Source organism: Schistocerca americana, chromosome 4 (genome assembly GCF_021461395.2).
Source record: "Schistocerca americana isolate TAMUIC-IGC-003095 chromosome 4, iqSchAmer2.1, whole genome shotgun sequence".
Classification (NCBI taxonomy): domain Eukaryota; kingdom Metazoa; phylum Arthropoda; class Insecta; order Orthoptera; family Acrididae; genus Schistocerca; species Schistocerca americana.
The window spans coordinates 843,609,461-843,681,549 of NC_060122.1; the positions used below are offsets into that span (position 1 = coordinate 843,609,461).

The 72,089-nt window shown below is 44.0% G+C and overlaps 1 protein-coding gene across 1 annotated transcript; it reads left to right on the forward strand.

Annotated features, from left to right (window-relative positions):
• The first annotated feature begins 18,855 nt into the window (after nucleotides 1-18,855).
• On the forward strand, nucleotides 18,856-49,708 carry LOC124613235 (UDP-glycosyltransferase UGT5-like). The gene is made up of 4 exons (XM_047141912.1): nucleotides 18,856-19,425; nucleotides 29,958-30,180; nucleotides 41,196-41,415; nucleotides 49,389-49,708. Exons 1-4 carry the CDS (start codon nucleotides 18,922-18,924, stop codon nucleotides 49,696-49,698), a joined length of 1,257 nt encoding a protein of 418 aa, XP_046997868.1. The 5' UTR covers nucleotides 18,856-18,921; the 3' UTR covers nucleotides 49,699-49,708.
• Nucleotides 49,709-72,089: the final 22,381 nt, after the last annotated feature.

The following is a 72,089-nucleotide window of genomic DNA, read 5'->3' on the forward strand; positions in this document are numbered from 1 at the left end:
TATGCAGGTGAAGAATCTTATAAAAGCATACAAAGCTGCGAGTACATCTACGAATAGACCATAGGTATAGGTAATCAATCAGTCGTACACCATCAGCTGTGTATACCAGTATTCATCTACATCTACAACTACATGGATACTCTGCAAATCACATTTAAGTGCCTGGTAGGCGCTTCATCGAACCACCTTCACAATTATCTATTATTCCAATCTTACATGGCGCGCGGGAATAACGAACATCTATATCTTTCCGTACGAGCTCTGATTTCCCTTATTTTGTCGTGATGATTGTTCCTCCCTATGTAGGTTGGTGCCAACAAAATATTTTCGCATTCGGAGGAGAAAGTTTGTGATTGGAATTTTGTGAGAAGATTCCGTCGCAACGAAAAACGCTTTTCTTTTAACGATTTCCAGCCCAAACCCTGTATCACTTCTGTGACACTCTCTCCCATATTCGGTATTCAGTATTGTTTTCCAATACGCACAATGAAAAAACTACGCACATGCTAAAATTCAGCGTTCATTAGACGTGCAGTACGTCGCAAAAATTGTTGTTTTACACGTTGCTACTAGCCTGATGCGAACAGTAGTCCATAGGTTACACATTACATTTGCCACACATGTAGATACAATTATATAAATGATATGAGTGTATTGATTAGATGGAAAGAAACTCGTGTACTCTTTTTTTCATTTCAAATCTGCTAAAGGAAGGAAAAAAACGTCTCTTTTTTCAGCATAGAGATTACGAAATTGATAATTGATTCATCAGTTACGGATAATTTGCAAAGGCTTGGTAAATTTGTTGATAGAATTAAGTGGGAATGAATAAAAGTACCATCAGTGAGACAGGATTCACAGACCTTTTGCTTATAAAGATAGGTCCTGCGGTCGCGGGTGGTGTCAGCGACCATACAAAAACTTTAAAACTCGTTTTTCTCGATAACGTTTGAGAGTTGCGTCTTCCCGTTTAATTATGCTTAAATCCTACGAGGTGAATTTGTACGGTATCCTTATAAGCCAGCTGCAAATGCACGGCCGAGTGGCAAGGAGTCAAAATGCAGCTACGAAATATTACGTAGCAAAATATTAAAATTCAATATGATGGACCTGCATGATAAATCAGAAAAGCAAATTGTGCATCCTGGCGTCAAATGTTATACCCAGCATTGCACCATCCTGTGCAAAGTCTACTTTTCAAACTGACTTTTATAAGCAATGGCTGTAAATAAATTTTAAATTACTCTACCGATAAACCGAAAGTGCCACAATCATAAACGATTTGTTAAACAAGTGCTTCGTTGTGCACTGAATGCATGGTGCCACAGTTTGCCTGCGACTTAGCTTAGATCCAAAGTGTCAAGAATATAATTAAAACCATTCATTTAAGCCAACCAAAATGATAAGTATCCAACACTTACACGTATTATGACGTCAGAGTCTCAATCTACAGGTCTACCCTTTTCAGATATGTAAGACATTTCTGTTCCGAGTTAAGTGCTATGCTGTTCCATTGTGACAGGCCTCCAATTATATCTGTAAATCAAGTTTGGTGTATGCCGTATTAAAAAAAAAAAGTACCACCTGACCTAACAGGAAATGCGCTCTGTTCTAATATGACACGCTTAAATATATAAAAATATTCTCCAGTATTTGCTTATTTTAAAAGTTTTGCGTGCTGGCACCAGATCATGTTTTCATTAATATTTAACATAATATGAGTGAACGAATGTTACTTATGATCGAAAAGTGATCAGCTTGGGGAGACACTCATTTGAACGCGTTTAGTCTTAAGAAAGTGACATACTTTCAGTGATGGTTTCATGGTCTCTCGATGTAAGTTTGTAAGACATTTGCCTACATGTATCATGGTGTGATTTCCCGAGAGTCAGCTGTTTTCGAAAGGTCGGATCTGAAGCGCAGCTTGTGGTCGGTCTACGTAACTTTTGACAGTAGGTCAGCTTCATCTCTGTATGGTAGTTCAGCTGCACCGTTCCAACACCTGAAAATTTTACGGGTGACGGAATTGTTAAACAGCGCCTGGGGGCTTAAACATTCTCACGCTGCTTTCGAGTGTTGACTGTTTTCGCTATTTGAGGTCTTATCTTTTCCCGAATGTTAGACTGTGATGAACTTTAACGGACAGAAGCAGCCTCACTGGTAAACTTTACTAATGACGCGTGACTGGAACCAGGATTTTGGTTCTGGTTTCACGGCAGGCGACCTAACTGAGGATTCGGCCTAATGTCATTAACTATTCACGCGATCTTAACTGCTGCTACGATCTTACTTCTTTAACCTTCTTGTGTAAGACAGTTCGCATTTAACAAATTCATTTAAAGCTATCATGTATACACCTGTGTTTTGAATGAACGATATTAAACATCCAGCTTAAATTCGCCATGACCTTGAGTACCTTCTTCGTTGTTTTGTTTCCACTGAATTTTAATTCAATTTATTTAACGTATCTACTTAGTCTTTAGCTGTTACAATATATGCCAAACTTCGTGTATGTATTCGTTGATAGCCTAACACACGTGTTGTAGGCTGATGGTGCAGTTACGAGGGAAGAAGTACTTTGTAGGACGACCGACCTCTATGACAGCAGCACATAATTCGTTGTTAGGGGAGTCCACTATCCCCCGAGGCCCAACAAATTCTAGAACCAATAAGAGAATGTTAACGCAATACGTCCTGAATAATTTTCTCAAATAGGGGAGGGGGAGTCAGCTTGCAACACGATCGCTTTACTTTCTAAAAATTCTTTTGGTTGTTCTGGAGTAACTAAATGTATTCCAGCCCAATGTCCAGCAATGTTTTAACAATCCGTTTCAGAGATCAGCACAATCGTTACTGCAGTATTTACCTTGCTCTGCATTGATTTTGGTGGCTTACATCATTGAGTGCGATCCTATAGGGCACATTTTACCGAAGATTGATAGGAAATGTTGCGATGGCTCTGCTGGAAATAATCCTGTAACAATTGTTTCCAATCCCGAAAGCCTTGGATATGTTTGCTTAAGTACCAGCAGAAATTTCCTCGTTGTATCGGGTGCACATCGAAAGCGCACTTACACCCCACAATCAAACAAAGTAGCGTGTGGCCTCATAGATGTTGAGCAGACTGTGTCCAAATAACGGCCAATACATACAGGGTTGATTGTGTCCACGAAGTCTTCCATCTAGCCGGTGAACATGTCCTATCCTGTGCATATATGCCTTGCTTCTCAGCCTCTAGACTTTAGAGTCTAGAGAGCAAATCAAAATGTACATGTTTACTCTAGAGTCTAGACTCTTCGCCCACATCCTAGCACCTCCCGTCAGTGAGACACAGATTGACTTTGTAGAGTCAGTTTGGCATGGGTTCGAGCGTCATTGTGCTGTGAAGTAAACGGGTCATTCCCTACATGCTCTGTGTAACCTTGCGAGTTTTTTCCGAGCGAACGTTTGTTTTAGGATAGATAGCTCCATGTAACTTCGGGGGCTGACATCTGCCGGCCTAACCGGGAGACACAAGCGCATCTGTCACTACCTGTCGTGAGAAAGCTATCCAGAGTCTCTTACTGGACGCGTACATTCACCATCTATGAGAACCTAAATAAATGATATTAAACAGTATTCAATAATTTTCAAAATCGGTACACTACCTTTTGACATTCAGGAGAACACTGTACCCAAATTTCAGCTTTATAACTATCATAGTTTCTGAGATAAAAAAAATTGCAAAAAAAGTCAAAGACCGACACTTAGGAAACTTAACTCAATTAGAAAATGTAAGAGTGTATTCTTTGGTATTATTTAAAAACATAAACAGATCTCGCTGGGTGCAGAATTAACTAACTGAGATTTTCATACTAAAAACTTTAATTATTTTTCGTTTTCATAATATAAAAGTCAGACAAAATTATTATTTGTGTCTAATATTATTGAGGAAGTAAATATGAGTGAATGAGAGTGTGTACGTGGGACGTTCGTCAAATTGTAATCTGGCATTATATACTTTCTTAAGTAACCTGCAAGACTTACGTAAGCCTGTCTTGGGGAATGTTCGTAGGGAATTTACCCACTTTGCTGATGACGTACGTCTAGGTGTGATTCCTATTGCAACAGAGCAGCCAGAATGTCAGTTGGAGTATTATCTGTATCTAAAGGATATTTCCAGATTTACTTCCTTTCCGTTTTAGTTTATTAAACATTACTTCAATACTTTTATATCAGAATGCAGTAGATGCGTTTGTATGTAAGAGTTGGTGTATGCCATGACCATGAGCGAGCATTCTGATTGGCAGGGAGTATGGTTAGCCAATCAGAACTGAGACGATTCCCACTCGTTACCTGATGGTTATACTGGGGGTGAGGCCACAAGGAGGCAGTCTCTTGCTAGCTTTGAACGCGGACGGTCATGTTACTACTGTGAGTCAAAATAATGTGTAAAATGAAGGAATACTTGGTTCCTCGCGTTTGATATGTGTCGTGACTAACGCTGACGTAATTACGGACAGTTTTGTAAAGTTTGGAAGTTTTAGATCTGTATTGTTGCAATGATATTCGAGTGTGAAAATTTGGCCTTCGTTGTATCCGCGTGGCATGTCCCGGTAATCAACCAATGAGCATTTGTTGACAGCAATTTCTTTTTTGAAATCCACCACAAGTACCGAATGTAATAACTCATGTTGGTGGTGGAATTAATGACTGTGGAAACGTTGCTTGGTTCGGGTCAGATTTGGACAGATATCTGGCTGCTGTGCGTGTGAAATGAGTGTAAACATTGTGAACGTGAAGAAAATAGCCAATAGTTTAAATGTGGACTGGATAATACCGTTTCTTTGGCTAGATGGACAAAAATAAACCTTTTTGTGGGGAAATTTCGGACATTATTTTTCAGAAGCCATTCCACTTTCTTACTGCCCGATAAAATAATGTAATGACACTTTTTCTACAGAAATTTATTTCATCACAAGCGTTGCGCGGCCTCAGTAATTGTAGATATTGGATTGGTGTTTTTTATCAACACAGCTTTTACATCATCTTACATGTATCTACGTTACCGAGTGGAGGGATATCAAGCAGACGCCATGCTGAGTTAGGTGATTTCTAATATGCAGCCTGGAAAGCAGAGTAAAACCCCGCCACGCCGCAACTGCTGGCTAAACTTGCTTAATGGTGACCATCTCAAAGCAACACGGTGACAGAATTGCGTCTTCCACCCTATATTTCATCCAATGTGGTCGTGTGGGAGATTGGTGAAATCGATTTTTATCCTGCTCTCATACTGTTCCGTCGGCATTGTGGCAGTTTTATTGGGTTGACCCGGATACCTCGGAGAATGCGAATTTGCTGTTAGAGTGGTCAGTATGGGATAGTGAATAGACCGGGTGAGGTTACTTAAGATTCTACAGTTGCGTATCAGAGCGAGAGAAGGACAGACGGAGACGTCAAGACCTGAGTGTTGCGTCTTTTCTTCCTTTTTTTTCCCTTATTGTATTTCGATTCCCCCCGAAGGGGGCGGGCTGGCAGCAGCTTATTACGCTGCTCTGCAGCCTACAGACTTTTTTAAAACATAAGAAGAATATAAGAAACAATAAAAGCAGGCTATAAAACGGTGACTGATATTGTAAAACGGCAGAAAATTGAGAAAAGTTAAAACATAAAGGAAAGGGTTGGCAAAGCTAATAAAATACACAGGAAGCAGGCAGGTAACATAGTAGACAGGCAATTAATAAAACATGGCGACAGTCTGGTTTCTGTTCGCAAGATATAAAATCACACACAGCGACAGTTTGATGTCCGTTCGCAACACTTCGGAGAAGGCACACAACACTGAACACTCACTGTAAACACTGTACTAAAATGGCGGGCTGGCCGCGGTGGCAGAGCGGTTCTAGGCGCTTCAGTCCGGCACCACGCGACCGCTACGGTCGCAGGTTCGATTCCTGCCTCGGGCATGGATGTGAGTGATGTCCTTAGGTTGGTTAGGTTTAAGTAGTTCTAAGTTATAGGGGACTGATGACCTTATAAGTTAAGTCCGATAGTGCTCAGAGCCATTAGAATTAAAATAATATATCTGTAATGCATAATGTACGTAAAAACTAACTGTAAAATAGGTAGTTTTATGATTTCAACACACATAATTTTCTGAAAGACATATTTTGACTAAACATATGTGCAGATGTTTAATGAATCGATATTTCACATGTCTATTAATAATTTTTTACAATTTCAATACATATTTACAGACATCAGGGGTAAAAGAACCTCTGATTACTTAAAATATCATACTGTATTCATAATCCGTCTTAGTATTTGCATGGCCCTGCGGATTTTATTAATATAAAATTATGAAACATAGTTGCAGTTTATATGTCTGACAACAGCACCTAATCAATAAATAAGAGTTTTCAATCGTGTTTCTGTGAAATTCTCGAGCCTCCGCTGGTCCTTCGATCACGTGATGTCTGACGATACTGTCACCAACATTTTTATTGCCGCTGCAATTTAATCTCGTGACAGGATTAACAGTGGTTTTACCACAATATATGTCGTTTGTTGGGCATTTAATCTGTCATTAATTATGTTCACTGTTTCATCTCAATGTAGAGATTTGAAGTAAATCAGCCAAGAACTTTGAATTAAACTAGTCAAGTATTTTTTGAAACGTTTGGTGACAACTTTTCTCCTTTATTTATTTCATATAGATGTATATCTATAAACTGCGTATATTAAATATATATATAGCTTGTGTCCGCCCAAATGTCCGTTAAGGGCTCGTATAGAATCTCGAAGTAAGTCCGCCAAGAACGTTTAGAGATTTTTAGTAACATCGTTCCCCTTTTATATATACGTAAATATTTCAAGTGAGGTTACAAAATGTTATGTTGACAGTGATCTTCTCTTGCCTTGAACGTTAAGTGTGCAAAATTTCACCAAGATCGGAATGAAACTTTAGATTTCCATTAATTACAAAGAAACAACAAAGAAACTGACACTAACAAGAGGATGCGTCCTTACATGTAGGTTCAAATGGTTCAAATGGCTCTGAGCGCTAGGGGACTTAACATCTGAGGTCATCCCATACACTTAGAACTACTTAAACCTAACTAACCTAAGGACATCACACACACCCATTCGCGAGGCAGGACTCGAACCTATGACCGTAGCAGCAGCGCAGTTCCTCACTGAAGCGCCTAGAACCGCTTAGCCACATCGGCCGGCTGCATTCAGGTGGACAGAAGAAGGGAGATGTTATTCATGTGTCTATATAGCCTCAGTTATTTTTCAAACTGAGTGATAACAATACTTCAACGATGCTAAATGGACAGTGATACATGACACAGTGGATCTTTGGCTTAGCACATAAAACTGATTTAGTACGTATTTTCGGAGTTCGCTTCATGTGGGTCACCTGGTTCGATAGTTGCGTTTATTATATGTGCAGTCCTACCTACCGCTGTTACAGGTCAGTGCTGTCCTGCTGCTGCTGTTGGTGACGTCAGCGTCGCTGCTGCCGGCCCTGGAGGCTGCCGAGGTGCTGGGGCTGTTCCAGTCGCCTGGGCGCAGCCAGTGGCTGCTGGCGGAGACGTACCTGAGGGCGCTGGAGCGGCGCGGCCACCGCGTCACCGCCGTCACCACGTACCCCTCCAGCCAGGGCGGCGCCGCGGCCAACTGGACCGAGATACTCATACCGAACCCTTTCAACGAAGACGGTGAGCAGAGTCTTCTTTGTATTCCAGCCTGAAGGAGGCATCTGTTACCAGAGAAAATAATTTCTTGCCTGGCACTCTATCTACGTCTCTTTGGAAGTCACACTGTTTTTTTTTTGTTTTTTTTCACAAGCTCGTGTTTTTGCTCTGGAACTTTAATACCAAAGCCTCAGAGGTAAATAGCTTTAGCTCTCAAAGTAATAATGGCTTGGAGTATCGCGAGTAGCTCGTTTGCATCTTAAGTAATTATTGCTAGAAATCGCTTAATTTGTGGTGAAGTGAAATGTGCGAGTTGTTAAGCCCTCTCGTCGGGTATACTGGTCGCCGGATGAGAATCTTTTTAGTTGGTACCACTTAGGTGACTAGCTTGCCGATGAGGATGAAGGTTTGACGAAGATCACACAATAACCAGTCCGCAAGTGGAGAAAATCTGCGACCCAGCTGGAAATCGAACCTAGGCCCCTTGCATGGCATTCTGCGCGCTGAGCACTCAGCTACGGAGGCGGATAATTGTGGCACAAGAAAGAAATCATACTTGCGGTCCAACACAAAAAAAAAAAACAGTCTGACGAACTCGTTGCTCTGTAAACATTGTAAGAGCAACACGCTATGTTAACGATTCCGAGAGCCTATTAATATGTTTCTGATAAATTGTCAGTAATACTACCCCTCACCTAGGTCCAGATGACATCATCCCTAACTGCAGGGCCGGGCTGGGAGACCGAGCGGTTCTAGGCGCTTCAGTCTGAAACCGCGCGATCGCTACGGTCGCAGGTTCGAATCCTGCCTCGGGCACGGATGTGTGTGATGTCCTTAGGTTAGTTAGTTTTAAGTACTTCTAAGTTCTAGAGGACTCATGACCTTAGAAGTTGAGTCCCACAAGTGCTCAGAGCCATTTGAACCTAACTGCAGATGGGCAGTGATAAGTCACCTGTACTGCCTATGTCTCAACTGTGCTGATCAGCTATACAAGACAGCAGTATGTCTATAGCGACCATGACACCCTTTGTTTACACTAATCAGTGAGAACATTATGACCACGTACCTAAAAGCCCGTATGTCCACCTGTGGCTGGCACGGGTAATTCGTGTGTGAAATCTTATGGGACTTAACTGCTAATGTCATCAGTCCCTAAGCTTACACACTAACCTTAATTATCCTAAGGACAAACACACACACCCATACCCGAGGGAGGACTGGAACGTCCGCCGGGACCAGCCGGACAATACATGACTGCAGCGCCCACGACCGCTCGGCTAATCCCGCGCGGTACTGGTAATTTCAGAGACGCTTTGTGGCATACAACCAATGAGGCCTTGGTAGGTCGTTAGAGGTAGTTGGCGCCACATCTGCTCACAAAAGTCAGCTAATTCCCGTAAATTAAGGTCAGAGGGGCGGTGAGTTCTGACGCCACGTTCAATCATATCCAAGATGTGTTCAATCGCGTTCACATCCGGCGAGTTGGGAAGCCAGTACGTCGACTGAAACTAGCCACTGTGTGTCTCGAACCACTCCGTCACACTCCTGACCTTCTAATATGGCGCATTCTCTTGTAGAAAAGTGCCACTGTCGTCAGGAAACATGACCGTCATGACGGGTGTATGTGACCTGCAACCAGTGTAGGATACTCCTTGACCGTCATTGTGGCTCGCACGAGCTCCACTGGACTCACGGATGACCACGTGAACGTCTTCGGCAGCATAATGGAGCTGCCGTCAGCTTCTCTTCATCCCACAGCACAGGCGTCAAGGATCTGTTCTCTTAGAAGACGATGGATTCGTGTCCCTCCGTAGGCATGATGAAGAAGGTATCTGGATTCAGCAGGCCATGTAACGGTCTGCCACTGCACCAAAATCCAGTGCCGATGGTCACGTGCCCTTTTGAGTGGTAGCTGCTGATGTCATGGTGATGACGTAGGCACATGCATGGGTCGTCGGCTGCAGAGGTCAATCGTTAGGAGTGTTGGGTGCACTGTGTGATCAGACAAACTTGTACTCTGCCCAGCATTAAAGTCTGATTTTAGTTCCACCACAGTCCGCCGCCTGCCCTGTTTTACTAGTCTGCCCAGCCTTCAACATCCGACATCTATAATGCGGGGTGCCCGCCCAACCCAACAAGTTTTGCAGTTTCCCAAATGCTCTTGCCGAGCCGCTGGGTATCCCAGTCTGCCCTCAGTCAAACTCAGAGCGCGAGTCTTCCCCATTTTGTACATGGACAGCGCACTCACCGATACTGCATGCAACGTGCGTGTGTCTGACAATCAGTCATTGCTTGCCAGGTGGTGCTGCTATCGTCTGGACGGGTTTATTTTCACAGTAGGCGGGCCATGATGTTGTGGCTGATCACTGTAGGCGCTACCATTTTGTGACATTGTGACCCAGGTCAGTGCCCTACTAATGATGTCGCAAGGCCTACCCACCGTTCCAGTCACAAATCATGTTATAACTCTTATCAGTGAAGTCATCAAATGGTTCAAATGGCTCTAAGCACTGTGGGACTTAACATTGTAGATCATCAGTCCCCTAGACTTAGAAGTACTTAAACCTAAGGACGTCACACACATCCATGCCCGAGGCAGGATTCGAACCTGCGACCGTAGTAATAGCGTGGTTCCGGACTGAAGCGCATAGAACCGGTCGGCCACAGCGGCCGGCAGTGAAGTCATCAGCCTTATCGGTGACTCCCCCATAAGACCTCCTCCACCCTCATCTACTACCTTACATTCAATCTCTCCAGCCAATCACACTGTACTACTAAAGTGAAGCAGCCAGTCAGTAGTGTCACTCTCCTCTAAGGCAGAGTTATAGTAACCTCAGACAAGTTCTTCGTAGAGTGCATTTATGTGCTTAAATAATGCACTGTGGTAATTATTGAACATTCAAAGATCAGTATTTACGGGCATCTTTGGTTGACGGTCTTGGAAAGTGTGTATTTATAATACTCTCTCTCTCTAGTTTATTTACTTTCGGCCTACGCAACATAAATTCAGCAAGCGTCTCTCTCTCTCTCTCTCTCTCTCTCTCTCTCTCTCTCTCTCTCTCTCTCTCTCCCTCTCTCTTTCACCTTTGACACGAAACACAGCGATACGTGTGCACATACACAATTCAGTATCCCATTTTACGTACGTAATGCATTGTCTTTGACAGTGGAGTCATGTTAATATTACGCCAGAGGTATGTACAAGTAGACAATGTTTATGTAAAAGATCTATAACTTCGATCTTCACATTTTAATACAAATCTTAATGTATGTATGTGTACATAAATTCTGTAACTTGACACAATTTTTATGCATAATTTCAATACAGTCGTCGTCGTACATGTAGGTTTGCCCAGTGTCAGCGTGAACGCAAGCTTGTGTGTTATGGTATGACTTCTAGCGATATTCCGTTTAATATTGAATTTAAATACGGTGGTGGTGCATTTACCGAATTAGCTGTTAGATGTGAATGTGATACTTAGGGTATACTGAATCAGTTACGTGTTGAGAATATACCGAAGTACTGTAATATGGTGTGGAGGAAATACGTGTTTGAACCTCACAATATTCGTTGAAGAGCACAGTGGGTACACAATTATCTTTCGGAAAAAATGTAACTCGACGCAATTTTTAGGCATCTTTATAATAGAATGATATTTTCACTCTGCAGAGGAGTGTGCGCTGATATGAAACTTCCTGGCAGATTAAAACTGTGTGCCGGACCGAGGCTCGAAATCGGGACCTTTGCCTTTCGCAGGCAAGCGCTCTGCCAACTGATATTGCCAGAAGTAAAGCTGTGAGGACGGGGCGTTAGTCGTGCTTGGGTAGCTCAGTTGGCAGAGCACATGCCCGCGAATGGCAAAGGTCCCGAGTTCGAGTCTCGGTCCGGCACACAGTTTTAATCTGCCAGGAAGTTTCATATCAGAGCCCACTCCACTGCAGAGTGAAAATCTCATTCTGGAAACATCCCCAAGGCTGTGGCTAAGCCATGTCTCCGCTATATCCTTTCTTTCAGGAGTGCTAGTTCTGCATGGTTCGCAGGAGAGCTTCAGTAAAGTTTGGAAGGTAGGAGACGAGATACTGGCAGAAGTAAAGCTGTGAGATCGGGCGTGAGTCGTGGTTGGGTAGCTCAGTTGGCAGTCACTTGCCTGCGGTAGGCAAAGGTTCCGAGTTCGAGTCTTGGTCGGGACACAGTTTTAATCTGCCAGGAAGTTTCACCTTTATGATACCTTAGTTTGATAGGCTGGGGAGAAGAGAAGAGGTGGCAGGTCAGGGTTTTTAACATCCCACTAACACAGTTCCTCTCCTTTGACCGAATTTTTTGATTGAACTTTACTTTTTAATACCTTGCTGTGATTGGCTAGTGATAAGTGAAGGGGAACGCATGTGGGGAAGTTTTTAATTTCACAGTAACACAACTGGACTCTTTCTATCATCTTGAGTTTTATTATGGGCTCTCATTTTCAGTACTGTGTTATGAGCAGATGAAAATAAGGGATTTCCGGAAAGCATTTCACACGGGGCCCCACTGAAGACAGTTGACGAGGGTCAGAACATATGGATTAGGCTCCCAGATACATGAGTATCTCGAAGACTTCTTAACGTATAGAACTCAGTGCGTAGATCGCGACGGTGGGTGTTTATCGGAAAAAGTGGTATTGTCAGGAGCGCCCAAGGAATTTTTATAGGACTGCTGTTATTCTCTGTATACAATAAAATATACATTAACTATCTAACGGACGGCTCGTGGTCTCGCGGTAGCGTTCTCGCTTCTCGAGCATGGGGTCCGGGGTTCGATTCCGGGCGGTGTCAGCGATTTGCACTGCCTCCAGATGACTGGGTGTTGTTGCGTCGTCTTCATCATTCATCCCCATTACGGTCGGAGTCCTGCAATGGCAAACAAACTCCACTAGAACCTTGCCTAGCAGGGCGGTGCGGGTCTCCCGCTATGTTAAGGAGTATGGGACTTCATTATCATCTGACGGACAGGTTGAACAGCAATCAGCGTCTGTTTGCTCTGATGCTGTTGCATGGCGGTAGGTGTCGTGTTAAGGCACAGTAGGTAGACGAAAGGCGTCTTAGGAAAATTTATAGCTGGTGTGACGAATGGCAGGTAGCTTTAAATGTAGAAAAATTTACATTAATGCGGATGAGTAGGAGAATCAGTGCTGTAACGCTCCGATGCATTAGTAGCGAGATACTTGACACAATCATATCGATTAAATATCCAGTCATAACATTGTAAAGCAGTATGAAATGGAAAGAACACGGAAGGCTGGTAGTGGAGAAGTCAAACTCTCGACTTAGTTTTATTGGGAGAATTCTGAAAAAGAGTAGCTCATCTGTAAAGCTGACAGCGTGTAGAACACTAGTGTGACCCGTTGTTGAGTCTTCCCGAGTGTCTGGGCTCCTCATCAGGTAGGATAAAAGGAAGACACCAAAGAAATTCGTACGCGTGCTACTGGATTTGTTACCGGTAGGTGTGATCAGCACTCAAACACTATGGGAATCCACCGTGAACTCGAATGGGAATCCCTGGAGAGAAGGCGACACTCCTTTCGTGAGGCACTACTGAGGAAATTTAGAGAACCGGCACTTGAGGCTGATTTTAAGAAAGAGTCTACTGCCGCCAACGTGGATTTCCCGTAAGGACGACGAACATAAATTCAGAGAAATTAGGGTTCGTACGGAGGTCTGTACATAGTCGTTTTTCCCTCACTCTATTTGCGAATGCAGCGGGAAGTGACTAGTAGTGGTACAGGCTACCCTCTGCCAGACACCGTTCGACGGCTCGTCGAGTATATACGTAGATGTTGACGTAGATGTAGACTTCCAGCGGCACAAAAGCACTCTTGTATTCTTTGAGAAGTTTCTGACCGTGCTTGAAACACTTGCAGAGTAAGTTCAAGGATTTTGCTGGCTGGGGGCTTGTATGGGAGTATACGTCTCCCTGTTGCATCCCAATGAGAGGACTGGATAAGCCGATCAAAAATATCCACACATTCCTCAAGGCGTTTATAGTGCGGTGAGGGGAGATGTGTCGTCCTTTGGTATCCTGGCCACTAGATGGGTGACAACAGAGTATAACATTCATGCCACAAACTGGCGAATATTCAACATCCTTTCAGCAGTAACCAAATCAGTCCTGTTTTCATGTCCAGTAACCACTAACACCTTGATTCCACGAGTGGAAGAGGTATAGGCTTCGAGTATGGCTGCCACCTTGACCTTCGAACAGGCTGTCCGCTGACACGATCACACCGATCTGCCTGCCTCTGACGGAAGTGAGAACCATCGACGAGCGGCCACTGTGTCCCAGCTGACCCGAGCTCTGCACCTCGGGTGGGCATCCGGCCTGCAATTTCGTTTCAGTCCGGCCCAGGGAAAAAAACGTGGGGGGACACAGTGATACACTCTCAGTGTGCCTCGGCTCAGACTCATTTCGGATATTTCCACCGACGCTCGCTTCACCTCGGATTTCCAATTTATGACGCAAATAAGTGAAAGTACTGCTTGCTCCTCGCAAGCGCAATGCCATTTCGCCGCTACTGGATTTGAACAACACGTTGCCAGTACGGGGGCGAAGTTACGCCCCATGTGCTCATGTGAGTTTGGAGTCTGGGGGCAAACAGCTCTGCGTCGAAGTGCTACACGTTACTTCACTGCTTACTGCCTTTATCTGTCCTGTTCACTGCTCGATCACAGACGATAAAAATAATGTCGTGTGACAACGGCCTCCCCTGGTGCAAGTCTTTAGATTTGACGCCACTTCGGCGACTTGCGCGTCGATGGGGATGAAATTATGATGATTAGGACAGATGAAATGATGATGATTAGGACAACACAACACCCAGTCCCCGAACGAAGAAAATCTCCGACCCAACCGGGAATCCAACCGGGGCCCTTAGGATTGACAGTCTGTCGCGCTGACAACTCAGTTACCGGGGGCGGACATCACAAACGATGATAATGGGTGACAGTTGCACGAAAAGTATCGACTACTCGCAAAATGCGCCGATTTGAACAGCGAGGTGGCGTTCAGATTGGTACATCGTCCCACAAACATTTGCGTCACGGACGCTGCTATAGTTTCGACTTCATGGGCCAGGAGCACTGCTGTCGCGTCACGTGACAAGGCAGTCCACGAGCTTATGGGGTAGTCGTCTTTGAAAGTATGAAAAATATGTGATCTCATCATTTTCTTTTCGATTGAAAAGTAATTCTAAATCTGATGATATAGATTATTCCTTACAGTTTTGTATTTTAGAATTCATCTTTATATAAACATCGGACTCTCCATGTAACTGCTGCACCACAAAGAAGGCCCCCTTGCAGCTGGAACGTTATTTACCGACAGGAGTTGCCTAAGTCCTCCTATTGGTCAGTAACAAAATACTTTTGTGTAAGTCATTTCCAATATACTTTCTATCAGCATACACAGGATAATTGAAAAATGTTAAGCGCTAACAAAATTGTAACTGTTAAAACAAATGTCACTTTCTTTGCCCACGAAACTGAAACAGAAGTGTGAACCGAAAACAGACTTTTCAAGATATCACAAAATGGCTACGTACAATGGTAGAGAATTCAGTTCAGAATGGCAGCATCAAAATCCAATCAAAATCTCATGTACCGTTCTCAAGTTATGTTTCCTGGAAATATGAAAAATACACTCTCATAGGAAACATACCGCTAGTGAGCGACTCCTGGACGATACAGCAGTCCTTTCAGATCTTCGTCGTAGCGGTTGTCCTGCGAGCCTCTTTGGCACCCTTTGCCATCCGCTGCTCCGTTCGCTCGATACGCTTTACGTTCGCTTTCGTGCAGAAGTTGTAGCAGACTGGTCCGATCTCAAATTCAAGCACGTTCATAATTTTAAAAATGCCTTTCAGTCCTTCGCTGAAATTACTTGTCAAGTATGTCTTTACCGCTGTGAATAGTTTTCGGAGACACTTTTTCCCAAATCGGCTTGTAACCTGAGAACAGAGTTTCTGGCGAAGTTGGGGTGAAGACTACCCAAGTAGTCATCCCGCAGAACGTATCAAGAAAAAAAAAAGACAATTTCAAATTTTCAAAGAGGACTACACCTTTAAGTAAGAATGCGAATCAAGCCTACGGTTCACCGAAGGTTGCGCACGCAGGTATCGGAACCAAGTCCCTGTGCATAATGTGTTACAATTTTCATCTGAGAAGCACCACTGACGTCAGAAACACCTAACAGCCATCAAGTGCCCATACCATTTATCAACTGTAGGAATAGGTTTACTCTGTACTGAACATACGAGAGTCATTGGAAAAGTGATGCAACTCGTGTTATCTTGGCCAGCTTGGGGTGAAAATTGCGGAATTTTTTTTGGCACATCGTGCGATATTCCCTCTTCAGCCGCTATAGTTTTATGAAGTTCCAATTGGTGGCCTTCCAAATGGTGTCTGAAACAGAGGTGAATCCATACAGGGAGCTCTCACTGGGTTTGTTTTTGCGGAAAACCAGAGCATCGCGGAATTCACAGGCGCTTTCAGGATATGTAGGGAGATCCAGCAGTGAACAAAAGCGCGGTGAGTCGTTGGGCCAGGCGCCTGCCAGCAAGTCGCGCAAACCTGTCCGATCTCCTTCGTGGTGATCGGCCACACACAGCTGTGAATCTTGCAATGTTGGAACGTGCTGTCACTCTGATTTGAGGTGATCGATGGATCATAATCACGTCGAGACGTCTCTAAAAGTAGTAGTGAACACTCGTCCACCAGTTGAGGTACATAAACGTGTGGGCGTGCTGGCTTCGCCACCGCCTAAGAAAAGATCGTAAATACCAACGAAGGACCATCTGTGCCGAACTGCTGGCCGATTACGAGGCGAACCAAACCTTATTCCATGGAGTAACATCACACCACCCCTCCTCAGAAGGAAAAGATCGAAGGGCACCCTCCGCTGGTAAAGACAAGGCGACGGTCTCCCGAGGCTCTGAAAGAGTTGTGTCCTCATTGCCTGACGATCGTCTCTGAAGTGTACTGTCCTTCCATCAGGAATTTGGAGAAATAATTTTAGCGTGGTCGACGCCACAACAGTACGAAAGAACTTCTCCTTCCCCATGACAACGCAAGGCCTCAGACAAGTCTGCTCACCCGAGAGGAGCTCAGAAAACTTCATTGGACTGGTCTTCCTCACCCGCCATACAAACTGGATCTCGCATGTTCCGACTTCCATCTGTGTGGCCCAATGAAGGATGCACCCCACGGGAAGTAGTACCTGGACCATGACCACGTTACTGCCGTAGCAAGGTGTTGGCTCAGTCATCGACCAGTGGGCATGCAGGCCCTCCCAGTGTCATGGCGTAAAATCGTCGCATTGAACGGTTATTGTGTTGGAAAATAGTGGTTCATAGCCAAATGAGTATTGGAATCCCGGATGAACCAAAACATTTAAAAAAAGTGATGCGTTACCTTATTGAATGCCTCTCGTACGCTCGCATAAAAAGAAAGTTTAATCAACGTATGGCACTGGCATGGTCCTAATGGGGTATTAGTTTGGTAGCTTTTATTCAACGTGTGTCGTTGTTGTTGTGGTCTTCAGTCCTGAGACTGGTTTTATGCAGCTCTCCATGCTACTCTATCCTGTGCAAGCTTCTTCATCTCCCAGTACTTACTGCAACCTACATCCTTCTGAATCTGCTTAGTGTATTCATCTCTTGGTCTCACTCCATGATTTTTACCCTCCACGCTGCCCTCCGATGCTAAATTTGTGATCCCTTAATGCCTCAGAACATGTTTTACTAACCGGTCTTTCTTTTTGTCAAGTTATGCCACATCCTCCTCTTCTCCCCAATTCTATTCAATACTTCATCATTAGTTATGTGATCTACCCATCTAATCTTCAGCATTCTTCTGTAGCACTACACTTCGATAGCTTCTATTCTCTTCTTGTCCAAACTATGTATCGTCCATGTTTCACTTCCATACATGGCTACACTCCATACAAATACTTTCAGAAACGACTTCCTAACACTTAAATCTATACTCGATGTTAATAAATTTCTTTCTTCAGAAACGCTTTCCTTGCCATTGCCAGTCTACATTTTATTTCTTCTCTACTTCGACCATCATCAGTTATTTTGCTCCCCAAATAGCAAAACTCCTTTACTACTTTAATTGTCTCATTTCGTAATCAAATTCCCTCAGCATCACCCGACTTAATTCGACTACATTCCATTATCCTCGTTTCGCTTTTGTTGATGTTCATCTTATACCCTCCTTTCAAGACACTGTCCATTCCGTTCAACTGCTCCTCCAAGTCCTTTGCTGTCTCTGACAGAATTACAATGTCATCGGCGAACCTCAGTTTTTATTTCTTCTCCATGGATTTTAATACCTACTCCGAACTTTTCTTTTGTTTCCTTTATTGCTTGCTCAATATACAGATAGAATAACATCGGGGAGAGGCTACAACCCTGTTTCACTCCCTTCCCAACCACAGCCTCCCTTTCATGTCCCTCGACCCTTATAACTGCCATCTGGTTTCTGCACAAATTGTAAATAGCTTTTCGCTCCCTGTATTTTGCCCCTGCCATATTTAGAATTTGAAAGAGAGTATTCCAGTCAACATTTCAAAACCTTTCTCTAAGTCTATAAATGCTAGAAACGTAGGTTTGCCTTTCCTTAATCTTTCTTCTAAGATAAGTCGTAAGGTCTGTATTGCCTCACGTGTTCCAACATTTCTACGGAATCCAAACTGATCTTCCCCGAGGTCGGCTTCCACCAGTCTTTCCATTCGTCTGTAAAGAATTCGCGTTAGTATTTTGCAGCTGTGACTTATTAAACTGATAGTTCGGAAAGTTTCACATCCGTCAACACCTGCTTTCTTTGGGATATACCACTATCAATTTTTATCAGTGTATCTGCCATACAAATGAAAATGAAATCTGCATATTCGGCTTTTTAAGAAATAATTACTGAGCAGAACTGCTTAAGGAAGTAACTACTGTTCTAGCACTGATATAAACAGCCTACGGGCAGTTTTGTGACATAATATCAGAGTGACCTTGCATGGAGTCTCAGTAGAGTCCACCAATAGTAAAAATTTCGACTTTAAACTTGATCATTCCTGATACTAGACATCTCGCCTGGTTGAACAGGCTACGCAATTCAGCTCACTGCTTCCTTTTTCTTTTCAGGTAATGTCAACGTATTCGAAGCGGCCTCGACAACTCTCTTGGATTTGGCGAAGGAGTTCCTTGTGGTTGCTGAAAAAATGTGTCACGGATTTCTGAGGGACGAAAATGTACAGAAGTTGCAAAAGTCGGGCAAGAAATTTGACGTCATTATTCTGGAGAACCTCTTCACAGAATGTGTACACGGATACGCTCATGGCCTGAAAGCGCCTGTAATTGTGCTCTCCAGTTTCGCGGGAACGGACTGGATGGCCGACATGGTGGGAAATCCGGCCCCGTACTCTTATGTACCGAACCCATTCCTCGCGTTAGGCACCCACATGAGTTTTATCGAGCGACTTCAGAATACACTTGTAAGTATAGGAGGAAAAATCATCCGGCAGTTTCTGTATCTGCCAATGCTGGATTCAATTTTACAGACGTATCTGAAAGATCCGTCACTACCTTCATTGTCCGAAATCGAAAGACAGACGTCGCTTCTCTTGGTTAATTACCACTTCACCCACGGTTGTCCCCGGCCACTTGTACCCAACATAGTGGAAGTTGGAGGGTTGCATGTCAGGCAACCAAAGAAGCTACCCGAGGTAAGTTATGGCAACATTAACTCGAATACTAAATCTTATCGAATCTGGATATGTTGTTATTATACACCTTCTCTGTTGATTAGCGCCGGCCGGTGTGGCCGAGCGGTTCTAGGCGCGTCAGTCTAGAACCGCGCGACCGCTACGGTCGCGGGTTCGAATCCTGCCTCGGTCATGGATGTGTGTGATGTCCTTAGGTTAGTTAGGTTTAAGTAGTTCTAAGTTCTAGGGGGCTGATGACCTCAGATGTTAAGTCCCATAGTGCTTAGAGCCATTTGAACCATTTTTGAACTTGCGAAAGTATACAATGACTAATATGACGAAAATCCACCCTTTGAGCCACGCTACCTTTTTAACAGGCTCCTATGCTCGTTTTCGACGACGGTTTGTGTGCCTACTTCTTTTCGTCTGTATCTTAAAAGAATATACGGAATCTGTTGGTTCATAGAATAACCTTGTCAATTGCATCTTTAAGCATTCAATATCAAATACTACCGCGAATGTGATGTAGCGCGTTTTGAAATGGGTAACGAAACTCACAGAAAGTAAATCACTGTAGAAGAAAAAATTCAGATTGGAAATGCAATAAATACATTCCGCTAGAGAAGTCAACCCATAAAACTGAAATTATGTATATCAACGCTTTGGGAGACAATATGAACAGCCGCCTCAGGTTGCCTGCAGGTGATGCTGTCGTTTATCGACTGGTTAATTCATCAGAAGATCAAAACCAATTTCAAAGCGATGTAGAAAAGATATCTGTATGGCGCAAAAATTGGCAATTGACCCTAAATAACGAATAGTGTGAGGTCATCCACACGAGTGCTAAAAAGAATCTGTTAAACTTCGATTACACGATAAATCAGTCATCTCTAAAGGCCGTAAATTCAACCAGACACCTAGGAATTACAATTACTAACAACTTAAATTGGAAGGAAGACATAGAAAATATTATGGGAAATGGCAAGTAAAATCTCCGTTTTATTGGTAGGATACTTAGAAAACGTAACAGATCTACTAAAGAGGCTGCTTACACTACGCTTGTCCGCTCTTTTTTAGAATATTGCTGCGCGGTGTGGTATCATTATAAGATAGGACTGACGGGGTACATCGAAAAAGTTGAAAGAGGACTGGCACTTTTGTATTATTGCGAAATAGGGGAGAGAGTGTCACTGAAATGATACAGAATTTGGGGTGGACGTCATTAAAACAAAGGCTTTTCTTGTTGCACCGGTTCTTCTCATGAAATTTGTATCACAAACTCTCTCCTCCGAATGCGAAAATATTTTTTTGGCGGAGACATACATAGGGAGAAACGGTCGTCATATTAAAATAAGGTAAATCAGATCTCTCACGGAAAGATATATGTCTACGCTTTTTCCGCGGGCTGTACGCGATTGGAATAATAGACAATTATTGTGAAGGTGGTTCGACGAACTCTCTGCCAGACACTAAAGCGTGATTTGCAGGGTACCCATGTAGATGTAGATGAAGATTATTTTCATAGGTGATACAGCTGTTCTGCCGTGTATGGCAAAGCGAGCTTTAAGCAGCTGATTCGTCTTCAGGTTGCCAACGGACAACACTGGCAGCCAGTAGAAACAATAAAAAAATGAAAACAATACGCGTCTGCACGATGAAGCGTCACTTGTTTCCTGATTATGATGGCTTCCGAGCATTCCGCTTGTTAGCGAGACACACTGGTCGTATCAGTTATGTTCCAAAACTTGATGATATTATACACTACGCAACAAAATTAAATTATCACTTTTTCGAAATTTCGTACTTGCTTCCCATTACGATGTGTAAGTTTGAAATTTGTCTAAAAGTTGAATACAACTTTCCTGTGTAGTGATGTAAAATCTTGGCGCCCTGCGACGTCACCGTCCGGCTGTCGACACATGCGAAAAAAAAAAGCACTAAAGCTCAGAAGCTGACAAAAGGTTCGGAGGCATTACACTCCGGCACGCCCTAATACATGCACAGTAGAATGCCGACTCGGCGTGTTGTCTCGACGCCGACGAAGTGGACTTCGAACGTGGCCAAGCGGATATGCGACGGGGCAGCAACGTTTCGTACACTGCCCAACGAAACTGAAACACCACTTTTACGAAACGTTGTAGTTATCTCCCACTGCGATGCATAACTTCGGGGGAAAAAAAATAAAACAGAGAGAGACAGAGGGAGAAGGCCACACCTCGAAATATCATGTGAGCTACAAGTTGGTTAGTGATGTCATAATGGCAGCAAATCTCTCGACAATTCAACCCAATACAACTATGGGCGTGTCACACGATGGGAAGGTCGTCACAGCGCCTCTTGGAGACATCTAACCCCCTTCTTCTGACGTCTCTGCGATGGAGATCAACCGGCCGGAGTGGCCGTGCGGTTCTAGGCGTCAGTCTGCTTTCGGCTGCGGTGGGGCGAGGACGTCCGCTGCGCCCCGCCGTGCGCGACCGTGAGCACCTGCTTGTGTTTACCTTCTCGCGGCGCGAGTTGTGTTTGTTCCGAGTTCAAATGGTTCAAATGGCTCTGAGCACTATGGGACTCAACTGCTGTGGTCATAAGTCCCCTAGAACTTAGAACTACTTAAACCTAACTAACCTAAGGACATCACACACATCCATGCCCGAGGCAGGATTCGAACCTGCGACCGTAGCGGTCGTGCGGTTCCAGACTGTAGCGCCTTTAACCGCTCGGCCACTCCGGCCGGCGATCCGAGTTCAGTGCGACTATGGCACACACATGGCGCCACGATACGTTCAAAATTACTTTCCAACCAGATCACGCGCGTCCTCGAGCCTATGAAATAGAACAGTTCATACGCGACGATCTACGTTTAGATCCGGCGACTGTCGTCGGAATACATTTTTCTATAACGGCGAGCATGGTTTATGTTAAAATGACCAACGCAGAGGTCTGCGCGACTGTGGTGTCTAAATACTCGAATTCTCTCAGATTCAAACATTCTGACGGGCATATCGGTGCAGTGACGGTGGATCATGCAGGCATGGGCCCAAGGACTGTAAGGGTTTTCGAGCTCCCCTTCGAGGTCCCAGAGGAAGTTGTGAAGGACGCCTTCCGACCATATGGCAATGTTATCAGCCACGTTGCAGAAAAGTGGCAAACTTTCTCGACGTATAAGGTTTACAATGGTGTGCGCCAAATTAAACTTGAGCTCAAGAAACATGTGCCGTCCTATTTGAACATCGGTGGCTGTCGTGCAATCATCATGTACGACGGTCAACCGCGTACCTGTTCCGGATGTGGGCAGGAAGGCCATATTCGATCGAGCTGCTTACAACGTAGAATTACGCAGATACCAATGGGAGACTCCGTTTCCCCGACGGGGACGACAATCCTGCCCCTCACGTACGCTCAGACGACGATGCGCACCATAGATGAGGACGAAACGGGCGATCAGACACATCCATCGACACCAGAAGTACCAAGGGAGGAAGAGGAAGGACCCTCGGTGCCAACCCATATGTCGCCCCCTCCACAGCAACAACAGCAGCGTCCCACGGACTCCAGACGCAACTTAACATGCAGAACGCGATGGACGTGGACGCGAACATTGTCCCGACCGCGGCTTTCCTAGCGGAAGGTGATACGACGCTGGATTGCCTCCCACATTCGGATACGGATGTCCACGTTCGAAAGCAACGTTCGCCTCGACGACGCAAGCGACGTCGGCGGACCCCTTCTGACGATTGCCTCCTACACACTGCCGGTCAAGAAGGTGACATCTCATTAGACGGCATGGATGCTGCGCCTGCTGAGGATCTAAGTGGTGTAGACGGTTCACTTGCCCATACTACGAGTGCCCAGTTACTTCTTGCACCACAAACGCGGCAGGTCGCGTCGATGGATGGCGCTCCGTCTACCTCTACCAAAGACGACGTACGTGAGAGAGATTTAGGTGCCGATCAGCTACACAGCATCGTGTTGCACCCACTGTGGTCGGACGATGTTGAGGAACTTCCTGAAGAGGGCACGGGTGACAGGGGAGGGGGCGGCATTGGGGATGCCACTCCTAGCGCGAAAGACTCATAATTTGTAACGGGTTTGGTGGGTCCGGCATCTCTTGCGGTTAGCTTTGATTGCCATGGCGTCTACCCTGTGTGAAGAGGCTAGGCAGCACTCCTTTCGCCTTGCCACAATCAGTATCAACGCGATAAGGGCACCACACAAACTGACAATGCTACAACGCATGCTTGATGCGGCGGACATCGACGTGGCCCTCTTACAGGAAGTATGTGTCGCTAGTTTCCCTGACTTCTACGGATATGCTGCCCACATCTCCCACGCCTCTTCTACCGATTGTGGTGCGGGACGGTTTGGCAGCTACGGACGTACTGTACTTACCGAGTGCAAGAGCCATGGCAGTAACTGTCAACGGTGTACGACTCATCAATGTATATGCCCCTTCAGGTTCAGGGAGACGGAGAGATCGGGCCCGCTTTTTTTCGGAAGATATTACGCGTCTATTTATGGGCCGCATAGACGATATGGTGCTCGGATGAGGTTTTAACTGTACATTATCTCCGTCTGATCAGCAGCCACATCACGTCCCGTGTGCGGAATTGGAAATGCTAGTGCCTGACCTCCACCTGATTGACACGTGGCGCCACATCCATGTCCCAGCTCCTGGTTACACCCATTATATAAACCATTCATCAAGTCGGTTGGACAGGATTTACGTCACAAGCACCCTTTCGACGGCGACGAGAGGAGCAGAGCTCTGGCCCACTGCATTCACCGACCACACAGCTTATATTTGCACCATTGCCCTCCAACCTGCACGTGTGTGGCGCAGTAGGCCCCCCTGGAAACTGAACGTCGCCCATCTGGACGAGCCGGCATGTAAAGGTGCTGTCGAAGAGTCGTGGAACGCGTCCTTACAGCGTCGTGGTCGTTACCGATCGACCCTCAGTTGATGGATTGAATGTGCGAAGCCTGCTCTTAGGCGCACCTTCATGGCTTACGGCCGGGAAGCGGCGGCATGGAGGAAGAACACGGAAAACTTTTATTACACCGTCCTACGGGAATGTCTTGCTATGGAGCCCTCACCTGACAGGCAGATCATAGTCAATCACGCAAAAGCGCAGCTCGTCTCCTTAGCACAGTCATCATTTACAAGGCGCGTGCTCCAGACATGATACAATCAGAAAGGCCATCTACGCACCACGTCCTCCTAGAACGCAGGAGGCGCCGTAGGGCACTGGTAACCCACATGATAACCGACGACGGTCGACACGTGGTAGAACAAGCAGATATAGCAGAAGCCTTCTAGGGGCATTACGCTCAATTTTATTCAGCAGTGCTCCCTGATATGGCGACGGTAGACACCGTTTCAGCACATGTCCACGGTAGAGTTCCACCAGACATGGTACCGACTTTACTGGGAGAAGTGAAAGAAGAGGAAGTGCTCGACGCCATTGGTAAAGGTGCTCCCCATAAATCACCAGGAATCAGTGGACTACCATTAGAGTTCTATGGAGCCTTTAAACAACTGTTGCTACCGTGTTTGATTGAAATTTGCCAGGAATTGATATCCCCGGGTATAACATTGCCTGCACCATTCTTGGAAGGTCTGATTGTCCTCATCCATAAGCTGAAGGGACGGAATCATGTCCGCGGCTATCGTCCCTTAACGTTATTGAACAGCGACTTCAAGAAATTTTCGAGGCTGCTATCAGAACGTATTCGCAGCACACTATTGCACGTCTTGTCCGGCGATCAGACGTCCTTGGGGGGAACCAACAACATCAGAACTGCGTTATGTCGTGACAGAGATCTCACCTCCCTTGCACGGGTGAGACGTTTGCCGGCAGCCCTCGCGTCTATCGACTTTAGCCAGGCTTTTGACCGTGTGGGCCACACTTTCCTCACGGCCGTTCTACGGCGCAAGGAATACCCCAACCCCTTTATCACAGTGTTGACACGCCTACTACATGGTGCAACTTCTCGAGTTCTTGTTAATGGAAGACTGACGGCACCCATGCCGATCCGCCGATCAGTACGACAGGGATGTCCATTATCAACATTGTTATTTGCATTGGCCTTAGAACCTTTGTTGTGTCGTCTCCGAGACAGGCTCACTGGGAGACAGTTCGGCGGCTCCGTCTATCGTTGCACCGCATATGCGGATGATTTGATGATCATCATGCGTGGAGCTGACGACATGGCCGCGGCTTTGGACTGGATTGCAACCTACGGTACAGCTTCTGGTAGCCAAATCAACGTTGACAAGTCCGTCGCCTTGAGCATCGGGATTGGGCTACCGCAGGAACACATTACCCCCTTACGCTTCAGTGATACTGTACGCTGCTTGGGCTTAGATTTCATGAACGACATGCGACGCGCGACGACGCTCAATTATCGACGCCTTCTTAACCAAATTAGGGCTGGAATTGCAAATCAGCGCTTGCGATCCCTCAACATCGTTCAGCGGGCGTATTATGCCAATGTATACCTTGCGTCCCGCATACCGCACGTCGCCCAAACGCTACCCACTCCGAAGCCCTTGGCTCGTAGCATTATGGCAGCGCTGGGATACTTCGTCACCGCTGGTATGTTACTGAAGATCAGATACGTATCTCTTACCCTCCCCAAGGAAAAAGGTGGTCTCGGCCTAGTTAACGTCCATGAAAGGGCCATTGCCCTCTATGTTAGCTCACATTTATGTCTTGTCCTACGAGCCTCACGAGTCTGCTTCTGACGGCGCTACGACCTGCTTCACTAAGAGCGCCGGTGCCACTACAGGACATCCCAGCGCCCCTCTTTTATATAGGACGTTTCTATTTAGAACAAAGTTATTGCAGTGTCGCGCTCACGACACCACAAATGGCCACAACTCGACGCCTATATCATGACATGCTGCAACGCCGCCCCCTAAATGTGGTCGAACTAAAATATCCTGACGTACGGTGGGAGGTGTGGAAGACTGTACACGATGCCATGCTTGATTCCGATGTTGTTTCCCAATGGTACGTAGTCGTTAATGGGAAGCTGGTGACGCAAGAACGTCTCTACAATATCCACATGGCAGAATCTCCCAATTGTGTGGGTTGTAATACGGCAGATTCTGACGAGCACCGCCTCAGCTGTGGAGAGACGGAACCGATTTGGCACCTAGTGTGGCAGATGCTGGCTTATCTCTTGCGAGTTAGGCCGGAGCATACATCTGCACGCACGTTATTGTTTCCGGATGAGACATTTTACCCCAAGACTCGAACCAACTCTGTCACCTGGATACGTGGACATGCAGTCCATTACCTCTGACTTCTGGCTCTATTTGCAAGAAAGACATCATGCTATTTCCGGGCATACCAGATATCCACAGTGCTTCGCAAACTACCTATGGAGTGCCTTTCACAACCCGCCGCGCAGCTGGAATGTTCCAGGCAGTGGCAGATGAGGTGAGAACGAACTGCAAACGAGCATATATTGAACAATCTTTATCAGTGGGCGCAGTCGCTGGGAAGCCTCACTACGACGTGGTAGCTTTCTTTTCATTTTATTTATGTTTCATATCTTCGATGGCGTCTTCATTCTGTTTTAGTTTTCCAGGCTTGATTAACTACGACTGTTCGCAAATTGATATCTACATAAATAAGAAAAAGATTTTTAAAAAAGTGGGCAGGAGACCTGCTTTCGAATCCAAATAAATACACAAGAACAAAATAAGAACAAAATGAACAACAAATAAAATGTAATAAATTATTATACCCTTTCCTTTCTCCTTTTATTTTATTTTTTTATATAAAGTTCAGAGGCATATTTAATTTTTGTTCGTTGGCGGAACCTGAAGTGGTGGCGAACGGCAGTCCTAGTTAGCCTTAGGATGAAAGTGGCGGTGGCACCAGATTTGTTTTTGTTTTTAGGCTAGATAGGTTTTTATGGGTAGTATGGGTGATAGGGGCCAACGCCTGAAGTGGAAGAGGTAATAAAAAATAAATAAATGAAAAAAGGGAAAAAAAGGCGCTACAGTCAGGAGCCGAGCGACCGCTACGGTCGCAGGTTCGAATCCTGCCTCGGGCATGGATGTGTGTGATGTCCTTAGGTTAGGTTTAAGTAGTTCTAAGTTCTAGGCGACTGATAACGTCGGAAGAAGTCGCATAGTGCTCAGAGCCATTTGAACCATGTTTTTGATGGAGATCAGAATCGCGACACCCAGCGTTGAAATCACGCGGTTTCCTTATGGATGGCCAAGGAAAACATTTCAGACACAAAGACTTCCAGAATCGATTCGAAAACACCTGAGTAGAGAGAGTGGAGGGTTTCATGGAAACATCCCTTTTCCTGGGGAGTCGATTCCCACACATTCTGCCATTGAGAACGACAAATCGCAGTGCGATGAGTAACAGGTTGTTGACAGACTTTGACATAGCTGATCGCCTCGGACGTTTAAACCCTTCTCTAAGGACATTGTGGGCTGCAATAGGATTGAACGTGGTCGTATCCCTTTGGAGCGCAACGCAAATACAATTTTTGTCTCATTTTCAAAACCAGTGAACGAAATTTGAACGTGATCAGAAACATCAGAAGGTACTGATGGTTTTTCAATCCTCCTGTTTTCCACCCTCCTGTGGAGTGATCGTGTGAAAGTGCAACATTAAAATATGCGTGGATAAAACGGCAAAGGATTCCTCTAAGGCCCTCCAGGTTCGGAAGTACCTCATTTCCACCGACGCACTTTTGTCGCCTACATTAGTTATGTTCCTGCCGGTTAGGTAACCCTTTCGACTCCTCCTGGGTAGGGTTAGTTAAATGTTCCACAGATCTTTGCAACGATCCTTTACCGAAATTATGTGGAACGACGCATTTTAAAGGATGTGCATACATGATAAGTGTTAACATTAATGAACACATTATCGTTTATACCAGTATAAACTGAAGGTGGCGTTTGGAGAAAGGAAAAGGAAGGGGCTGTCATTCTCACTTGGAATTTGTCCTCAACAACATGGACCAGTTTTAAAAGAACAGTGACATTCGTGATTATAATACCACAAGAAAGAAAGGCTTACACTATCCCCTACTTAACCTGTCTTTGGCGCAATGTCTGACAGACAGCAGTAATAGTTTCAAAAATAAACTGACACTCCTTCACATCAGTTACCATACCAGAGGTGAAATCTTGAATAGGAATAAATAAATGTATAAATGTGATATACGCATTTTGTGCTATTTAAAGGAATGGGTAGTTATTAAAAATTTTAAGCTTAAAAAAGAAGCCTTGATTCATGTGTGAATTTCTTGTGCACTTGAGACGTTCCACATCATAACGGCTACCGTGAGATTGATCAATGGAACACGTAACTAACTAACCTGCATCGGGACTTTGCGTGGAATCAGCAGCGAAAGAACAGGCACCACGCTTTCGTACAATAAACTATCGTTTTAATTTTTTGTTTGTTTTTGCCTACTCTCTTTCGCTAGAGCACATGCCAGGCTAAGCTGGTGTCGAAGTATCTAAGAGGCTCATTCGTTCTTTCTCAACCAAGTTACATGGGGGGGGGGGGGGGGAGGTCGGCTTCTTAGAGACCACTTTGCTGCTTTATTCACGCACGTAAGCCTGGAGAAAAACAGGAGGGTTAGAAGGGCATCATCACCCATAGCCGCTTCGCTTCACATTCAAATTTTGTTGGCTAGTTTTGAAAGCGAGACAAAGGCTGAGGTCGCGCTGCACTCCAAAGGGGTGCGTTAACGTTCAGTGTGGATGTAGCCCCACAGCGTCCTTAGACAAGTGCTAAGACGTCCGAGGAGTCAGCAGTGTTAAAGGTTGTCAACAACGTCTTCCTGTTGCTCAGCACACTGCGATCTGTCGTTCTCAACAGCGAAATGTTTGTGAATCAACTTCGCAGGGAAAATGAGGTGGTTTCATTGACGTCCTTCATTGGATCCACTGACGCGTTTTGGAGTCATTCTGAGCGTGTGTGTGTGTGTGTCTGAAATGTTTTCCTGTGCCACTCATAAGAAAAGCGCGTTATTTTAACTCTGGTTGTCTTGGCTGTGACCTCATAGCAGAGGCGTCCAAAGAAGGGGTAAAACGTGGATAAGAGCAGCTGTGAAGACCTTCCCATGCCGTAACACATTGGTGGTGGCACTGGCCAGAATTGTGGTGAAATCTGGTGCCCTTGTGACGTCACAGATCCACCTCACAGTTAACGTGAACTTTCTAGCCGTGGCCCTTGTTTCACACGTGTCGACACCTCGGCGTTTGAAGCGTCAACGGACCAGGCGGTGACGTCACAGGGCACCGCGCTTTTGCAGTACCACAAAGGAAGGCAGTAGGTAACTTTGAGCCAAATTTCAAACTTATGTGTCATAATGGAAGGCAATTGCCAGATTTGGGAAAAGCGATCCTCTGATTCTGTTGCAACGCATCTTCTGCAACGTATACCACATTAAACCCGGCACCACAGGTAAAATTGCAGTTAATATTAAAGCGTCCAACAGATAAACATGTACCTATCATTAGCTGTGAAAATATGTAGCTATTCTGCTGAAGTAACTTCCCTCTGATGCAGGATATACAAAAGTTTCTGGACGAGGCCACGGACGGAGCGATATACTTCAGTATGGGCTCTAACTTGCAAAGTGCCCACTGGCCTGAGGAGAAGCGGTCCGCCTTCCTGAAGGTGTTTTCGCAGCTGAAGCAGCGAGTCCTGTGGAAGTGGGAGACGGACTCGATGCCCGGCCAGCCGCCCAACGTGAAGACGGGCAAGTGGTTGCCGCAGTCCGACATACTGGGTGAGTCGCACCACCTCTTGAACTAGACCACGACACAATAAATAAGCAGCGGTAGCCATTCCACCTTTTATATGGTGATTTTTTACTTAAACTTGTACAAACATGTGGAAAACATTGACAAGAAGGAACAGTGTGACAGGAGATTAGTTAAGTCATCAAGGAATAACATCCATGGTACGGTACTCGAGGAAAGTGCAGGGGGTGAAAACCGCGGGGGAAGGCAGAGATCGGAATGCTCGTATATACAATAAACTGTTGAAGACATAGGCTGCAAGTGGAACTCCAGGAATGAAGAGCTTGGCAGAGGGGGTCAGTTCGTGGAGAACCGCATCAAACCGGTCATAAGAGTCGTGAATAAAAAAATAGAACACATTCTCTTCCCTTCTCTGCAGCCGCAGTGGACAGCTCAAAAAGAGGAAAGAAGCCATAATAAGGAGAACAAATGGACAAGGAAACTATAGTCTAGTGGAAGCTTGATATGTGTTCGAAAGTAACATATTTTAGACGACGAATACTTGTTTCGGGATAAACTGAATGTGGACGAAGATTATTGTTAATTTCTACTGGACTATTAGCTACTGAAATATGCAGAGTAAGACTCTGTAACGCGGAAAACAATTATGTCTTCCGAGAAATTACCCGATACCATGATAAGAGGGCTATTCGGAATGTAAGGAACGATAGGTCGCGAAATGGAAACCACAGTGAAAACCAAAACTGTTTTATTTGCTACGGTTAGCTACAACTTCCAGATACTTATCTACATAGTCGCCGATCCGACGTAGACGTTTGTTGTAGCGTTGTAGCATCTTTTCAGTACCCTCATTACAGAATGCCGCCGCCAGTGCTTTTCGCCAATTCTCTACGCCAGAGGTTCCCAACAAAATTTTCTCGAGGACCCCCTCATCGAGCATGATTGGTACCTTGTCATATGACAGTTTCAAGTACCTATAAAGCCAAATTAAGAGTCATTTCATACGTTTTCTATTTTTGGTACTTAGAAAAAAACATTAACATATTCATTATTGAAAACATATTGAGCAGCCAAAACAAAAAATATGTTATCATACGAAATATATTTAATATATTTTTTATTCTAGTAGCACCTTGCGGACCCCTCTAGCACAGCTCGCAGACCCCTGGGGGTCAGCGGGCCACCTGTTGCGAACCACTGCTCTACGCTGGCCTAGAGCTCGCTGTCTGTGCCAAAATGTTGTCTTCATAGGCAGCGGTTCACGCGAGCAGAGATGAAACTCAGAAGGAGAGAACTACAGGCTGTATTGTGGGTAATCAAACATTTCCAATTGAAAACGAAGCAGGAGCATCTTCATTGCTCCTGCAGAATGCGGCTGAGAATTGTCTTGAAAAAGAAAACGCACGACAGTTACGTAATGTTGGCTGCATAGCTTCAGGCGAAATTTCTCACCAGGTCCTCATACTTGGCGGGAGACACTATTGTTCTAGGTATTTTTATGTGCTCCCTGTGTGTTCAGATCTAAAAAGAACGACGTAACGCTATCGATGGGCATATGAGAGACACTGCCCAACACACCCGTGCAAAACTTCTTTGCATTTTCACTGGGGTATCCATTTCGCGACCGATCGTTTCTTACTTTCCGAATAACCCTCGTATTTCATGTCATTACTGAATCGGATTCTGTCTAGAAACTATACTTTCTGGCACGTAAACGTTGTCACTGCCAGCACAATCTCTCATAGAGAGGTCTCTATGACATTCCTTTCCGACAGCGCCGTGCAAGCAGTTATAATTTTGTTGATAATTTTCGCCACTGTTATATGCAGATTACACTCTTTTAACATTTGGAATATTTCGTTTGTACCGGCTGAGGTAATATTTCCTTCCGAAGTCAAAATCACGGTTTTAGTTCGTATTCTGCAATTAAAGCACTGATGCGTTCTTCGGACCATGTTGCCATATCCTGCCCTCTTCCACAACAAAACCACTCAGACGCTTCACCTCTTGAGAGCACACGTTTGAGTGAATGCTTCGGCTTCTACAGGCCGCATTCATGTAACGTTGCACGCACCGTTAGGTACCGGTGTAGAGGTCCTCTTCCCAGCTATGGTTATCTGGGAAATTTTACCAGATGCGACGTTTCCTAGCCTTCTCTTACTTTATTACAAGCTGTTTTCCACCAGCCACACACACGTTAAGTTAAGCTTTATCATTAGTCGCTATTAAAATACTACACACTTTCGCATAAGGTGTGTTCAAGGAGTAACACGACCTTACTCAAGCTGTAGTCCAGTGAGTTGGTGTCGTCCGACTCACCCAGCCTGGGATCAAAGGTCTAGGAGAAAGGTCACTGCCAGGTCCCATGACATCTCATTCCTGAGAGTGACCTGGAAAGCCCAGCAGAATGAGAGTGTTACAATTAGTTCCACGTAAGATACTGAAGACCAGCAGAGCCCAGCAGATCAGGATCAAGAGATGAGAACAGTCAAGACATTTTGATAAATTAAATAAAAGCTCTCTTGTGATTGCACAGAGTGGTGTCCTCGAGTAGTGAAAGAAGAGGTGTAAGTGCCTAGGATGAGTTAGTGATATTATCAAAGACACATGAGGAGAACAAAAGGGAGATGCAAGAGTTTATTGAGAACGTGAACGCCGCATTTGGTGAGGTAAAAAGCGAGGATGAGACGCTCTTATTTCAGTATGTGAAATCCAAAACCACAGGGGATGCCTGTAAGGGATATGACTGGTTAGTGGGCTGAGATAAGAATCATTTTAGAGAAGGATGTCAAGATAACGATTGAATTTGATGTGTGTAGGATATTTAGATCTGGACAGCACTCTGGGAAATCAATAGCCTTCTGCATAAATAGAATACATGAGGTACCCAGATCATTCAGAGTTGCCATAACTTAACGGAAGGAAAGCAGTTAAAAGGTGCAGTGGAGTTACTTCACACACTACGTTATGCTTGTTTCATTCAGAGAATGGCAAATGAGAAAATACAGCCTACTACGGACCATGTTTACGTGTATTAAGCATCTGGAGGCTGCGGATCCCTATAAACACAAAATTTTAAGAATACGGAAGATTGTGCACAGTAGAGGCGAAGACATTAGCATAACCGATTCAACTGAAATAACAAAAGAAGAGGTGGTCGTTATAATGTCTATGAGAGAAAATTTGGAAATTTGTCTTTGGCTAATGGGACCAAACCGCTGAGGTCATCGATCTCTAAGCTTGCGCACTACTTAATGTAACTTAAACTAACTTACGCTAAGGACAACACACATACCCACGCCCGAGGGAGGACTCGAACCTCCGATGGGGGCAGGCGTGCGGACCGTGACAAGGCGCGCAGACCACGCGGCTACCCCACGCGTCTATATGGGAGAAAAAAACAAGTTGCTAGGGGAACATCATTGGCAGTGTAATAATGATAATAATAATAAATGATATGAAATACAACATCTGTGGAAAACTGGACGGGTGTACACACACACCTGGGCAAGAGGAGCGAGGAGGTTCCAAGATTTTTGTTACCATCGTGATCAGTCAGAGCGTCCACATGCAATGCGTACCAAAATAACAGCGTGTGAACATGTTAGAGGTATTGACATAATGCAAAATACTATAGAGCTAAATGTTTTCTGTGGGTTTCGTGTGGACATTCGTCGTATCAGTGTATTGGAAAGCCCAGGGGACGAATGACAAAAGATGGCAAACGAAGCCGGTGGTGTGCACAGCAGCCAAGCATCACCACCGTCAAATGGCCTAAGGGTGGGGTGGTAAGCAGCGGGGCAGGAAATGAGGTAATGATGGCCGACTCATGCGCTTGCAACGGTCGAACTGATCGCAGCAACAGTTTATGTTACCAACGACGTACGTCACATGCTAACAGGGACATGTAAACAAAACATTGCTGGCGCACATTTAACCAGATGTCACTATGAGTGCATGTTCCCTATGATTATGGCGTTCTGTTATTGTGTGTTTCCCATGACTAATGTGTTGGAGAAAATGAAATATAACATGGAAACAAACCGTTTCCAGACCCACGTTGACATAACATGATTTCTTCGTGTACATGCGAAAAAAGTCCTGCAATTTGTGCCGTAGATTTTTGTTACACCCTGTATATATGCGATCTGTATTTCTTACAATTTTTTGACAATTCTCCTCTTCTTTTGCCCTCCTGGCATTGTGAAATGATGCATTAGGGCTTTGGTTTCCGGTAACAGCTGTACGTTATCTGTAGCTCGATTAATTAATATATTACATTCTACATTCCTAATGCTAAGTTCCTACACCTATATTTACAATGCAGTACTGCCCTCAGTCCTACCTGTTTCACGGCGTGAAATTTCCCGTTTGCTGTCCTGAGATGTTACCAGCTTCCAGGTTGTTCTAGTTCTGCCGACTTCCCCTTCATGATGATAATGTATACCTGCGGACGTCTTTGTCGTGATGAGAATGTCCTCAACCTTGTCGCCCTCTCAGAGCATTTGACAACTGTAGGTTTGCCACAGGTCGGTGATAATTTGCTTATTCCCATAACACTCCGTTTAGTATCGTGAGACTGACACGTGTTACAAGAAACTGTGACGTCTTCCACCTTAGGGAATACACGTAACTGTTCATTAGCCGTAAACTATGTCCATAAACTTCTGTTAAACAAAATTATTTTCTTAACACAATTACCAGTTATGTGAGTGTCTCTCAAAAACTTCATTTCACAGTGCTATTGATCACACATTGAGATCAACCCAGACGTTTGTTTACATATACTCCTTTGTTTATCCATTTTTTCACACACTCACTGATCAGGCGATAACTTAGCGCACGACATCTTAGAGCTATTTACCAATAAATGTGCATCCTCTGGTCGTATGTATGCGCATTGTTCTGTGCCAGATGTCAATTTAATTGGTAACGATAACATTTTATACAAATTAAACTTGTTACTGTTTGTTAGTGGAGTACTAATGACATACCCTGACACACCAGTCTTTAACATAGATGCAGATCCATAACTTGTAATTGTAAAGTAGGGTTTCCAGTACCTTTAAGGGAAGAATATGGGTACATACTGTTACAATTTATAGATCTTGACGTATTTTAACAAATGATGTGTTAGATTCTGTAATTAGGTGGCACACCGCACCTAGTACACATTCACCGCGGCGCTCGGGGGCCACAGCACCAAGTTACGACACCTGAAGATGGGCTTATAAGAGCCCGAAACCGGTCGTGTAATAATGAAAGAACTTTACAACTGTTGTATAATGCTCAGCTGCGGATGTTCCTCCAACAGAATCGATTGGAGTATAAGATTAATTATGTTAGTTATTGTATTTGTGTGCAATTCAAAATGTAATTGTAGTAAATTATAAAAATTGTTTGATGAGCCTGGTGGAGGGAACTGCTGTCGTTCCATTTCTATAAGCACGATTGTAGAGATTGGACCAGAGCCAAATGGACTGTGTTCACGAGCAGGGAACGAGGTAGTGGTTGCACATGAGAGTTGGATGACAGAGTGTTCAGAAAAAGTAGACGACAATATGCTGTTTTCTTTCAGATGTTGTAAAAGGAACAAAAAACGTACAACTTTCATTGTATTAACAGCCTATGTGTAGTGCCCATTATTGTTCCTTTAAGAGGCGAAGTCATGACCATAGAATATTTTAGTTATGTCATTCCATAAAGAGAAACAAACGATTGACTGCTGCTCCCTACTCGAGCCAACCCATGACATGATCAGACGAAAATGCAGACAGAACATCTGTAAAAGATAACGTGTTTACGAACTCTGGAAAGGAGCTATCTTTTGGAGGTCAGCCAAAGTGGAGCTAACATTTGTCTCCGCAGCAAACAAAGCGAGGGTCAAGGATGAATTCGTGGTAAAAAGAAGCCAGAACTACATTTGGAATATTAAACAGAAGGTGATCACGTGCAGATGGAAAATTCCAGTAAGATAATGAAGATAAAGGATCGGCTGTGAGCAGCTGGTGTATCAATATAATCCAGTATCTAGCGAAAACCCAGCCAGTATCAAGATATTGGTCAGTGACACCTAGCAGCAGCTACTGAAGGAGATACTACGAGAAGACGGTGAAATACTCAAGTGGAGACTACTACAGCTGTCAGGGAAGTGCATCTTAATGTTGTCCTCGGAACAGTGTCGAACAGAGGCAGCTGGTTGGTATCTCAAACAGCTGCTGTTGAGAATTTCAGTTAGTAACAGGAAAAAGTCGCTGATTAATACTTATTTCCTGTTAGACCAAGGAGCCAGCCGTTAATGAGGTAGGCCAAGTATCGAGTGAATCATGAGTTCACAGAATGGGTGACAGTAAGAACACTCGTTTATGATAGAAACAGTAATTCAGGTGTAATAAGAGTTAACGTCCGGAGGGGGGCTGAATCTATAGGATATTAGGTGTAGCTGGTCGGACACCTCACATCGCAATGTGTTTAACTTTCTACTTAAGCACACCATTCCCGCCAAAATCAGATCTTTTTCGCCAGTCGCGAACACAATGTAACCAAGGTGGTTTTGCTCCCTCTCATCTCCGCTCTAAACTCTGATTAGTATAACTACAACAGCACAAAAAACACAAACTGTCCCCACGTTGGTCTCACCGACCCTGTATTGGTGCATTGGACCTGTGCCATGACTGTACAACTCTCCACATACAACGTCCCATCGCCTGCTTCTCCAAAAGGCACTACAAAAAAAATATTTACCATTATTGATATAAGACTTTATGAAAATATAGTATACTGAAGAAGTTTATTTGCGGCAGAGGGTGCTCCTTTGTACATCATTGAGGAAAGCCCTGCTACACAGCTTAGAAAGGCTATAATAGGTTATAGACATCTACATTTACGTTATTACTCTGCTATTCACAATAGTCTGGAAGAGGGTTCAATGAACCACCTTCAAACCGTCTCTCCACCGTTGCACTCTCGAATGGCTCGCGGGAAAAACGAGCACTTAATTTTTTCTGTGGAAGACCTGATTTCTCTTATTTTATCGTGATGATCATTTATACTTAGGTAAGGCGGGTGCCAACAGAATGATTTCGCAATCGGAGGAGAAAACTGGTGATGTCATCTTCCAGTCCCACCTGATGTGGGTCCCACACCTCATAGCAATACTCCGGAATAGAGCGGTCAAGTGTGGTGTAAGCACTCTCTTTACTAGACCAGTTGCATCTTCTAAGTGTTCTGCCAATGAATCGCAGTCTTTGGTTTGCTCTACCACAACATTATGTATGTGATCGTTCCAATTTAGGTTACTTTTAATTGTAATCCCTAAGTATTTAGTTAACTTTACAGCCTTCGGATCTATGTGACTTATCGCATAATCGAAATTTAGCGGATTTCTTTTAGTATTCATGTGGATAACGTCATACTTTGCTTTATTCATGGTCAATTGCCACTTTTCGCACCACACAGATACCTTATCTAAATCATTTTGCATTTCGTTTTGGTCATCTGATGACTTTACAAGACGGTAAATGATAGCATCATCTTCAAATAATTTAAGAGGGCTATTCAGATTGTCTCCTATATCGTTAATATACACTCCTGGAAATGGAAAAAAGAACACATTGACACCGGTGTGTCAGACCCACCATACTTGCTCCGGACACTGCGAGAGGGCTGTACAAGCAATGATCACACGCACGGCACAGCGGACACACCAGGAACCGCGGTGTTGGCCGTCGAATGGCGCTAGCTGCGCAGCATTTGTGCACCGCCGCCGTCAGTGTCAGCCAGTTTGCCGTGGCATACGGAGCTCCATCGCAGTCTTTAACACTGGTAGCATGCCGCGACAGCGTGGACGTGAACCGTATGTGCAGTTGACGGACTTTGAGCGAGGGCGTATAGTGGGCATGCGGGAGGCCGGGTGGACGTACCGCCGAATTGCTCAACACGTGGGGCGTGAGGTCTCCACAGTACATCGATGTTGTCGCCAGTGGTCGGCGGAAGGTGCACGTGCCCGTCGACCTGGGACCGGACCGCAGCGACGCACGGATGCACGCCAAGACCGTAGGATCCTACGCAGTGCCGTAGGGGACCGCACCGCCACTTCCCAGCAAATTAGGGACACTGTTGCTCCTGGGGTATCGGCGAGGACCATTCGCAACCGTCTCCATGAAGCTGGGCTACGGTCCCGCACACCGTTAGGCCGTCTTCCGCTCACGCCCCAACATCGTGCAGCCCGCCTCCAGTGGTGTCGCGACAGGCGTGAATGGAGGGACGAATGGAGACGTGTCGTCTTCAGCGATGAGAGTCGCTTCTGCCTTGGTGCCAATGATGGTCGTATGCGTGTTTGGCGCCGTGCAGGTGAGCGCCACAATCAGGACTGCATACGACCAAGGCACACAGGGCCAACACCCGGCATCATGGTGTGGGGAGCGATCTTCTACACTGGCCGTACACCACTGGTGATCGTCGAGGGGACACTGAATACTGCACGGTACATCCAAACCGTCATCGAACCCATCGTTCTACCATTCCTAGACCGGCAAGGGAACTTGCTGTTCCAACAGGACAATGCACGTCCGCATGTATCCCGTGCCACCCAACGTGCTCTAGAAGGTGTAAGTCAACTACCCTGGCCAGCAAGATCTCCGGATCTGTCCCCCATTGAGCATGTTTGGGACTGGATGAAGCGTCGTCTCACGCGGTCTGCACGTCCAGCACGAACGCTGGTCCAACTGAGGCGCCAGGTGGAAATGGCATGGCAAGCCGTTCCACAGGACTACATCCAGCATCTCTACGATCGTCTCCATGGGAGAATAGCAGCCTGTATTGCTGCGAAAGGTGGATATACACTGTACTAGTGCCGACATTGTGCATGCTCTGTTGCCTGTGTCTATGTGCCTGTGGTTCTGTCAGTGTGATCATGTGATGTATCTGACCCCAGGAATGTGTCAATAAAGTTTCCCCTTCCTGGGACAATGAATTCACGGTGTTCTTATTTCAATTTCCAGGAGTGTAGATCAGGAACAATAGAGGGCCTAAGACACTTCCTTGAGGAACACCGGATATTAGTTCAGTTTTACTCGATGACTTTCCGTCTATTACTACGAACTGTGACTTTTCTGACAGGAAATCACGAATCCAGTCGCACAACTGAGGCGATATACCATGGGCATGCAGTTTGATTAGAAGACGCCTGTGAGGGACGGTGTTGAAAGCCTTCTGGATGTCTAAAAATAAGGAATCAGGTTGACATCCCCTCTCGATAGCACTCATTACTTCCTGAGTATAGCGAGCTAGTTGTGTATCACAATCATAGACATGTGACACACAAGCTGCTGAAAAACATCGTTTATTTGGTGTTTTTGATGCTGTGTAGAAGCTGTTCTGCAAAAGAATAGTATGCATGATGCTTATTAGGGTTTCGCACACAGAGGTAGGGCTCTGAAAGACGATTTTACGAAGTGTTAATATCACGGTTGGATGTGTGTATCTGATGGATTGCGACCCACCTTTTTTATGTAGTATATGTTTCGGCAATAATGAAACTGAATGTAGGTGATCTGAATATCTGGTGTTTTTCTCTTGACTTCCATTCAGATACCCTACAAATCTGCGGATATTTTTATAAGTTAGCGAGTACATCATCTGTACTATGGCTATAGTGCACTAATGAAATAATACACGACAAAATTGTGACCATGTATCACATCAAGTACCCACAAGTCAGCAGATACATAATGATAAAGAAGATCTGTTCCAATCATTGAATGAAATGTTCTGTAGTTATTACAGTGTGCTACGATAAGTACTTGTGTGTAAGATGATTATTGTTTGATAATGGAGTGTTGTGTAAACTGTAAATTATCAGAGTTTTTGACAGTGACAAAAGTAATGTACGTGTGTATGAAAAGCTTCAGCACAAATGTTCCAAAACTGTGGCAATATTTTGAAACTAAGCTTTATCTTTATCACTGGCCTATTTACAAACCGAGAATCATTGTGCAGGGGTTGCTTGTTTGTTTTGCTCAGAATATGTTCGATCACCATCCAATCTATTTAGTATGTTTGTAGCGTGTGTCAGGTCAAATCGTCTAAAAGCTCATCCACAAGTCTTAAATGTATTTCGAGAAGAGTGGAAAAACGTTCTGTCTGCACTGTACCGGAACATTAGAATGTTTTCTCAGAAAGCCCAACGCTATAATGAAGAAAGAATTTCCTACATCATAGTCAGCTCCACAAGAAAGTGTACCCAATAATTTTAAACGTAACGTCCGCAGCGAGAACTCTGGTAGTTGCCTCGAATCTGTACCAAATTGACTTTTGCACAGTGTATAGAAAAACAGGATGAGAGTTGAATGTTTAGTTTTGTCAGTTTCAGTTTTGGCTATTTGCACTTATTTACAGCCAATTTAAACACTAAAAAATAGAAATATTCATCAAAAATGACTCCTGAGGTCCGTTAAGAAGCTGTTTGGTTCAAACGAGGCACAGTTTGTGCCTCAAGAGGACAATGATCTGAAACATCGCAGCCGTCTCTGTACAGCTCGGACACAAAGACAACGGGGTGTGGACTATGGACTGGCCTTCAGTGTCTCCAGATGCAAATCCGATCGGAGTCTTTGGTCATACATTAAGGTGAAGCTTAAAAAATTCAGTATATACTTTGAAGCAGCTGTCATATGAAATCAGGATGGTACGAAGATCGGTACAGAGAGAATATGAGGAAAATCTTCATGCCAGAAAGGTGCCAAGCCATAATTGATAATGGCGGCGATTAACTATTAGTTAATTGCGCAATATGTAATAACGTGTATTTTCACGTGGACATATTTTTGTAATAGCGTCTTTTTTCGCACAGATAACGGCGTACACTTTCTTGGTGAAGTGACTGTATGGCTATCGTCTTTTTGATGAACAGCTCTGGTTTTCCAGAGATGTTGCAGAGACGGTGTAATGGAAATCAGGCAACACAGTACCACGACTGCAGTGTACCAGCTGTGTACTGCTGGGCGTGACGGCTACAGCTGTTGCTCCCCCTGTGTTCCAGCCCACAAGAACGTGCGGGCGTTCATCACGCACGGCGGGCTGCTCAGCACGCAGGAGGCCACGGCCAGGGGCGTGCCGCTGGTGGGAGTCCCCGTGTTCGGCGACCAGTCGCTAAACATGGCGCAGGCGCAGAGGCAGGGCTACGCAGTCACGCTCGCCATCAGCAACATCACCGAGGCATCGCTGCAGTGGGCCCTGAACGAGGTGCTCACCGTCCCCAGGTAAAGGACGCCCTTTAAGCAAGCTGAGCCTCACACTATGGCGAGCCCTGATTTGGCAAATAAATGTGACTATTGTGTTTGGAGTACATTGAACCACATTGACACACACAGTGGTTGCGGTTACTACAAGCCACACCACAAGTTGGGAAACGGGGCCAAATTTCCAGTAGTTTACTGTCGAGTTGAGACTTTCACAAATGTTTTATTAGTATCTTACAGAAAATAGCAGCCTTTTAAAACACGCCGCTAGCGCCAATCTAAGTAATTTATAGCAATACAACAATTTAAAAAAATTTAAAGAACGTTAGTAAACAGGCTACTAAAGTAAATACAAAGCTTTGGTAATAAGGTACGGTCAGGTAGTGAAGTTACCATCACCGCCATTAAAAAAAATAAAACAGGCCTCATCAAACACACGGTTATTGGCATTATAAGGAATTTACAAAGTTGGAGGAATTAAAAAAAATTTAACCAAAAGTGTCCTGGAATATCATTAGAACATAACAGATATGACGGACCCGTGTAAGGCGGACACAAATCACCCACTCAGGGATGCTCAGGCTAGACAGAATACTGACCAATTTAAGTACGCCCGTAAACACAATTGCCACTCTCAGGCTGGTCACTGCACCGACTTTTAACCAGCGAAAACTTGTTATAAGATGGCTTATCTTGCTGACAGAATTAGAGCTAACCTCGTGCAAGGAAACATTACACCACATAGACCTGAATGAGCGACCACATGATCAACCAACAAGAAGCATGAATTTACTCATAACCCACGACAGAATAGCGAAACAATTAAACTGCCAAAACTACACCTCCCATCGGACAGTAACGAGAGGGGGGGGGGGGGGGGGGGGAAGATCACTGTCTTGAATTACATCGGTGCCAGGGACAGGAAACCCGGTCGTCGGAGGCCACAAGGAAGAAGAGGCGCTGGTTACACAAAATTATTACTTAATGATTAAACCTTCTACGAACTTAACTTGCAATTATGCACGAACAGGCAGTACACGACCTCCGATGACAAGGACCCACACATCCGACCGCGCACGCGTCGCCAGCGTACCCGACACGCCACGGTCACGCGACAACACGCTCTGTCACCGGAGTTCACGTCTTCTCTGCAACCTTGACGGGTAGTGATCGCTCTTTCATGTCAGGTGTCTCCTTTTAAACTCCAGTATTGAAACGGAGGATTTAAAGAAGCTTGTTAACGTCCCACCAAGCCAAAATGAACAGCAACTACTCGTGGGGCGATTCTGTATACAACCAACACGTGGGGAGCTCTCCCGTATATCGATAGCAGAGGGAAAAGACAATCAAGCAGCCACTTAATGACAGACAACATATCAAACAAACATGTCAGGGGAAGAAAAGGAAAACCAATGCAATCTAAACACAAGATGTAACACGAGTCTATACGCGGCTCACACATCTCTCATTTTTTGACGTTTGCGTCAGACTGGAGATGTTTTCTCCCGGCAACTACCTACGAAAAATATCTGTCGGACTAGAGATTAGTATTTCTATATCTTTACACTCCGCAAGCCAACTTATGGCATGGGAAGGAGTGCGAGAGCAATCCATGGTCTCTGCTCAATGGGACTATTTCACGTCCCCGCTAATAACATAGCCTCTCTGACGAAAAAAAGTGAAGCTCCCAAAAGACAATGTTGAATGGCGACGTAACTTTGTTCACGTACGTACGATCAGAGACTATGTAACTGATTAGAGTTGTAATTTTCTATCGCAGGTAGGATAGACACCAGAGTGCATTAGTGTTGTTACCAGGGCTGGTAAGGTATACAGGAGGCATGAACGTCGCCATATGGTGAGCGATCACTAGGAAGGAGTGAGACTATTACCGGGACCTAAGAGACAGTCAATGGAGTTCTAAAACCGTCAAAGTTGCACAAAAGCACTTTTTTTTAAATGTTCCATTATCAAGCCACACTGTAGAACAGAGTGTACCACCTCAAAATGTACATATGCATTACATAAAGCCAATCAAAGTACAAATGCATTTGATAAGGTGATTACATACGACATTAGTCCTTGAGGGCGCTGAAGGGATTGCGCCATGTGGAGGTTGTTTGTTTTACTATGCAAACTGCCTATTGGCTTCTGTCTCGGGTTCTTCGGCCGACGTTCATCTAATGATTTTTCTGACGTTTCGCCAGCACGAGTGGCTGGCATTGTCAAAGCTTCGGTACAATCTGCAAATCTCCTCCCCGTAGAGGCGTAATACAAAATTGTTAAGGCTTTCGTGGCCACTTGTTGACAAACTGCCTATTGGCTTCTGTCTCGGGTTCTTCGGCCGACGTTCATCTAATGATTTTTCTGACGTTTCGCCAGAACTCGAGACAGAAGCCAATAGGCAGTTTGTCAACAAGTGGCCACGAAAGCCTTAACAATTTTGTATTACTATGCAAAACTGCGAAATAAAGGTTAGTTATGACTCACAGTGGCACACTCTCTTCAATGACCGCAACCCGAGTTTTAACGATGTTCAGTACTCAAGCAAATATATTTCCTGTACGCAGCTCTGGACTGTCGCATGCAAGTAGTAACCACTCGTACAACCAATATGGCCACGGTAGACACCTTATGGGAGGACGTATGTGGTGTGGTGTGTAATCATCTTGTCGAACGTATCTGCACTTTGATTGACCTTCCGTTACCTGTAACGCAGTACACTCTGTTCTGGAGGATGACTTGATAATGGAAAGAAGTCCGAAATTGGTCGTCAGTTAAATAAAAAACAAATTTCTGTGCAACTTTCACGGTTTTATAGTATCACTGAATCATAATAAGTTGCAGTCTATTGCCATCCAGCAGGCTGGAACTGAGTAACAGATTTTGAAAGGGCTCTCGTTGTATGCCTCCATATATCTGGCACGTCAGAGAGTGCCTTACCCAAATTTATTTATTTATTTATTGTTGAGGAAGGGATCATTCATATGTGGTAGTGGTCTGATGCTGGACTGCATTCGGAACATGAGGGCTGGCATACTCGTTGTCAAGTTACTGGTCGGTGACGTCAGATCTCCGCAAGGGAGGACCGTCGTAATGTGCCCACAACGTGAACAGCTGTGTTTGGACTGGTGCCATAACGAGGAAGTATGGGCGGCCAGTGAATAGCTTCTGTATGTCCATCCTTTAAGCAGGAGGTCTCTGGGACGACGGGCGTTTACTATCGTGACAAAAAATAAAAACACCTACAGCCGTCCTTATGATCTTATTTTATTTTGTCTCCTACCAGTTTCAACGCTTCATTGCGTCATCTTCAGGCTCTTTTTGATGCGGTACAGGTCCCTATGCATAACGCATTAGTAGCCAGCATTACTGGAGACGCAGTTGATGGTTGGAGTGCTGACACATTATCTGCATATACAGTAATGCTGGATACTGATGAGTTATGCATGGGGATCATATCAACCTGTACCACACCAAAAAGAGCGTGAAGATGACACAATGAAGCATTGAAACTGGTAGCGACAAAATAAAATAAAATCATAAGGGTGGCTGTAGGTGTTTTTATTTTTTGCCGGCAGTGAATAGTGTCGCATTGTATTTGTTTAAGAATCAAGGGACTGCACTACCATGGATGTCCATCGTTAGTGACTATGGTGGCAGTGTGAGGGGAAGTCTCATTCTTCCAATGATTTTTGAGAGGCACAGCTGTGTTGCTCCTGGCGTCATTGGGTATGGCCTGAATTTGCTCTGAGCACTATGGGACTTAACTTCTGAGGTCATCTGCCCCCTAGAACTTAGAACTACTTAAACCTAACTAACCTAAAGACATCACACACATCCATGCTCGAGGCAGGATTCGAACCTGCGACCGTATCGGTCGCGCGGTTCCAGACTGTAGCGCCTACAACCGCACGGCCACTCTGACCGGCGGTATGACCCCAGCTCACGTCTGGTAGAGACTGAGAGAACTCGGACGGCTCGGTGTTATGTTGCCAACATGCTGTGTGCTCAGCTGTTTCCTCTCATCTGACTGTACGGCGGTGCCACTTTACAGTAGAATAATGCTCGTTCATACACACCACGTGACGCCCTGAACTGTGCGCCAGATGTTGCGATACTCCATACTCAGCAAGACCCCACATCAGTTCCCTGATAGAACATATGAGCGACCAACTTGGACGTCAGTTCCATTGCAGTGCCAGTACATGGGACAACGTGGACAAGTTACAATAGTTATGGGCCAGCTTGTCTCAAGAGAAGGTATAATGGCCCTATGACACCCTTCCCAAACGAATCACTGCATGGTTCCTGGCCAAAACGGGTGCAGTATCATACCGACAAGTGAGGTCAAACTGTCCAGTATTTTGTCAACGTAACACGATTTTATAATCACTGAAGCAACTCCATATTACCTCCCAACATTTGAAATATCGTTTCGTTTTCTCCTCCCTTTCTGGGCGCTTCACTCTTCTTTTGTCACGCACTGCAAATTTACAAATCCATAACTCCAATGTATAGCGTCCCGAGTGAAATAATACGAAGAGACTTAAAAAAAAAACAGTATTTATAAAGAAGAGCCATTTAAAAATTGAATAATATACATTTCGCTCATGTACCCGTAAAATAATCATTTCTCTGTGTAACTTTTGAGGGCAAAGAAATATAACAAAATGATCTAAAGAGACGACAAGATACGCTCTTTTGTCAATTTTTTAGTCGTTTTCACTTCTTCTCTTGTCTTGGTTGTGTGTAGACGGACATCTTGCGAGTGCTGGCAAATGTAAGCATATTTGTACTAATTAAGCAGATAATATATTGATTTAATATTTTGGTTCAGTTTTAATTTGTAAGGGGTGAACCCGATTTCATGTCCGCCTTCTTTGAATTAGCCCGCATTCGAGTAATTTACAGTTCAACAATCGCAGCGGCCCATACAGCCAACGACGCTATTACGTGGCGATATTAACTTATAAAAAATTAGCGGAAGCGAAAAACTCGCCCGCTATTAACATAATATACATTTTTCTTCACAGCCGCCCGACGTTGCAGAAAATACGTAGCTTTAAGGTTCTTATTATCAGTACCACAACCGAGAGCCAGAGCCAGGACTCCGACTACAATGCAATGGTTAACGGAGGTAATAAGAAATACTCTCGCGCGTGTGTGGGCCGCAATTATAATTAATAACTAAAGATTTTTTGCTTTAAGTGAAGTGAATAGCCAAGGAAATTAATATGAAAAGTTTATTCCATTGTTCAACTTATATGCTCATGTTTTAAGATTCAGCTAGTCTAACATTCATTAAGGTAACAAATAATTTAAGATTAATGTTGTTAAAAAGGAGAACTTCACAAAAGCATTTAACTGTAAGTCAAAATTTAATGCCCACCACGTAAGTCGACAACAATCGCCATCACCAATATTAAATTACGACGGCCGACGGAGGCGGGAAATGGATGTTCTTATCTTCTAGCCGTTTGCCGTCTAGGGTTGCAGGCCCAAAGCTTTGTACAATGACTGAGATGCTTTTCAACTCTGGGTACTACAAACGGAAGCATCTGAAATGTTATGTTCTGGAAAAAAATATTAAAGTTGAGATATTAAATGAAGAAGTATTTAGACGAATGGCTGAAAAATGCCAATAGGGGTCTGTTACCAGAGGGGACAGACTTGTGGTAACTCGCTGCTGAAATGAGCATTAATCCCATCGTATTGGGGAAGGATGGGAAAGAAGTCGGCCGTGGCCTTTCAAATGAACCATCCCGGAATTTGCCTGAAGCAATGTAGGGAAATCACAGAAAATTGTAATAAATAAGGAATAGGATCTGCAAAAGGGGTTATTGGGATATAGGCTGTAGTGTCTATACAGAGAAGAAAAGAATATCCCAAGACAGGTTGCTCGGTTGATTTGGGGGAGGGGAGCAAACACACAGTCATTAATCCCATCGTATTGGGGAAGGATTGGAAAGAAGTCGGCCGTGGCCTTTCAAATGAACCATCCCGGAATTTGCCTGAAGCAATGTAGGGAAATCACAGAAAAACTTAGCAAGGTTGGGCGGACTTGCGTTTGAATCGTCGTCCTCACGAATGCGAGTCTAGCGTGGTAACCACTGCGCCATCTCGCTCGGCCCAAGATAGGATAGATTAAGGGGTACAATCATACTAGTCGAAACTTAGATAATATAAAAAATTCAAACATTTTTGCAGTATATGAGCCATAAAAAATATACTCGGTTTACCTGCCTAAGTACGCTTCCAGAGGAAGTACACTCGTTAACGGAAGGTATGTATTTTATAGCATGTAATAGAACACCTTATGAAACAGAAACTTCACCCTCTCAATGATCATTCATCTCTATTCCATTTCTAACGTCCTGACCGAGTTTCCTGGGCGGGTAGGGGAGGGGGTGATGGGGGAAGAGAGCTCTAGCTACTAAAAACCAACAGATAGACAGATTTGGGGCAAGTGGGTTGTCAGAGGAAACAGCTTCCACTTTCCTTACATTGTAAGACGTCGTGGTCTCCTGACCTTCATTGCTTACATATTCCGCCCTGACAATCATATTCCACACATCAAGACGCTTCATTCGAACCCAAACTCGATAAGATAAAGTCAGTGTTGTACGAATTCATGTAAACGATATGCAAATACCTAATAAATCGCAAGGTTGCACCGTGGTTGAAATACTCGAGGCTGGCATACAGACATACATTTCAGACGCGACGGTCACAGAAACTTTTAGTTCGGGAGAGCAACCGCACGCCAGGAGGCCAGTCCCAACCCATCTACGTCGGTCGGTGACCGCCCGTGGAGTGGACAGCGTTTGTCCGAGGGAAATGGGGAACGACCCCGTGTTCAGCTTAAAAGCAGATTACTCTACATTGTGTGGGAGCGGCCCGGCTACGCACTCTTTACACATAGCAAGCAGTTTCAGAGATTTTCACAGGGAGACAGCAAACGCCAACCGCCGATACTACAGATTTCCGGATTGGTCGCCTTAAACGAAACGTCATTCTCCCGTTTTAGGAGGGCAATGCTGATTGGCAGACGATATGTCTGACGCCTTGAGGTAAAGGAGTAATGGAGGAGAGCGAAAGATATACCCCTTCACGTCTGGCGTGGAGAGGGGCCGTTCCGTTGTCGCTCTTGGAGCGAGAACACGTAACAAGAGCGTGCGTACACTTCAGTGAATTTCACACGCGACAGAATCGACTGTACCTAGCAACATTCTAACGGATAATTATTCAAGTTGAGTAGGCGCGGCTCTCAGCCATTCTGCCAAATCAATAACAAACTTAAACTTTGTATAGAAATGTCATTAGCGAATCCTATGCTGGAGAGGTAACTTCACATTGCGAAAAGAACCAGGAAATAACGTGTTCAGTTCATAAGTAAAAGTGCCATTGTGATTTCTTAGAATTTTTGCATAATAAATAATAATTTTCGTTAGTTTCATGTTTTTCTTACACTAACTAGCACTACTCCAGTACCCAAGTACCCCACTGGTTACGTAAGAAATTTTGCGAATTTTTGTGTTATTTCCATACAACGGACGACTCCAGAAGATATTTATTTATGAAAGTTTTTCAGGCATTTCTCTTTAGAACGTTAGGAGCGTCTGTCTGACTTCTGTAGCAGTGTGGGGGTAGAAATTGCATCTTGCAGGAGCCACAGGGTAAATCTCAGATTAATCCATTGCGCAGAATTACAGAATAACACCCATACGCTCACAACATATGTGCTTGCTGATTCATCGTGGTTTGATAATCACTTCGTAATGGCCATAGTACATCCACAGAGTGTATTCTTAGGTCCCCAATGTTGGCAGCACCCGGGCACAGAACACTCGTGGCCCAAAGTCGAATGATTTCAGCCGATCCAGGACTAGAAACCTTTCGTTCAGGACGATGTGAACAAACTGTATAAGTATTGGCAACTGCTGTTCATTTGGACATCCATATTTGTGTAACTGCTGACCCTCGGTGTGTAGCTACCGAGAGAACGCCCAGCGGCTGTCCCGCATCTTCAACGACCGCCCCAGGAAGCCTCTGGACGAGGCTGTCTACTGGACAGAGTACGTGATCAGGCACCAGGGGGCGCCGCACCTCAGGTCCGCCGCGCTGGACCTCGCCTGGTACCAGTACTTTCTGCTAGATGTCGTCGCGGCGCTGCTCGCCGTAGTACTGCTGGTGCTCTTCATCACAGGGGCAGCGCTAAAGGCTGGACTGCGGCTACTGAGAGGGACTTCCGGTGGATCCAAAGCTAAGAGGTCTAGCAGCAAGTCCACCAAGAGCGACTGACGGCTTTCTGTTTATTTATCTGTTGTGTATATCTGACTTGTATATTTCCTAGTCAACCAATTAAAATGGGTTTATACAACCATGGACTTTTAACAATAGCTGTTGGACAGTAATACCATATTCACGTATTAGTTGTTTATTCAGCCACGGATAGTTTCACAATTAAAACAGCTACACGAGCTTATTACAACAATAAAACATATTTCATTGTTAACATACATACAGATTTTTTTTTGAAAGACTTCATCTTGCCTTCAGCTGCCATTCTCTTTGTTTCATGTACGATTTTACAATTTCTGCCTTAGGCCATTCTTAAGTGTCTAAAACAGAAGCGTTATACGTTGGATACATTACTGACGCTTGTGATTTTGATGTGGAAACAAGTCATAGCTGCAGATATTCTAGGGGCATTATAACCTATGATATGGATGATTTTTTATTAGTAAATTTTGCTATGAATGTCGTTGCTCCTGTGACTCCATGTTATGCTCATAAAATAAATCCGAGATGTTTTACGCTATTTTAGGAGCACGTGACACTCGAGCAGTTGTTGCAAAGTTCTTGTATATAAGGCCCATGTTTTAGCGTGCTTAACACTAGGAAGATTAGAATTGTTTTACAGAAATTTGTTAATTAACCTGCATATGCTTATCATCTCAATTATATTTACTTATCGTTCGTCATTTGTGTAAATATGGCTGTACGTAATTTCTTTAAAATAACCGATAAATATTTGTTCATTTGTTTCTGGAACACACAATTTTTTGAGTAGTTGGTACAAAGATCGTATGTATGAAATCTGTCACAGTACTCTAATGAATTAGTACTGAAAACTATGAGAGTCGAGTAAAAACTGCTTTATGGTCAGGTGTTGTTTCGCATTACAGTCATACTTATTAATGAGTGTAGCGACAATTTTACATTCTATTTTTCTGTAATGCTTCGTAGAATGTTGTCTAGGAATTTCCCATTTCGCAGGTGGTTTTCGCCTTTTAAAACTCCGTCTGAGTGATCTTTCAGACAGATGTAAATTTCTATTTCTTCCATTACGTCCATGACTTTTCCTTTCTGTGACTTATATAATGAGTATGGAGTCAGAAGTGTCTGCTCAAATCACGTTTCGCCACATTTTGTGAAAAGTGCATGTAGCACACAAAACCAGTGTATAATAATGAAGTTCATTTAGCGATGTATTTTTAAGAAATAAAAATATCGTCCACAGAGGATGACACATATGTGTCGAAACATGTCTGAGTAAATATAAAAAATACTAACTGTGTTTGCATAAAGCAATTTTTAAATATTAGATGGTTATCTCTCACATCTATTTTAGAAAGGCTTCTAAGAGACTGGAAACCAGTAAAAACTATTTTGAAAGCGTAAGTCCTAAAGTTTTCATAAGATATTTTTGCAATGTAAATACAGAAGTAGACACAAATGTTCAGACTAATATTAGTTTCTATGTGAACATTGGAAATGTTTTCATTCGAAAAGTAAAGCATTTGGAGAATTCCAACCTTAGTATTATGGAATCTCTTGAAGTTGTACAGTTAAAATAATTGGTAACGTTAGACAGAGAAAGGAAGGCAGATTTTTAGGTATTGGTACTCATAAACAGTTAGCCACTGTTCTTGATTGAAATTTGAAATCTGCTGTTGAGAACAACTTCTGTAAATTCTTACTTAGTAAACGGATTTGATGATAGAGTTTCAAGTGCTTAATCTAGTGTCTAATATGGGAATTAACTTTTAATGAGATTCACAAAATTGTGGAATGTGTCAAGCTGTATTGTGAGAATGAAGGTTAATTATATGAGAAATTGTGTAGTTGTAATGGTGCGATTAAATGTGCCGTCTCTTTAGAGTCTCTTAGTCAGAAATGAAAAAAGTTTTAACTACTTTGAAATCAAAAAGTGTGAATTTTGAAAACTTGGGTAAACTGGTGGGTTATGTTATGAGTACATCAGAAAGTAATGTTCACACCTAGAGTGTATTTTTTCTTATGAATAATAAGTATACAGATGTAAGGAGTAGGACTACAAACCTAATCAAATATGAACTGCAAGTTGCCATGAATTTTCCTTATTCATGCAGTGAAATCTTCGAATTTGCTAAAAATGATATAAAACTACTGACTAAGGCAAAATTTGTTGCACTATTTGTGTAAGTATTTGCGACGTGTAATTACTTACCTTTTACAAATTCTGCTTTGAGTTTTGGTGAAATTTCGCCGTGTTCTTAATCTCCCTTATTTCTTGTCAATTATATAAGTAGCTCACTTATTTTCTTTTTAAAAAAATTGGCCACCATAGGTGAGCCAGTTTCTGAGCAAACATTCCGAGAGCATCTGCATGCCACGGACATTTAGATTCGGGCAGCACACTAAATGTAAATGCTCTGAGCGCGATTTAAAATAGCACATTTTCGTTGGGATAAAAAACATAAAAGCTGGACAAAAGCCGAGTGAAAAAGTGTAGTGTGCATCCGTAAAATCCCAGTTTCTCTTATTTTCAATTGATCGAGGAGTGATGTGCTCCGACGGTCCAATTAATGTGTTTACCCCTCAGTGCCTGGAGGCTGAAGTTCAGCCCTAAAGTGGTTCTGTCATGTTTCGGTGGTTCTTTTTGTACCGTGATATCGGCCGACTAATTCAGGTCACCTTTCACCATGAACCAGTAGGATTATTTTACCATATTCGATGCTCAAATGTTTCCGTTTATTTTATACCTTTATTGTGCGTTTGCTGTGCACTCTCCCATCTTCCAAGATGACACTTCCGGCTTCACTGGATTGCGTGCATACACCCAGCTGCAGGAGTAACCCGTCCAGACACAGCAACCCTCACATGCTGCGTCACATAAAAACGCAGCCTGTGAAGGTTACTGAGTGTAGACGGGTTACTCCTGTAACCGAAATATCACATCTGAAGATGGTTCTAGAGGAGCCGAAACTGGTCATATGAATAAACATTTTGTTATCAAGATGGATTATGAGTAGTATTGTAAAACCACTGTTTGCGGCTATCCCATCAGACATGATCTCTGTTTTTGCATAATATGGGATTCCTCCTAACTTTGTAAATATGGCGGTCTCGCAAAATCTGAGACCAGCTTTGGAATCAACACACTGTTCCTTCAAGATTAGACACTTCACATATCATTTGACAGTCATTCTAAAGTTCGTAAAAATTACCTTTATTTCATTTTGCTACGACGCATAAACGAGTCGTGGAAGCAGCTTCTGACTGAAATATTTGCTTGGAAGAAGAGACAGCATTGGTCGTATATTTTTGTTTATTATCGCAAAGTCGATTTTCGGTCACTTAGTGACCATCTTCAGTGCTGTACTATATAACTTAAATTAGTAAGCACTGGTGTCAATAAGCTTACGGCGATCACTACGTGATCACTATGTGATCGCCGTAAGCTTATTGACACCAGTGCTTACTAATTTAAGTTATATAGTACAGCACTGAAGATGGTCACTAAGTGACCGAAAATCGATTTTGCGATAATAAACAAAAATATACGACCAATGCTGTCTCTTCTTCCAAGTATACCCATTATCTGGTCGTAGTGCACAGGACATTATGGAGTCGCCAATCAATCAAATATTTCCTCTTAAACTGACTGGATATACAAATAACAGTCTGTTTCATATTAAAAGTACCATGAATAAAAATAATACATGCCACCAGGCAGCTTAATTCTACTATGAAGTGCATATTTATTCTTCGGTTTTGTGATCTCACGTCCGGTAACCTGGTGGAGAGAGGCGTGTCTGCATACGAATTTTTGAGGGAAGCCATAGACAGTATCGACCTGACGTTGAGGCTCCCTGCACTTTATTATTCTCAATTAAATAGGTAGCAGTAAAATTACATGAGCGATGGTTCTTATGTTGTTGTTGTTGTGGTCTTCAGTCCTGAGACTGGTTTGATGCAGCTCTCCATGCTACTCTATCCTGTGCAAGCTTCTTGATCTCCCAGTGCTTACTGCAACCTACATCCTTCTGAATCTGCTTAGTGTATTGATCTCTTGGTCTCCCTCTACGATTTTTACCGTCCACGCTGCCCTCCAATGGTAAATTTGTGATCCCTTGATGCCTCAGAACGTATCCTACCAACCGGTCCCTTCTTCTTGTCAAGTTGTGCCACAAACTCCTCTTCTCCCCAATTCTATTCAATACCTCCTCATTAGTTATGTGATCTAGCCACCTTATCTTCAGCATTCTTCTGTAGCACCACATTTCGAAAGCTTCTATTCTCTTCTTATCCAAACTATTTATCGTCCATGTTTCACTTCCATACATGGCTACACTCCATACAAATTCTTTCAGAAACGACTTCCTGACAATTAAATCTATACTCGATGTTAACAAATTTCTCTTCTTCAGAAACTCTTTCCTTGCCATTGCCAGTCTACATTTTATATCCTCTCTACTTCGGCCATCATCAGTTATTTTACTCCCCAAATAGCAAAACTCCTTTACTACTTTAAGCGTCTCATTTCCTAATCTAATTCCCTCAGCATCACCCTACTTAATTCGACTATATTCCATTATCCTCGTTTTGCTTTTGTTGATGTTCATCTTATATCCTCCTTTCAAGACACTGTTCTTATAGTGAATAGTAAAGTCTGTGAATTGTGTTTGCCAACAAACCATGTACCTCGAATAAATGTTTTGACTTACTATTTGATGAGTGGAACAGTAGTTTTAGCACAGCTGAACTCTGTCATCACAGGTACGGACTGCAACCATTCATCGTTGTTATCGATGAAATCCATAATATTGATTTACGGCGTAGTATGCAGCGGCTCCGAAGTTAATTGCTTATGGTAATGAAGTCACAGGTAACGGAAAAGGCTTTGTATGGTGTGTTTATGAACTGACAGCTGGTTGTATGGAGAACTATTCGTCCCTGATATCTACATATCGATAAGTGCTTCAGTGTTTAGTAATTGGACCCACACTACTCCTCACAGCGAAAACTGGCCCTATTAATGTCGCCCGTTACGTCGCTGAGAGCTCGAGTCGTCGAGGGGAGTACCTCCAGCGCGTATAATCCGCATCTCTCGAGAGGAGATCTCGGCTTGTGACGGGGCCTTCCTGGATGCTAACGCGCAGCCTCCGGCCGTATAGAGAGCTCACAGCCACAGACGCCAGCAGAGGAACGCTAGGTTTCTGAATGGCGGCGAAGAGCGGCTGCGCCGGAGATTGCCCGCCATGAGAAAGGCTCGCGCTCGGGCCGGCGCCCATTAGGGAAATCCGGGGAGCGACGCCGACGCCAGAGGCGACGCCTCGCGCCACCCATTAGCACCGCGACGCCTGCGCTGCCAGTCTGGGCCGACTGCTCACACACGTCCGCATCAAGGCTCTATCGTCACTCTTACCCCAGTCTGTTTCCGCAGCTTGTTTCTTCTGCTCCCGTACCCACTGGGCGAGTCTCAGACTGGCGTACATTGCTGATCCAACACCTTGTAGCGACCTAACTCAGTGGTGTGTTGATTCAACTTTGGAACGCTGTACAGCTGCTATTTTCCGTGGCCAACATTTGACAAATCCTTGATTGCTTTCTGGAAATATATGGCCCCAGATGTCTACCTACACGTTACACAATCGCTGCACGTTAAAGTCGGGTCGGGGTTTGAGAGTGCAGTGCTGCGCCACGAATAAGTACAGCCGTGGATTTGGGGAATTCTTGTAAATTTCACGCAGCTATGGATGGAAGGCAGTGTTAACGGACCGATTCGGATATAAAGTAAGAGCCTACGGAATATCAGAGCAGCTGTGTGGCTAGATTGTAGAGTTTTTTAGCAAACAGCACACAGCATGTTGTTCTCAATGGAGAGACGTCTACAGACGTTAAAGTAACCTCTGGCGTGTCACAGGGGAGTGTTATGAGACCATTGCTTTTCACAATATACAGGGTGAGTCATCTAACCTTACCGCTGGATATATTTCGTAAACCACATCAAATACTGACGAATCGATTCCACAGACCGAACGTGAGGAGAGGGGCTAGTGTAATTGGTTAATACAAAGCATAAAAAATGCACGGAAGTATGTTTTTTAACAGAAACCTACGTTTTCTTAAATGGAACCCCGTTAGTTTTGTTAGCACGTCTGAACATATAAACAAATATGTAATCAGTGCCGTTTCTTGCATTGTAAAATGTTAACTACATCCGGAGATATTGTAACCTAAAGTTCACGCTTGAGTACCACTCCTCCGCTGTTCGATCGTGTGTATCGGAGAACACCGAATTACGTACGGATCCAAAGGGAACGGTGATGGACCCTAGGTACAGAAGAGACTGGAACAGCCCATTACGTCCACATGCGAACACTTTTTGATTGGTCTTTTTCACTGACGCACATGTACATTACCATGAGGGATGAGGTACACGTACACACGTGGTTTCCGTTTTCAATTACGGAGTGGAATAGAGTGTGTCCCGACATGTCAGGCCAATAGATGTGCAATGTGGTAGCCATCATTTGCTGCACACAATTGCAATCTCTGGCTTAATGAATGTCGTACACGCCGCAGTACATCTGGTGTAATGTCGCCACAGGGTGCCACAATACGTTCTTTAATATCCTCTGGGGTTGCAGGCACATCACGGTACACACTCCCCTTTAATGTACCCCACAGAAAGAAGTCCAGAGGTGTAAGATCAGGAGAACGGGCTGGCCAATTTATGCGTCCCCCACGTCCTATGAAACGCCCGTCGAACGTGTACCTCACCCCTCATGGTAATGTAAATGTGCGTCAGTGAAAAAGACCAATCAAAAGGTGTTAGCATGTGGACGTAATGTGCTGTTCCAGTCTCTTCTGTACCTAAGGTCCATCACCGTTCCCTTTGGATCGCTACGTAATTCGGTGCGCTCCGATACACACGATCGAACAGCAGAGGAGTGGTACTCAAGTGTCAACTTTAGGTTACAATATCTCCGGATGTAATTAACATTTTACAATGCAACAGACGGCACTGATTACGTATTTGTTTATATGTTCAGATGTGCTAACAAAACTAACGGTGTTCCATTTAAAAAAAAGTTGGTTTGTGTTAAAAAACATACTTCCGTGCATTTTTGTATGGTTTGTGTTAAACAATTACACTAGCCCCTCTCCTCACGTTCGGTCTGTGGAATCGGTTCTACAGTATTTGATGTGGTTTACGAAATATATTCAGCGGTAACGTTAGGTGACTCGCCCTGTATACAGGGTAGAATGTGTCGGAAGTTCCATGCGGGTTTTCACGGATGATGCTGTAATATACAGAGAAGTTGCAGCATTAGAAAATTGCAGCGAAATGCAGGAAGATCTGCAGCGAATAGGCTCTTGGTGCAGGGAGTGGCAACTGACCCTCAACATAGACAAATGTAATGTATTGCGAATACATAGAAAGAAGGATCCTTTATTGTATGATTATATGATAGCGTAACAAACACTGGTAGCAGTTACTTCTGTAAAATATCTGGGAGTATGCGTGCGCAACGATTTGAAGTGGCATGATCACATAAAATTAATTGTTGGTAAGGCGGGTGCAAGGTTGAGATTCATTGGGAGAGTCCTTAGAAAATGTAGTCCATCAACAAAGGAGGTGGATTACAAAACACTGGTTCGACCTATACTTGAGTATTGCTCATCAGTGTGTGATCCGTACCAGGTCCGGTTGACAGAGGAGATAGAGAAGATCCAAAGAAGAGCGGCGCGTTTCGTCACAGGGTTATTTGGTAACCGTGATAGCGTTACGGAGATTTTTAGCAAACTCAAGTGTCAGACTCTGCAAGAGTGGCGCTCTGCATCGCGGTGGAGCTTGCTGTCTATGTTTCGAGAGGGTGCGTTTCTGGGTGAGGTGTCGAATATATTGCTTCCCCCTACTTATACCTCCCATGGAAATCACGAATGTAAAATTAGAGAGATTCGAGCGCGCACGGAGGCTTTCCGGCAGTCGTTCTTCCCGCGAGCCATACGCGACTGCAGCAGAAAAGGGAGGTAATGACAGTGGCACGTAAAGTGCCCTCCACCACACACCGTTGGGTGGCTTGCGGAGTATAAATGTAGATGTAGATGTAGATGGGATGGCAGGCCTGAGCGATGCTGATATTTTGCAAACGGTTCAGCTAGCAGGTTTACTACGGGTCTCGCAGGCTAGAAGGCACGGACGGATGGGCACTGTATACAAACGTGAAGTAACCAGGGCAGCACAGGACGCCGACGAGCTGTGAAGGACCCATACGTTCTAGTTTCGATAGCGCCCAGTGACCTGTGTGGGGCCCGAGGAAAGCTGAGGTTGTAATCATCAAAGAGTACTCTTCAGAGGAACTACGTCAGAGACATAAGGAAAAGGCGCAGAAATAATTGACCAGGGAGGATAAAAGCAGGCAGCCATTTTGTCTGCATCTACAACCGGAGAGTATGACGATTGTTTAACTTGAGGAACAACCATGAAGTGCTGAGTGCTATTGGCAAGGGCTTTCAGATCGATTCCATATTCCTGGATTTTCGGAAGGCTTTTCACACTGTACCATACAAGCGGCTCGTAGTGAAATTTGGTACTTATGGAATATCGTCCCATTAATGTGACTGGATTTGCGATTTCCTTTCAGAAAGGTTCAAATGGCTCTAAGCACTATGGGACTTAACAGCTGAGGTCATCAGTCCCCTAAACTTGGAACTACTTAAACCTAACTAACCTAAGGACGTCACACACATTCATGCCCGAGGCAGGATTCGAACCTGTGACCGTAGCAGCCGCGCGGTTCCGGATTGAAGCGCCTAGAACTGATCGGCTACCACGGCCGGCCTGTCAGAAAGGTCACAGTTCGTAGTAATTGACGGTAAGTCATTGGGTAAAACAGGAGTGATTTCAGGCGTTCCCCAAGGTAGTGTTATAGGCCCATTTCCCTTCCTTATCTATATAAACGATTTGCGAAACAATCTGAGCAGCCGTCTTCGGTTCCTTGCAGATGACGCTGTCGTTTATCGACTAATAAAGTCATCAGAAGATAAAAACAAACTGCAAAACGATTTAGAAAAAATATCAGAATGATGCGAAAACTGGCAGTTGACCCTAAATAAAGAAAAGTCTGAGGTCATCCACATGAGTGCTAAAAGGAACTCGTTAAACTTCGGCTACACGATAAATCAGTCTAATCTAAAAGCCGTAAATTCATCTAAGTACCTAGGTATTACAATTACGAACAACCTAAATTGGAAAGAACGCATAGAAAATGATGTGGGGAAGGCTAAACAAAGACTGCGTTTTATTGGCAGGACACTTAGAAAATGTAACACACCTACTAAGGAGACTGCCTACACTACGCCTGTCCGTTTCCTTTTGGAATACTGCTGCGCGGTGAGGGATCCTTACCAGGTAATACTGACGGAGTACATCGAAAAAGTTCAAAGAAAGGCGCCAAGTTTTGTATTATCGCGAAATATGGGAGAGGGTGTCACAGTAATGGTACAGGATTTGGGTTGAAAATAAATAAAAGAAAGGCGATTTTCGTTGCGACGGAATCTTCTCACAATATTCCAATCACCAACTTTCTCCTCCAAATGCAAAAATATTTTGTTGACAGTGGCCTACATGGGGAGGAACGATTACCACTATAAAATAAGGGAAATCAGAGCTCGTACGGAAAGACATAGGTGTTCATTCTTCACGCGCGCTATTGTGTTGTTATGGTCTTCAGTCCTGAGACTGGTTTGATGCAGCTCTCCATGCTACTCTATCCTGTGCAAGGTTCTTCATCTCCCAGTACCTACTGCAGCCTACATCCTTCTGAATCTGCTTAGTGTATTCATCTCTTGGTCTCCCTCTACGATTTTTACCCTCCACGCTGCCCTCCAATACTAAATTGGTGATCCCTTGATGCCTCAGAACATGTTCTACCAACCGATCCCTTCTTCTTGTCAAGCTGTGCCACAAACTTCTCTTCTCCCCAATCCTACTCAATAGTTCCTCATTAGTTATGTGATCTACCCATCTAATCTTCAGCATTCTTCTGTAGCACGACATTTCGAAAGCGTCTATTCTCTTCTTGTCTAAACTATTTATCGTCCATATTTCACTTCCATGCATACGCTCCATACAAATACTTTCAGAACGACTTCCTGACACTTAAATCTATACTCGAAGTCAACAAATTTTTCTTCTTCAGAATCGCTTTCCTTGCCATTGCCAGTCTACATTTTATATCCTCTCTACTTCGACCATCATCAGTTATTTTGCTCCCCAAATAGCAAAACTCCTTTACTACTTTAAGTGTCTCATTTCCTAATCTAATTCCCTCAGCATCACCCGACTGAATTTGACTACATTCCATTATCCTCGTTTTGCTGTTGTTGATGTTCATCTTATATCCTCCTTTCAAGACACTGTCCATTCCGCTCAACTGCTCTTCCAAGTCCTTTGCTGTCTCTGATAGAATTACAATGTCATCGGCGAACCTCAACGTTTTCATTTCTTCTCCATGGACTTTAATACCTACTCCGAATTTTTCTTTTGTTTCCTTTACTGCTTGCTCAATATACAGATTGAACAACATTGGGGACAGACTACAACCCTGTCTCACTCCCTTCCCAACCACTGCTTCCCTTTCATGCCCCTCGACTCTTATAACTGCCATCTGATTTCTGTAGAAATTATAAATAGCCTTTCGCTCCCTGTATTTTACCCCTGCCACCTTTAGAATTTGCAAGAGAGTATTCCAGTCAACATTGTCAAAAGCTTTCTCTAAGCCTACAAATGCTAGAAACGTAGGTTTGCCTTTCCTTAATCTTTGTTCTAAGATAAATCGTAAGGTCAGTATTGCCTCTCGTGTTCCAGTATTTCTATGGAATCCGAACTGATGTTCCCCAAGGTCGGTTTGTACCAGTTTTTCTGTTCGTCTGTAAAGAATTCGCGTTAGTATTTTGCAGCTGTGGCTTATTAAACTGATTGTTCGGTAATTTTCACATCTGTCAACACCTGCTTTCTTTGGGATTGGAATTATTATATTCTTCTTGAAGTCTGAGGGTATTTCACCTGTCTCATACATCTTGCTCACCAGGTGGTAGAGTTTTGTCAGGACTGGCTCTCCCAAGGCCGTCAGTAGTTCTAATGGATTGTTGTCTACTCCCGGGGCCTTGTTTCGGCTCAGGTCTTTCAGCACTCTGTCAAACTCTTCACGCAGTATCGTATCTCCCATTTCATCATCTGCATTCTCTTACCTTTCCATAATACTGTCCTCAAGTACATCGTCCTTGTATAGACCCTCTATATACTCCTTCCACCTTTCTGATTTCCCTTCTTTGCGCTATACGGGGTTGTAATAATAGAGAATTGTGAAGGTGGTTCGCTGGACCCTCTGCCAGGCACTTAAATGTGATTTGCAGAGTACCCATGTAGTAGTAGAATCATGACGACCTTTTGGTGATGGTAATCGGCGGCCAACCGGCCCGCTGAAGCTGGCTCCAAGCACCACTGCACAGCTGTCTGTGGGCACTGAACGAGCAGACACGGGAGGACGGCCGGAGCTGCTGAGGGTCACTGCGACGACGGCGGCCGACTGCTTCCCTTCGGCGCTCTGCATGGCGTCCACAAGTCGCGCCTGATGGAGCAGTCAGCCATGCTCTGAGTGACGGGCACAATTAAGGCACGCGGTGGCCACTTAGCCGTAGCGCGAGTAGGACCGCTACGTCCCCAAGGCTGCGCAACCAGACGCTGAAGCTGCAGATTACGGCATTCGCTTTGACGCTGACCCACGCACACTGCGCGGCGGCATCGCCGAGTTCAGCGCAAGGCCGGCTGTGCACTTTCGATGTGAATCTTCCCCACAGTCGTAAAATGACCAAAGTAACAGCATGTGGACTATCAGACCAATTGCGTGATTGGATGGAAGAGTTGCTACATAACAGAACACAGCATGTCATTCTCAATGCAGAGAAGTCTTCCGAAGTAAGAGCGATTTGAGTGTGCCACAGGGGAGTGTCGTAGGACCGTTGCTATTCACAATATATATAAATGACGTTGTGGATAACATCGGAAGTTCACTGAGGCTTTTTGCGGTTGATGCTGTAGTACATCGAGAGATTGTAACAATGCAAAATTCTACTCACATACAGGAGGATCTGCAGCGAATTGACGCATGGTGTAGGGAATGGCAACTGAATCTTAGTGTAGACAAGTGTAATGTGCTGCGAAAACATAGAAAGAAAGATCCCTTATCATTTAGCTACAATATGTCAGGTCAGCAACTGGAAGCAGTTAATTCCATAAATTATCTGGGTGTAGGCATTAGGAGAGATTTAAAATGGAATGGCCATACAAAATTAATTGTCGGTAAAGCAGATGCCCGACTGAGATTCATTGGAAGAGGAAATGCAGTCCGAAAAGAAAGGAAGTAGGTTACAGTACACTTGTTAGCCATCTGCTTGAATGCTGCTCAGCAGTGCGGGATCCGTACCAGATAGGGTTGATAGAAGAGATAGAGAAGATCCAATGGAGAGCAGCGTGCTTCGTTACAGGATCATTTAATAATCACGAAAGCGTTACGGAGATGATAGACAAACTCCAGTGGAAGACTCTGCAGGAGAGACGTTCAGTAGCTCGGTACGGGCTCTTGTTGAAGTTTCGAGAACATACCTTCACCGAGGAACTAAGCAATATATTGCTCCCTCCTACGTATATCTCCCGAGGAGACCATGAGGATAAAATCAGAAAGATTAGAGCCCACACAGAGGCATACAGATAATCCTTCTTTCCACGAACAACACGAGACTGGAACAGAAGGGAGAACCGATAAAGGTACTAAAGATACCCTCCGCCACACACCGTCAGGTGGCTTGCGGATTATGGATGTAGATGTAGATGTAATAAAGACAATGACACACTTGTCTATGTCTCTCCGCATGCTTCGACGTCAGTCATCCCTCTCGGTCATGCTCACATATTGAGACCCCTGATCTCTGGAGGCTGTAAAAGTGGAGCAGTCATCCGATAGCTTCCAAGATCTCTTCCATTGGGCTCAGATCGGGCGTACTTGGTTGCCAAGACATCAGTGCGGCAGTCGAACCTTTGTAGCACGAGTCTGGCCTTCTTATAGGGACAGTTGGGGAAGACATCGTGTATCAAAGAGTGCATGTGGTCTATCATAATGTTCATGGAGTCCACAGCTGTAATGATGGCTTTGATAACTACAATACGTCGCCCACAAAAGCCCACGTCAATGTACCCCATAGCATAATACTGCTCCTACTAACCTGCATTCAGTCAGTGAGCCAGATCGCTGGTCGATCATCAGCGATCTGCTTCTTATCTTTGGTGCGTCCCCAGGAATGAGCATCTTTGCGTTTTCGGCTGGGGCGCGCGGGCCGGCGAGAGGCAGTCGGTTTGGGGCGGCCTGTGAGACTGACGGAGTTGTGGCTAGGGCGTAAGCACGTGTGTGATGTCTGTTACGCTGGGGCTGTTTGCTAATCGCGAAACTCCTGCGGCGGTTACTGGTTGCCTTGAAGGCATTTCGTATAAACTGTGCCAAGCCTCGCAGTGAGAGGGGAGTCCGAAGTTGGTTGGCCTAGATGTTTGTACAAATTGAGGTGCCTGTGTGAGAAACACGGCGTGGGCCTATTGGTTGCTTCGTCTTTCTGGGAGCCACCGCAAGCGGATGTTCGGCAGGAATGTCTACAGTTTGTGATGAGCATAGTGTGAACAAGTTCTCGTAGGATGTGCTCCCGGCCTGACTCTTAGCCTGTGTTATTTGTGGGTGCCGACCCCTTGTCTGTTACTGCTTCCGGTTGTCCTGTGAGATTTCGCAGCAAAACTGTGTTGTTGTGGCGTGCTGTGTTTCTGGCTCAGCCTCCGCCTAGAAAGAGGAAAGATTTGGAATTCCTTAATGATGTAATTTAAACATATAAAAAAATTGTTCTTTCAGAATAAGCGTCTGTTTCTTCGGGACACTGCAGTTCAAACAGGAGTGGCGTAATGTTAATGAGTATGTGTTACTCCTCAAACGAAGTGTATTTAATGTCTTCCTGTCTTCTGGGGCACGCAGCTGTGTTATTGAACTTATTTTGAAGGGTTCTGTCGGGTGAATGACTGCTCCCCACTTCAGTGTATTCTTTAGAGTAGTATTGTAAGGTTTTTTGGACATTTGTCAGGGGGGAGGTATTGATTCTGTTTTGTTTGTCTTTTTCTTTTGAATTACGGTGAATTGTTTAGTTTACCTGGTTATTGGCTTAACTCGCTCTTCACGCACTAAATCAGCTGATATTGAAATTGGTGTTTCTTTTATTCCTGTTTAATGTCAGACAGATTCAAATGTAACTTCATTTATGTTATATGAAATAAACGTGTTGGATTGGCCTTAATGAATTATGTGCAATCGAAGCAAGGGACCCAGTCCTTCATTAGTGCTTAACAGTGGCGTGTGGTTCGGATTGTGAGCCCCGTGCTCGGACCAGACAGGGTTTCGAGCAACCGTTAACGAGGATGACCGCATATCCAGACACAAGCCCGCACACCAGTATTCAAGAAAGGAAGTAGGAGTAATCCGCTAAATTACAGACCCATATCATTAATGTCCATATGCAGCAGGATTTTACAACACATATTGTGTTCGAACATTGTGAATTACCTCGAAGAGAACAATTTATTGACACACAGTCGACATCGTTCTTGTGAAGCACAATTAGAGGGTCTATACAAGGGCGATGTACTTGAGGACAATATTATGGAAATGGAAGAGGATGTAGATGAAGATGAAATGGGAGATACGATACTGCGTGAAGAGTTTGATAGAGCACTGAAAGGCCTGAGTCGAAACAAGGCCCCGGGAGTAGACAACATTCCATCAGAACTATTGACGGCCTTGGGAGAACCAGTCCTGAGAAAACTCTACCATCTGGTGAGCAAGATGTACCTACGAGACAGGCGAAATACCCACAGACTTCAAGAAGAATATAATAATTCAAGTCCCAAAGAAAGCATGTGTTGACAGCTGTGAAAATTATCGAACTATCAGTTTAATAAGTCACAGCTGCAAAATACTAACGCAAATTCTTTACAGACGAATGGAAAAACTGGTAGAAGCCGACCTCGAGGAAGATCAGTTTGAATTCCGTAGAAATGTTGGAATGCGTGAGGCAATACTGACACTACGACTTATCTTAGAAGCTAGATTAAGGAAAGGCAAACCTACGTTTCCAGCATTTGTAGACTTAGAGAAAGCTTTTGACTGTGTTGACTGGAATACTCTGTTTCAAATTCTAAAGGTGGCAGGGGTAAAACACGGGGAGCGAAAGGCTATTTACAATTTGTACAGAAACCAGATGGCAGTTTGAAGGGTCGAGGGGCATGAAAGGGAGGCAGTGGTTGGGAAGGGAGTGAAACAGGGTTGTAGCCTCTCCCCGATGTTATTCAATCTGTATATTGAGCAAGCAGTAAAGGAAACAAAAGAAAAATTCGGAGTGGGTATTAAAATCCATGGAGAAGAAATAAAAACTTTGAAGTTCGCCGATGACATTGTAATTCTGTCAGAGACAGCAAAGGACTTGGAAGAGCAGTTGAACGGAATGGACAGTGTCTTGAAACGAGGGTATAAGATGAACATCAACAAAAACAAAACGAGGACAATGTAATGTAGTCGAATTAAGTCGGATGACGCTGAGGGAATTAGATAAGGAAATGAGACACTTACAGTAGTAAAGGAGTTTTGCTATTTGGGGAGCAAAATAACTGATGATGGTCGAAGTAGAGAGGATGTAAAATGTAGACTGGCAATGACAAGGAAAGCGTTTCTGAAGAAGAGAAGTTTGTTAACATCGAGTATAAATTTAAGTGTCAGGAAGTTGTTTCTGCAAGTATTTGTGTGTACTGTAGCCGTATATGGAAGATAAACATGGGCGATAAATAGTTTGAACTAGAAGAGAATAGAAGCTTTCGAAATGTGATGCTACAGAAAAATTCTGAAGATTAGATGGGTAGATTACATAACTAACGAGGGGGTATTGAATAGAATTGGGGAGAAGAGGAGTTTGTGGCACAACTTGACAAGAAGAAGGCATCGGTTGGTAGGACATGTTTTGAGGTATCAAGGGATCACAAATTTAGCTCTGGAGGGCAGCGTGGAGGGTAAAAATCGTAGAGGGAGACCAAGAGATGAATACACTAAGCAGATTCAGAAGGATGTAGGTTGCAGTAAGTACTGGGAGATGAAGAAGTTGGCACAGGATAGAGTAGCATGGAGAGCTGCATCAAACCAGTCTCAGGACTGAAGACCACAACAAGAACAACATCTCCCACATTGGGCGACAAAATGTTATGAAGTCACGAAAAAATAGAAATGTGGAATAATGTATTCTGTCAACGCTGGGCTCCAAAACACAGTGAAACGAATTAAATGAAGGGATTATATCGTGGTGTCAATTGTGTTTACTATTTTACCATCCATATAAATATAGCTGTATTAATATTAAAGGTTTATTTATACACTTTATATAGCTATCTAGACTGCGTACAGTACAATACATTAAAATGTGATGACCATTTTATTCGACTAATCATCTTCAGTTCTGAGAACAAGCAAAGAATGGAAATAGCTTTAATTTTTTCCCACGATCTGAAGATGGTTGCTTAGTCGCTTGAAACTAGTCATCACATTGTAATGTTTCCAACTGTACGTTATGTTGGCAATTAAAAAAAAATTAAGTCTCCAGAAGATGCGTTCTCATAAAAAGTATAACTGAAGCGGTTTTCATGCGTTATCAATGCCGTAAGCTTGAGTTATTGCGACACCGCTGCAATATATTCCATCGCTGGTGACATTAGGCACGCAAGCCGGAGGGTTGAGAAATATATGTATGATCATATTCTCCTTCTTCTGACATTGTCAGGTATAACTAATAAATGTAAGTCTTGGAGCCGATTTGATTCGGCATAGATTTTCCATGGAGGTTCGAGTTAGGTGACTTTACAGAGCAATCGAGATGTAATATTGTGTAGAATTGTTCAGCAAAAACAGTCATGAACTTCGCTGTTTCGGTTTTTATGTCCCTATGTGTGGAATGGCCTCTTGCGAGGTGACCGATTCCAAATGTTCATTGCAAGCAGCTCCCGTCGCAGTTTTCTCTCGCTATTCGGATGCGATGGGCCTTCATTCACGGCCTGCAGCAATTTCTGCCGGGTCTGGAAGCGATTCTGATTCACAACCCGTGCAACGTGTCTGCGGTCCCCCTCAGTCAGAGTATTTTTCCGACAGACACTCTGACGTCGTGTTTGGTGGCCACGTGAGTTCTACCACAGTTTATAGACGCGCTGAAGAGTCCTCCGCAAAAATCCAGCGACTTCAGACGCCGCATGGTCATGGACACGGCCAAACACGATTGTCACTTTTTGATACTCTGTCACGTCCTTCCATTTGCCATGTGTCCGTACAATTTCCGCTTGAAACATAAAGGTCTCACTGACCGACACTCCGTATGTTCACGTGAAGGCAGTATGCACGCGGTTGAACGTTTGACTCGATCGTAGCGCCAGCTTTGTAGGTTTAAATATTCATCTATGCGTGACTAATACATTTCCTGTGATCCTATAATGCTTTGCTTAAGGAAATGCCGTAAAATGGTTTTGAGAATGGCTACACTTCCATTACGTGTTGCTTTAATTAAAGGAAAAGGAATATGTATTCAGTGAGCGATCTATAGCATCAACTCCCTATTGACGACGTATGACGTTATTTTGATTGATTTTTGTTGTACGTTCCAGCTTTTATTGTTTACTGTGAAAGTAAATGACATTTCTCAGTTCCTGTATAAGAAGACAACAATCAATTTCAATTTACTCATTCGTTATTTCATAACAGACAAATGAAACGCTTCAATATTACCGGCATAAGAGTTTCTGTAGGTATATGGTCAGCACATTGTCACGTTTTTCATTCAGACGTTGTATTTTAATTCTAAAAATGACTCTTTCCACATCATAACAAGAGGTGTTATGGTTCATGGAAGATGAAACTCACTGAACTATAGTGAGAGCAGACAGAAGTGGCCAAGACATACAGAATCCTGGCATAGCCCTATATGTTCTTTGGGCTTTGTTACGTTCCCCAACACGATCTCGAGAAGTGGAACAAAGCTTTGACAATGAAGCACTATTTCAGTGAAAAGAATGGCGCTATTAACTGGATTACTGAATGGTTGTCTTAGGCTACTTGTTTATACTGGTCAATTTTCGTTTTATTTATTTATTTATCCCTATCTGATTATGGCCACCACACACTTTCATCGTACCAGGGTTTCACACATACAGTAACTTTTTACGTCATAGTTACCTAAGAAATAACGATTTTAATATGACAAATAGTATTAAAGTGATCTAAGTGTCTATATTGACAATGTGAGCAAATGAAACTAACCGTGAACTAATAAAGTTAATAACGACGTACTTCTCTTACAGCTGATGCTGCCAATAATAACAATAATAATAATAATAATAAGAATGACATTATCATATGTAAAAAACATTTTATAGGTATACAAAATAGATGTTTTCTGATACACTTATATACATTCAGACTCTCTCTGCACACACACACACACACACACACACACACACACACACACACACACAAATGGTTCAAATGACTCTGAGCACTATGCGACTTAACTTCTGAGATCATCAGTCGCCTAGAGCTTAGAACTAATTAAACCTAGCTAACTTAAGGACATCACACACATCCATGCCCGAGGCAGGATTCGAACCTGCGACCGGAGCTGTCGTTCGGCTCCAGACTGTAGCGCCTAGAACCGCACGGCCACTCTGGCCGGCTACAAACACACACACACAAACACACACACACACACACACACACACACACACACACACACACACACACTTCACTATTTATATACTTGATTCCTTTCAACGGTGACTAGCGGATATTATAAGGGTCATTTCTCCTTCTACTATTATATTTTCGAATAATATCGTAGTTTCCAAATTGCGACATTTTGATGACAGCAAAAATCATAAGGTAGTAAATGTACACTGAAGCTGTTGTCTGAATGGCCAACTGTTTAACATTGCCAGCCAGCCGACAAGGGATTCTACAGTGGACACCACACAAGACAATAGAAGATCTGTGGAACAAACACTTCTTTTTTAACGACTACATGTCTCGAACACAATGCCATAACATTTTAGTGGATGAAAATATGAAAAATAAGTCCACCAGATTTATCCACAACGAAAAAGCTATAGATGGTAAACATAAAAGATCTGTTACATGTGATTTTCAACTAACTTTCTTGTCACCGCGGCCACTTTAATTAGTTAAGACTTTCCAGAACTGGCGAACCGGTTGGTATGAATCATCTTGGAATTCACCTTTTGCAGCAAGCGTATGATAGTCTTGAAAAGTGAATACTTGATACAAAAACATAACACGGACGATAGACCATAAAGTCACTTCACCAAAAGTGAAAAAAAAACTGTGGGTTAAACACTTTTACCGCAAAACTTTTTTAATCAGTCAAACCAACTACGAATTTAAAATTTTCTGTCATTTACTGATTAACCCTCATTAATATATTCTGAAGTATTGCTAATTCTGAGAGGCATTGATTTTCCTTTTGTTTTCCTTTCCTTTCACTTTTTCCTTCTCTTTGTATATAACTGCAATACAGGAACATTACACATATCTTTGTTAGCTGCGTTTTATTCTGTTGTTGTTGTTGTGGTCTTCAGTCCTGAGACTGGTTTGATACAGCTCTCCATGCTACTCTATCCGGTGCAAGCTTCTTCATCTCCCAGTACCTACTGCAATCTACATCCTTCTGAATCTGCTTAGTGTATTCATCTCTTGGTCTCCCTCTACAATTTTTACCCTCCACGCTGCCCTCCAATACTAAATTGGTGATCCCTTGATGCCTCAGAACATGTCCTACCGACCGATCCCGTCTTCTGGTCAAGTTGTGCCACAAACTTCTCTTCTACCCAATCCTGTTCAATACTTCCTCATTAGTTATGAGATCTACCCATCTAATCTTCAGCATTCTTCTGTAGCACCACATTTCGAATGCTTCTATTCTCTTCTTGTCCAAACTATTTATCGTCCATGTTTCACTTCCTTACATGGCTACACTCCATACAAATACTTTCAGAAATGACTTGCTGACACTTAAATCTATATTCGATGTTAACAAATTTCTGTTCTTCAGAAAAGCTTTCCTTGCCATTGCCAGTCTACATTTTATATCCTCTCTACTTCGACCATCATCAGTTATTTTGCTCCCCAGGTAGCAAAACTCCTTTACTACTTTAAGTGTCTCATTTCCTAACCTAATTCCCTCAGCATCACCCGACTTAATTCGACTACATTCCATTATCCTCGTTTTGCTTTTGTTGATGTTCATCTTATATCCTCCTTTCAAGACACTGTCCATTCCATTCAACTGCTCTTCCAAGTCCTTTGCTGTCTCTGACAGAATTACAATGTCATCGGCGAACCTCAAAGTTTTTATTTCTTCTCCATGGATTTTAATACCTACTCCGAATTTTTCTTTCGTTTCCTTTACTGCTTGCTCAATATACAGATTGAACAACATCGGGGAGAGGCTACAACCCTGTCTTATTCCCTTCCCAACCACCGCTTCCCTTTCATGTCCCTTGACTCTTATATCTGCCATCTGGTTTCTGTACAAATTGTAAATAGCCTTTCGCTCCCTGTTTTTTACCCCTGCCACCTTTAGAATTTGAAAGAGAGTATTCCAGTCAACATTGTCAAAAGCTTTCTCTAAGTCTACAAATGCTAGAAACGTAGGTTTGCCTTTCCTTAATCTTTCTTCTAAGATAAGTCGTAAGGTCAGTATTGCCTCACGTGTTCCAGTGTTTCTACGGAATCCAAACTGATCTTCCCCGAGGTTGGCTTCTGCTAGTTTTTCCATTCGTCTGTAAAGAATTCGTGTTAGTAGTTTGCAGCTGTGACTTTTTAAACTGATAGTTCGGTAATTTTCACATCTGTCAACACCTGCTTTCTTTGGGATTGGAATTATTATATTCTTCTTGAAGTCTGAGGGTATTTCGCCTGTTTCATACATCTTGCTCACCAAATGGTAGAGTTTTCTCAGGACTGGCTCTCCCATGGCCGTGTGTAGTTCAAATGGAATGTTGTCTACTCCAGGGGCCTTGTTTCGACTCTGGTCTTTCAGTGCTCTGTCAAACTCTTCACGCAGTATCTTATCTCCCATTTCATCTTCATCTACATCCTCTTCCATTTCCATAATGTTGTCCTCAAGCACATCGCCCTTGTATAGACCCTCTATATACTCCTTCCACCTTTCTGCTTTCCCTTCTTTGCTTAGAACTGGGTTTCCGTCTGAGCTATTGATATTCGTACAAGTCGTTCTCTTCTCTCCAAAGGTCTCTTTAATTTTCCTGTCGGCAGTATCTATCTTACCCCTAGTGAGATAAGCCTCTACATCCTGATATTTGTCCTCTAGCCATCCCTGCTTAGCCATTTTGCACTTCCTGTCGATCTCATTTTTGAGATGTTTGTATTCCTTTTTGCCTGCTTCATTTACTGAATTTTTATATTTTCTCCTTTCTTCAATTAAATTCAATATTTCTTCTGTTGCCCAAGGATTCCTACCAGCCCTCGTCTTTTTACCTACTTGATCCTCTGCTGCCTTCACTACTTCATCCCTCAAAGCTACCCATTCTTCTTCTACCGTATTTCTAACTTCAACCTATCCATTTCCCTTTTTAAATTTTCTTACCTACCTGCCCGATTAAGGGATCTGACATTCCACGCTCCAATCCGTAGAGCGCCAGTTTTCTTTCTCCTGATAACGACATCCTCCTGAGTAGTCCCCGCCCGGAGATCCGAATGGGGGACTATTTTACCTCCGGAATATTTTACCCAGGAAGACGCCATCATCATTTAATCATACAGTAAAGCTGCATGCCCTCGGGAAAAATTACGGCTGTAGTTTCCCCTTGCTTTCAGCCGTTCGCAGTACCAGCACAGCAAGGCCGTTTTGACTATTGTTACAAGGCCAGATCAGTCAATCATCCAGACTGTTGCCCTTGCAACTACCGAAAAGGCTGCTGCCCCTCTGCAGGAACCACACGTTTGTCTGGCCTCTCAACAGATACCCCTCCGTTGTGGTTGCACCTACGGTACGGCTATCTGTATCGCTGAGGCACGCAAGCCTCCCCACCAACGGCAAGGTCCATGGTTCATGGGGGGGCGTATTATTCTATAGTAAATGAAATCGAGGGTCAGAGAATCGACCGACGCGTGTTCGAGTGAGAGTTTCCCTGTAAGCAGACAGTTGCGGGCCTGCGTAGTGATGGAACAAAATGTGAGCGAAGTGCTCCCAACACTTCTTTTATACAT

What these genes read in the sequence shown, in the direction of transcription:
- LOC124613235 (XM_047141912.1), top strand. Translation starts at nt 18,922, where the DNA reads ATGTGTCACGGATTTCTGAGGGACGAAAATGTACAGAAGTTGCAAAAG. An exon ending in GCCGCAGTCCGACATACTGG is followed by an intron (nt 30,181 to 41,195) that starts GTGAGTCGCACC and finishes CCTGTGTTCCAG; the next exon opens with CCCACAAGAACGTGCGGGCG. An exon ending in GAGGTGCTCACCGTCCCCAG is followed by an intron (nt 41,416 to 49,388) that starts GTAAAGGACGCC and finishes CTCGGTGTGTAG; the next exon opens with CTACCGAGAGAACGCCCAGC.